At 44.1% G+C, this 60,948-nt stretch overlaps 2 protein-coding genes across 3 annotated transcripts; both read right to left on the reverse strand.

Annotated features, from left to right (window-relative positions):
• Positions 1–26,821: 26,821 nt before the first annotated feature.
• GLUL (glutamate-ammonia ligase) lies at positions 26,822–36,346 on the reverse strand. Of its 2 annotated transcripts, XM_060035067.1 has the most exons (8): positions 36,200–36,335; positions 35,061–35,174; positions 33,421–33,599; positions 31,957–32,118; positions 30,219–30,365; positions 29,680–29,807; positions 29,281–29,480; positions 26,822–28,706 (listed from the first exon to the last, which is right to left on the reverse strand). In XM_060035067.1, the coding sequence occupies exons 2-8, from the start codon at positions 35,069–35,071 to the stop codon at positions 28,388–28,390; spliced, it is 1,146 nt and encodes a 381-aa protein (XP_059891050.1). In that variant the 5' UTR covers positions 35,072–35,174; positions 36,200–36,335; the 3' UTR covers positions 26,822–28,387. The 2 variants fall into 2 exon arrangements, with proteins under 2 accessions (XP_059891050.1, XP_059891059.1); XM_060035076.1 differs by lacking the exon at positions 35,061–35,174 and having other exon boundaries at positions 36,200–36,346.
• Positions 36,347–41,988: 5,642 nt separating this feature from the next.
• On the reverse strand, positions 41,989–42,948 carry TEDDM1 (transmembrane epididymal protein 1). The gene has a single exon (XM_060011878.1). The coding sequence runs from the start codon at positions 42,946–42,948 to the stop codon at positions 41,989–41,991; it is 960 nt and encodes a 319-aa protein (XP_059867861.1).
• Positions 42,949–60,948: the final 18,000 nt, after the last annotated feature.

A 60,948-nucleotide genomic window follows, 5' to 3' on the forward strand; every position in this document is an offset into this window, starting at 1 on the left:
TCACTGCTGTGGCCTAGGTTCCATCCCTGGTCAGGGAACTAAGATCCCACATGCCACTCGGTGCAGCCAAAAAAATAAAAAAATTACAAACTAAACAGAGAGATCATGCACCCTGGTTTCCCCAGGAGGTTCTGATATCCCAACGTTATTATTAATATTGTCCTCTTCTCAAAATTGTCTTAGTTTGGACAATGTTACATAGTCACCCTATCCAAGATAGACCAGGAGCAAAGGAATAGAAAAAACTACAAAAAGAATTGCTCAAGAGGTCACTGAGCAGTAGGCATGGAAAAGGCCTCATTAGGGCTTTGATGTTCTCAGGGTCTGCCCCACCCCTGCTACTCCCGCCGGCTTTGCCTCAGATGCTCTCTTCCAAAATGCTCATACCCCTCCTTGCACAATGCCAGAGCTATGACCTACAGGACAGGAGGAAATAAGGCTGGAACATGCCGGAGGATTCTTATGACCCCAGATGACCCTTCCAGTGGATCCCTGCCTTACTGTGAGCAAACTAATTCTCCAGGCAGGAGACCCACGTCCTTCTAACCCTAACAGATAAAGGACTCTCTCCTGTGGAGGAGAAATCTAAGAGACCACCAAGGTTTTGAATGTCCTGTTTGACCAAAGCTTTTACCCCACATGGGTTCTCCCCCAGAGATTCTCCTTGATCACATAGTGAAATGACACATGGAAAGAGCAAATATTTAGAGATCAGACATTTGAGTTTGTATTCTAACTTGTCCACTTATGAGTTGGGTGACCTTGGGTACGTTACTTAACTTTTCTGAGCTTCAGCTTTCTTTTTTTTTTTTTTTTTTGGCTGCATTGGGTCTTCTTTGCTGAGTGTGGGCTTTCTTTAGTTGTGGTGAGCGGGGGCTACATTTCGTTGCAGTGCACAGACTTCTCATTGTGGTGGCTTCTCTTGTTGTGGAACACTGGCTCTAGGCCAGTAGCCTTCAGTAGTTGCAGCATGTGAGCCTTAGAGCACGTGGGCTTCAGTAGTTGTGGCACTCGGGCTTAGTTGCTCCGTGGCATGTGGGATCTTCCTGGCCCAGGGCTCAAACCCGTGTCCCCAGCATTGGCAGGCAAATTCTTAAGCACTGCGCCACCAGGGAAGTCCCAGCTTCTGCTTTCTAATGCATCTGAAAAATGGGTATAAGAATGCCTACTTTGCAACGTAATTACAAAATAACAAATGAGATTATGTGTAAAATATCTGGCACATAAGAGACTCTAATTAATAGTAATGATGATGATGATGATGATGATAATGAATGTCATCTTTCACTGATAGCAACACAGCAACACTGGTCACTGGGCATAGAAGGAATATCCCAAAGGCATAAACTCCAAAAGGAGTAAGCAATAAATGCTCCTCAAGCAGTCAGAAGATTTGAGGGGAAAGGGTTCAATTATTTAACTAATTTAAACTAAACTGAGATTTACTTGGCAATTAGTGTGTGCCAAGTAAGATAACAGATACTGGGCATATCAGGGATACATATAAATGAGTTCATGCCCTTAAGCTGCTCACAATCAAATGGAGGAGGTGACAGGTTAAGAGGGGACATGTGGAGAGTTCCCTGGTGGTCTAGTGGTTAAGATTAGATGCTTTCACTGCTGTGGCTCGGGTTCAATCCCTGGTCAGGGAACTGAGATCCTGCAAGCCGTGCAGCATGGCCAAAATATAAATGAGTAAATTAATAAAGTCACACAGTTTCATTAAAACAAACAAACAAACAAACAAAAAAAAACGGGACATGTGTCCACACCTCACCATGATGTCAGGCAGAGTTTTAAAACACTGTCAGAGCAAAGAGGATGAGACTGGCCAGTGTGGCTTAGCAGGTGCAGGAACTCATAGAAAAGTAAGAAAGTGAACTGACCCTGGCTAGCTAGGCAAGATTTCTAGGCGTCTGACAGCATGTTTATAGTCTAGGCTGAGAAAATTTGGTTACATTCTTCCCTCTGCAAAGAAGACAAGTTGTTTCTCAAAAAGGAGGGTAAAGGAGACTCCATACTCCTCTTGCATTTTCTCATCTGAAGTCAGTATCCAATTCTAAAACTGAATACACATCTTGAGAGCCACCTAGACCAACACACAGAACTTTTGATGCAGGAATTAATCAAGACTTATATATAAATTCACATATAAAAAATGTTTCAACTTCATAGAGTTCACTTTGAGGCATTCAATGGAAAACACAGCATTAAATCACAAAATAACTACACAAAATATGACTTATCAGAGGTAAAAAGATAAACAGTACTTGAGACATGTCACTGCTAAGAAATATTAACCAAGGTCACTGGCTGGAAAGACGAATTAGAAAATTCATTCATTAGTCTTCTGCTTCTAATAATATTCTCAAACGTTGTTTAAACTAGTTAAGTTAGAACTTTTTGATTAAATAAACAAAGAAGTAATTAGCTCAGAATGGAAAATGAAACAGAAGCATAATTCAGTTTACTTGTTTTTGTTTGGATATCAGCTAGTAGAGCATGACGTGTTTCTATGTCTGCTACTGGCCATCTTGTCCAATTTTCCTCCATTTGCTCTAAGTCTGAAGCAATAGTTCTCAAGGTCGGGAAATTGCTCCCCAGGGGACATTTGGCAGTGTCTGGGACACTTGATTTGGCAGTGTCTGGGACATTTGATTGTTAAAATGGAGGGGGGTGGGAAGTGCTATTGGCATGTAGTGGGTAGAGACCAGGGATGATGCAGGTCATCCTGCAATTCACAGAACAATTGGATAAGCAAAGAAGTTATGCAATATGTCAGTAGTGCTGAGGTTGAGAAACTGGACAAAGTCTGGGTAAGTTGAGAAAAGCCTTGAAAAGAAAAAAGAGAAAATGAAATTCAGGAAATCCATAGCTTTCTTAATCATGAAATTGCGAGAAGAGTGTTAATATGATTTTAATACTTAAAATCAAAGATACTGCAGCATTTTGAGAAGAGCAGATTAGAAACTCCATAGTTGCTGTTCAGGTTCTGCAGTGATTCTATTTTATGAACTCCAAATTGAAGCCATGGTTTGATAAAAATTTTCCTTTTCTGAGTAGTGAATTTATGTGAACATTTTAAACAGTAAAAAGTATACTACATGTGTATGTATGTGTTTATCTATATCTGTATTTATATATATATATATATATATACACACACACATATATACATATGTAGATATAATCCCATTTATTAAAAAGAATTATACTATGGAAACAAATATCCATCAGTGAAGGACTGCTAAATTAAATTATGGTGCATATCTTTATATCAGAGTATTTGTGTATCCATTAAAAATAATAAAGATGAAAATAGAAATATGATATGCTTTAGGATCCTACAACAAAAATTTTAAAAGAAGAGTAGATTTAAAAATTGACAAATTGTCAATAATTATTGAAGCTGGATGGAGGTTATATGAAAGGTTAAATTTTCTATATACTGTTTAAAATTTTCTATTAATAGAAAAAGGCAAAAGTAATCATTGGGAAGCACTCTATGTTTTCATATGGAAATATCTTCAAGATATACATGTGAATAGAAAGAAGTGAGGAGCAGGATGGGGGGACACAGTGGGGAAACATACATCTGTAAGGACTTAAATAAGGAAATTATGGAATGCTATCCAAAAATGAATTAAAGTGGTTACGTGGGGGGCATGGAGACAGAAGTCAGTAACTAAAAGGATGGGGGGGGGGATAAGGATGGCAGCAAGACTTTTCAATGTATACCCTTTTGTACTTTTGAATTTTTGAGCCCTGTGAATGTATTTCATATTCAAAAACTTAAATGTATGAAATAAGAGTTCATCAGATAGAAATGAATCTGTCCTCAAAAACTGGGGACATGTTGTTGCCATAGTTACATTCCAGCCTTGAAGAGAACTCAGACTACTTTCACAAAGATTATCTCATTTATCTTCACAAAAACCCTGAAAAATTAAAAACGGGCATGGGGGAGGGGGAAGCAGGAATCTTCAGTCTGATACAGGCTGGGCACGTCACATGAAACAGGAATTAGGTTTGTTCTCCCTGGATCTTAGGGATAGGAAAGAACCAAAGTATAATGGTAAAGAGAGAGAGGGAAATTCCCTGGCGGTCCAGCGGTTAGGACTCCATGCTTTCACTGCCAAGGACCCAGGTTCAATCCCTGGTTGGGGAAGTAAGATCCCACAAAAATAAATAAATAAATAAATAAATAAGAGAGAGAGCGAACATAAGGCTCAACAGAATGGACTTTTAACAGAGAAAGCAGTTTAAGGGAGAAGTAGCTACTTGCCTGCGTAATCTCCATATAAAATCCTGGTGGAGCATGCAATTTAACAGACATTTATTGAGCTTAGACCGTGCTAGACCCAAAGGTAGAACGGAGTTAAAGGTGAACAAACCAGATTCTTAGATATGGCTCTCTCTGCGGGGGAGGAGAGGGTTACTTGGCAATATCTGTAAAGATTTAAAATGCCTGGGACTTTCCTGGTGGCGCAGTGGGTAAGACTCCACGCTCCCAATGCAGGGGCCCGGGTTCGATCCCACATGCATGCTGTTAACTAAGAGTTTGCATACCGCAATTAACACCCAGTGCAACCAAATAAATAAATAAATATTTTTTAAAAAATACCTGCATCCTAAAACCCAGAAATTTCATTTTATGGTATCTACATGCACAAAAGAGGCATATGTATAAGGATAATCTTTGCATCATTGTTCTGCAGTATCCTAAGTTGGAAATGACCTATATGTCAATTAATAGGGGATTGACTGGCTAAAGAAACTAGAGCATTATATATTCATAGTAGGAAATACCAGGAAGAAGTTTGGAAAAAGAAAAGACAACTTGAGAAAGCTACATGTAATAAAAGAATAGATTGCCAAAATTTATGGTTGAATTGGAAAGAAAAATAAAGTTGAAGGATTATCCATACAATATGATACAAGTAAAATTATTTTAAAACTTTGTATTTTCCATGTGCACATATACGTGTATGCAATATGCAGGAAAAGGTCTGAAGGAAAACCAAAAAGTGATAACAATATTCACTTCCAGGGACTGGGAAAAGGAATGGTGAAGGGATGCCTTTAGCCTTCTCTGTAATTTTCTAAATTTTTACAAGGCCTGTGAATTTATGGATCACTCATTTAGTTAAAATAGTTGCTTTCGGGCTTCCCTGGTGGCGCAGTGGTTGAGAGTCCGCCTGCCGATTCAGGGGACACAGGTTCGTGCCCCGGTCCGGGAAGATCCCACATGCCGCGGAGCGGCTGGGCCTGTGAGCCATGGCTGCTGAGCCTGCGCGTGCGGAGCCTGTGCTCCACAATGGGAGAGGCCACAACAGTGAGAGGCCCGCGTACTGAAAAAAAAAAAAAAAAAAAATAGTTGCTTTCATACTTAAAAGCAGAGAAAAGGAGACGGTAGCATCCTTTCTCAATAATGCTGGGAGATGCAAAAGCCATTTTTAGGCCATGAGAAGAGCTACTTACTAAGGATGGTGGAACAAAAACATCTAAGGAGTTTGGTACCTTAATTACATCCTGGCATTGCTGCATAGCCTGGGCCGCTACCTATGACTTCTTGTTCTGTGAGAAAAATAAACCTTTTGGTTAATCCCACAGTCAGGTTCCATGCTGACAAGTGTCTAACAAACACACGGGACTCTGGAGAGGTTCATTTTGGGGAAAAAATAGAGGTGCCTGAAAGGCATTAGCCTAGCATGGCTTTGAAAGTGTAAAAGAATTGCTGCTCCACTCCAAGGTTCCCTGGGACCACCAGGCCCAGAGCATGTGCCAGACACACTGGGCATCAGATAGAGCCACAGCCCTCAAAGCCTCGGGGAAACATGGAATGAAGGGGGCGGGGGTGCACGGGTTTCAGATCCCCCTAAGCAAAAACACAGGGCAGAAGGACAGGCTGCTAAAGAGCTGAGTACCTGCAATTTGACTCCAGCGTTTAGGGCCATAGATCCCACTCTACATATAGCAGCAGCAAGTGTGGGGGAAGAGCTGGTGCTGAAGCAGCTGTTTGTTTTGAACCTGCCCGGGCAGCTCCCTGAACATTTATTTCAAAAGCAGGCAAGGGAAGGGGACATTTCAGGGGTGGAAAAAAAAGAGCTTAGGAGAAGGGAAAGGAATGGCACACACCCTTGAAATGGATTATATGCCCCAAGGCAATCTTAGTCTCTTCAGATGGGCCAAATCTCCCCTGATGGGATTTCCCGGAGCCTGACCACACCCTAGACCTGGGCTCAGCCAAGGGTCAGCCAGACTAGAGCTAGACTAGACTGGAGGCTGTTTGAATGTCAAAAGGAGACTAAAGTGTCAGTCACTGACATGAAAGGGGAGGAGCCTTTTGAGAAGGAGTCAACTGGGTGGAGCTACTCAGAGAGGCCTGGGAAGATGGTGGTGTGGCCAGTTGGCCAGGCTGTGTAGGCAGGTGGGGTTGGCCATTGTTTCCTAAAGTCTGGCAGTGAGGAAAGAAACAAATATGGTAGCAGCTTTAACAACACGGTGGAGTTGAGGAAAGAAGGGAGATCCAGGCAAGAGAGGTAGCCAGCAGGACCGAAGGGGCACACAGAGTGGGAATTTTAGATGGTGGCAGGCTGCAGCCATGCCTGCGCTCACCCCATCTCCTCGGGTGCCTCCTATCCTTTTGTTTGCTCTTAGGGTCCTTTAATCTTTTTTGCTTTTAGGATCTCCTAGAGAATTTGAACTTCAGCTAGACAATCTTAAAAATGAAACATTTTTAATGTCCAAAGACGTGTTATAATGGTAAATGCCAAGTGACAAGGGTACTGTGATCATTTAAAGCACGAGACACAGAGCCAGCTCTCAATAGAAACTTGAGAATATTTCCTAATGACTAAAGAGAGGTCAGCAGCCTAAAACTTGAAAGTGAGAAAGGAACTTGGACCACCTAATCCAACCCCTTTACTTCATAAATGAGAAAACTGAAGGTCAGAGAGAGGAAGTGAGTAGCCCAAGTCACACAGCTAGTTTGGGTATTATAAAAGCAAACACAGAGCACATATACCAGGAACTTTACACTTTCCACCCACTAATTCATTTAATTTTTACATCAGCCCTATCAAGTGGATATTCTGAGGCAAAGTAATTCATCTGAGGTCACACAGAGACAGTAAGCTGCAGAGCTGGGGTTTGAGCCCACATAATCTGCCTCCAGAGAGTCTGTGCTCTCTTAACCACTTTTTATTCCCTTGCTTCCTCAATAGCTTTTTCTCCACTCTCCCAAGCTACCTCCACCCCCCCATCCCTCTGCTTCCTCGCCACTACTATCCCCACCCCCCACCCCCCCACCCCCCCATCCCCCGCCTACCATCTCCTTTCAATGTCAATAGGATGTCCTTGCCTTTCTCCTGTGTTCATGTTCGGATAGAGGCAGGAGAGAAGGCTGGTTTCCTGTGGTGTGAAGAAAATGGCAGAGCACGAGTAAAGGGCAGATGGCCACCATGGAGGCCAGGCAGGGGCTGAGGCATGAGCCAACGAGGATCAAGGCCTAAGCCTCTGCTGAGCTCCTGGGGTGAATTGGCCTCGTCTCCCTCTCTTGTTTGGAACAGAAAGTTGGAATGTGGGTTTCCTAGAGACTTGGTGAGGCGGGGATGACGAGCCCGGGGAAATGGTATGCAAAACTTTGATCATATGCATTTTTTCACATTACACCTCCTCCAGTACAAAAGCTGCTGTAGAATGAACCAGACTCTGCGTATTGCCCTCTCCCACATCTCCTGGGATCCCAGGAAAGACAGCCATGATAGAGGCAAGAGCACTGAGGCTGGAGTTAGGAAATTAGGGTTCAGATCCTGGCTCTGCCACTTAACTAACTGTGTGGCCTTAAGGAAATCACATCATTTCTTGGAACCTCAGTTTCTTTTTTTTTTTTTTTTTCTTTTTGGCTGCCTTGAGTCCAGTTGCTGAGCAGACTGTCTAGTTGCGGCGAGTGGGGGCTACTCTTGGTTGCAGTGCACGGGCTTCTCGTTGCAGTGGCTTCTCCAGTGATGGAGCACAGGCTCTAGGCTAGCAGGCTTCAGGAGTTGCAGCACGTGGGCTCAGTAGTTGTGGCTCATGGGCTTAGTTGCTCCATGGCATGTGAGATCTTCCTGGACCAGGGCTCGAACCCATGTCCCCTGCATTGGCAGGCGGGTTCTTAACCACTGTGCTACCAGGGAAGTCCTGGAACCTCCGTTTCTTCATCTGTTGAGAATAACTTACCTCTCACGTAGAGGAGTTGTGAGAATCAGATGAACACGTGCAGTGAGCAAGTGCACCCAGCTCAAGCTTGGCATGTAGTTGGCCTTCATAGACTGTTGGTCACATCTGAATCTTGGGAGACGGGCAGCCCCAGCTCTCAGGGAAAACCTCAGCAAGATTCCTAGCTACAGGGTCTTAGTGGCAGCATGGTTGAAAGAGAGCTCTGGGATATTTGATTTGAAGCTCTATTTGCTTAGGAAGCACACCCTTTTTTGTTTCGTTTTACTTAAAACTTCTATCTTGTCATAACATAAACCTCCCTATTAAAAAATTAATTTTTAACATTTTCATTATAAAGTCCTACATTCTCATTACTAAACATTTTAAAATGTAGGAAAATCACCCATAGTTCTACCATTTAATTTTAACATATTTTTTCCAGTTTTTTTCAATGTGTGCTTTTTTCTTGGTTTTGACTTTGGTAAGATGCTGATAAAACCTAATTAGGTTTTATTTTCTTCTAGGACAAAATTGTAAATACAAATATATATATGTATACCTATAATAAATATAAATATATAATATATAAAATATATATATGAGAATGAGAGACACAGAGAGAGACAGAGACAGGGAGAGAGAGGGAGGGAGAGAGAGAGGTTTATTTTCAGGAACTGGCTCACAGGATCATGGAGGCTTGGCAAATCCAAAGGGGGTGGAGATTGAGGGAAGAGTTCCAGTTTGAGTCACAGCAAAGTCCCTTCTTGCTCTGGGAAGTTACTCTTTGTCCCACTTCAACAGATTAGAGGAGGCCCACCCACATTATTAAGGGTAAACTTTTTCTCAAAGTCCACCAATTGAAATGTTAATCTCATCCAAAAACACCTTCACAGAAACCACGGGCAGGCACCATGGCCCAGGCTAGTTGATATATAAAGCTAACACTTTGGTACTTCCATGGCCGTCCAGTGGTTTAAGACTCTGCGCCTCCACTGCAGGGGGTGCAGATTCGATCCCTGGTCGGGGAACTGAGATCCCACATGCCACATAATGTGGTCAAAAATTAAAAAAAAAAAAAATTAACACTTTGTAAAAGATTTTTATAAATAAAAGTTCTGAGGGTCGAATGGAGCTCTGTGTAAGCTGCTTCTCATACCATAACGGTATTTGTGGAAATCATGCCAGGTGCTGAACCCTGGGCAAGTTTACTTAATTCTAGGAAGAGTTTTCTAGTAGGTGTGGTAGTATGCGTGGAGTGCTTTACTCTCTGGAATGAGCAAGCTCACTGCTTTTGTTTAGATTGTATGATGAGGATAGGAGTTCGCAGTAGAGCTGATGGAAATTGTGGATGGAGGTGGTTAAATCACATGACTTTCCTTAATGAGGTCACTTGGCTTGAAGGAACCAGGTGGGACAATGACATCCTGACAGCACCTCTTAAGGAGACAATGAAATGTTCTTGGGTGTTTCTCCAGATCGTGTCCTCTGGAAAGCATGCAAGCCCAGCCTACTGCTTTGACAAAGCTTCATCACCCTCAGGAGAGGGCTTGGGGCGGCCAAGGCAATAAAGGGAATTAAAACTCTGGCAAAAGTGAAAAAAGACTTCAGGCCAAAGTCCCCTTCCCAAAGAATGGGAGGTGGAGCCACGAGCCCTGCTATTTCTATCTTCCCAGAGATTACCAGTCTGGCTGGCAGGCATCTCTGTCAAGAGAAATTTGCAGAGCATGAGAGCCAGTAGGTCAGAAGGGTCTGAGGAAAGAATGGCCCCACCCCTGCCCCACCTCCCAACACACCCACCGTCAGCAGCCTCCATCATCAGCAACTTTAGTCATCCCCAGCCTAAGATAGAGGCTGCCCTGCAGCCTTAGCAGGAAAGGTCAGTTGATTTAAATAGCTGTGGCATCCGCAGCAACTTTCCTGGCCTAAGAAAGGAAACCCAAGCCACAAGAGATGATGTGCCCACGGCTCTACCTACTGTGGCAAGGACAGAAAGGGAGGCTAATGGGCATTTATTAGACATCGGCTGTGTTCCCTATTAGTGTGCTTTGGCACATCCACAGAGTGACCTTACTTAATCCCGAGGGCTGTATATCATTATAAACATGTTGTAGGTGATGAAAAATCTCAGCAAGATTAAATGACTTGCCCAAAGGTAAGAGGATCAGACATCGCTCCTTCACTGACTCAGTGCTGTAGACTTACGGCCATGGGGCTGAAAAGTGTAGACTTTTTCTTCTGAAAAGATGATAAATGCATGATTTTTTTAAAACTCCAAACTGCAGAGAAAAGCAATCACAAACAATTCGCTCTTATCCTTGTCTCAAGGAAGTCACCATCAGTACTTGAAAATTTTACCAGGAATAGTTTATGAATATAAGCATATAATTGTGCCTGGGAGTGTATGTGTCTGCTTTTGGTGTGCTCCAACCTTTGCTTTTTCACTTAACAATATAGGTCCAATTTCCCTATCAGTACACATAGACCTCCTTCTTTCTTCTTAACAGCTGCGTACTACCTATGAATGGGCCTTACTTATCTAACCACTTGGTTTCAATATTTTGCTAATATAAACAATAGGGCAATGATCTTTCTTTACACATATTTATGCATATATACAAGCATATATATTTCTAGAAGGATATTTGCTGTGTCAAAAGGATATGTGCATTGGAAATAGTAATTTTTTTTTAGATTTTTTTAATATCTTTATTGGAGTATAATTGCTTTACAATGTTATGTTAGTTTCTATTGTACAACAAAGTGAATCAGCTATATGTATACATATATCCCCATGTCCCCTCCCTCTTGAGCCTCCCTCCCACCCTCCGTATCCCACCCCTCTAGGTGGTCACAAAGCACCGAGCTGATCTCCCTGTGCTATGCAGCTGCTTCCCACTAGCCATCTATTTTACATTTGGTAGTGTATTTATGTCAATGCTACTCTCTCACATCGTCCCAGCTTCCTCTTCCCCCACTGTGTCCTCAAGTCCATTCTCTACGTCTGCGTCTTTATTCCTGCCCTGCCACTAGGTTCATCAGTACTGTTTTTTTAGATTCCATATATGTGTGTTAGCATACGGTATTTGTTTTTCTCTTTCTGACTTACTTCACTCTGTATGACAGACTCTAGGTCCATCCACCTCATTACAAATAACCCAATTTCATTTCTTTTAATGGCTGAGTAATATTCCATTGTATATATGTGCCACATCTTTATCCATTCATCTGTTGATGGACATTTAGGTTGCTTCCATGTCCTGCCTATTATAAATAGTGCTACAATGAACACTGTGGTACATGTATGGGAAATAGTAATTTAAATTGCCAGATTGCCCTCCCAAAAGGATGTCCCAACTTCCACCTCCAGTAACAATGTCTGAGAGACTGCTGGTGATTCCCAACCTGCCAGAAGACCCAGAACCTTTCCACATTGTATCTGACAGAACCAGTGCCCAGACCCAGGACTTCTGTTTTTAATTCTAGTATTTGTTTATTTTTCCTTTTATGCAAAATTACCTTCCACATAGACATAGTCTAAAGGAGGTGGGAGAAAGTCAGAATTTAAATGAAACAGAAGGGATAGTGTCTCTACCTTTGGAGCTTAGCTCCTAGGAGTAAAGGAAGCAATACAAACTTTTGAACAAATCACTAAACAACCGAAGGTCCAATGGCCAGCCCTCTTTCTGAGCCTCAGAAGTCCAGCGCTTGCATGGATCTACTTTATAGTACTACCTTGTCTCCACTGAATCTCTCCAAGGCCTTCCCTGGGCCTCACTGGGCTTGTCTGGCTCTGAAGTTTTTACTGTGTGGGTCCATAAAGCTTTGCCTTCTTTCCCTAGTGTCTGTTCTGCAAGAGTGAGGGCCCTTGTGTCCATTCTACTGGTTTGCAAGATACAGGTGCCCAGAGCATTCCCTGATTCATACCATAAAAATGGGAGGTGAACTATAGAAAAAAACTTCTTAAGTAATTCTTCTTTTTTTGCGGTACGCGGGCCTCTCACTGTTGTGGCCTCTCCCGTTGCAGAGCACAGGCTCCGGTCGCGCAGGCTCAGCGGCCATGGCTCACGGGCCCAGCCGCTCCGCGGCATGTGGGATCCTCCCGGACCGGGGCACAAACCCGTGTCCCCTGCATCGGCAGGCGGACTCTCAACCACTGCGCCACCAGGGAAGCCCTTAAGTAATTCTTAAAATGATTTTACTTGGGAAGTAATTTTGTGAAAGTGAACGTCTTTAAAAATGCCACGTCCAGTGCATAGTAACAGGAAAAACTTTGCTTAGCCCTTCATGGATGTTAGCTCATTAATTGTAATGACTTTATATTGCTATGTTAATCCCATCTACTAATGAGAAAAATAAGACAGAGAGAAAGTAAATTGCCAGATCATATAGCAGGTAAGTAATGAGACCTAAAATTAACCTATGCCTTCCATTGAATTCCATATCCCAAACTCTTTCTAGTATCTCATATTGAAAATAATAATTACCATTATAAGGAATACAGATAATCAACACACAAATAAATAGATTAGCATGATAATGTTATGCTAATTATGATACTTGTGATGAAAGAAATGTTAAGATGGATGTGCTAGAATAAAGCAGAGGCCAGAGTAGAGGGTTTAGAGAGTATGGTTAGGGAAGGCTTTTCTGAGAAGGTGGCAGTTGAGCTGAGACTTACGAAAAACAGCTCTGCTTGGAATTTGAGGAAGAACCTCTTCTGACTGAAGAAACAGCACACGCAGAGGTCACCATCTTGGTGTGTTCACAGAACAGAAAGCAGAATGGAGGGACTGAGCAGAGGGAGTGAGGGTGGACTGGTCTAAGATGAAGTTGGAGAAGCAGGAAGGGTCCAGATCAAAGCAAGACCTAAGAGACAACAGAATGGAGCTTGAATTCCATAACAACAATGGGAAACCATTAAAAAGTGTTAGAAGGATGAGACATAATCCAGGTTGGGTTTTTGAAAGATTTCCCTGGTTGCTGTTGGGAAATGCATTCATCAGAGCTTAGAGTTGAAGGAGAAAGACCATTTGCAAGGCTTAAGTGGAAGGACAAGTGAGAGATGATGGTGACTTGGACTAGGAATGTAATGGTGGAGATAGATAAAAATGGGAGGATTCACAATACATTTGTAAATAAAACATAGAGGATTTGCTGATAGACAAGATGGGGAAAGAGCATGCTGTAAATGAAAAGGAAGAAGCAAGATCAGTAGGTTTGGGGCAACAATGACTGGTACCAGAGAGAAGAGGAGGAAGAGTCTTAGAAATGGTGCTCTGAAATAAAGAGCTCTTTATTGGACATACTTGAGTTTTAGATTCTTATTGATAACCAAGTGAGGTTCTCAAGTATGTAATTGGATATAGAAGTCAAGAGCTCAAGGGAAAGATCTAGGCTGGAGGTAAAAGTTGGGACATGTAGTCTGAGGGTTACCAGGGGAGGGATATACATTAAAAAAAGAGTCTAGGATAGAGCCCTAGAAACTCTCTAAAATGTAGGCATTGGAGCCAGTCAAGGGAGGAGGAGGAACCAGTGAAAGAGATTGAAAGGAAAGGCCAGGTGAGATGTAGGGGATGAGAAAGGGCTAAGAACTCACAGAAACATCTGGGAACCAAGAGCTCCGGACTCATATCCAACTAGCCCTGAAGGGGAGCCTTGGTCCAGGCAATGAGATGGAAGGAATAAGTTAGGACTATATGTATAGAAAGTCTGCCGATCACAAGCCAGGCGTTCTAGCAAGCACAGTGGAGGGGTCAGATGTGGGGAGGGGAGGAATAAATTGGTCCACATTAGGGAATGTGTGGGACAGCATGGATATGAGAGACCCTGCAATAAAGGCTGAGGGATGAAATTCGTATTGGGTAATCAGTTCAAAGTACACTCCAGAATATTCCTGATGTCTGAGTGAGGAGATTAGGCTTTGTAGCAACAAGCTCCCTTGTGCAGCTTGAGGTATTATGAGTCCCGCTTCACAAGTGTAGAAAATTACACTTGATGAGTTTGAGAAAATTGATGCCAGATGGAGAGTGAACTAGGTCCTTTGAGTCCAAAATCTGGGCTTGGCCCGGCACTCCGAAGCTCAGAGGTATTTCCTAAACTTGACTGAGAAGAGTCATCTGGAACGGTTCTTAAAAATATGTACTCCCCCTCTCCCTCCTCTGGAGATTATTATGTAGTTAGGTCTACGGTGGGGTCCCTAATTCTGAAAGTTTATAATTTGCCCCATTACTGCAGTTGTGGAAAGAAGATGCTGCTGGGAACACAGAACTCTTTGGTTAGTTTGGAATTTTACAGGACCATCTTTTATATGATTGTGATGTTTGAGGAAAAGGTAGAGGAGAAGTGAAAGGTTGGCTCTAGTTTAGTCTCATATATCCCCACCAATTAAAAACAAACAGCATACAAATAAGTCCTTTGCCTTTTGAAAGCAAGAATTATATGGTCAACGAATACACTAGCTGTATAGCAATTGTAGATCTATTAATCATTTTTCTCAGGGACATCACACTTAGTTTCCTTGCTCCTTTTGTTTACTTGAACCTCCTGTCCACCTGCCTTTTAGATGTCCTGAAGGATGCCCGTTAGCTCCTAGTATGTCCTTAGGTGTGAAGAGCTCAGGAAACTATGAGAATCATAGTGGAAAATTCAAGCTGTTTGTTTTTCTTCTTCATCCATCTGGTCATTTTAACCCTTGTTGCAGTTCTTTAAGAATACAATAGAGGGACTTCCCTGGCAGTCCAGTGGTTAAGACTCCCCTTCCAATGCAGGGGGAGTGGGTTTGATCCCTGGCCTGGGAGCTAAGATCCTGCATGCTGTGAGGCACAGCCAGAAAAGAAAAAAAAAAAACAAAAAACTATAGAGGTATTATCATTACACTTAGTCTTTTCATATCACAAAGGAAAAGTTAAATGGATTTGACATACAGGTATCCCCCACTTTTCAAAAGTTCACTTTAGGGACTTCCCTGGTGGCACAGTGGTTAAGAATCCACCTGCCAATGCAGGAGACATGGGTTCGATCCCTGGTCCGGAAGATCTCACATGCTGCGGAGCAACTAAGCCCGTGTGCCAGAAATACCAAGCCTGCACTCTAAAGCCCGTGAGCCACAACTACTGAGCCCATGTGCTGCAACTACTGAAGCCCGTGCGCCTAGAGCCCCGTGCTCCGCAGCAAGAGAAACCACAGCAATAAGAAGCCCACGGGGCTTCCCTGGTGGCGCAGTGGTTGAGAGTCCGCCTGCCGATGTAGGGGATACGGGTTCGTGCCCCGGTCCGGGAAGATCCTACATGCCGCGGAGCGGCTGGGCCCGTGAGCCATGGCCGCTGAGCCTGCGCGACCGGAGCCTGTGCTCTGCAACGGGAGAGGCCACAACCGTGAGAGGCTCGCGTACCGCAAAAAAAAAAAAAAAGAAGCCCACGAACCGCAACGAAGAGTAGCTCCCTCTCGCCGCAACCAGAGAAAGCCCACGCACAGCAACGAAGACCCAATGCAGCCAAAAATCAAACAATCAATCAATAAAATTTCTAAAAAAAGTTCACTTTATTCAGATTCCTTTACACCTCTCCGATTTTAGGAAAGACCTATGGTAGTACCTGTTTTTGCTAACTGAAATAAATCCGAAGAGGAATTTTGCTTTTACAAGAAAAGTCGAAAAGTGAAAGTAGGGTTCAGTGTTTGTTTTGCCGGAGCCTCCTTTGTAGAGCAGCACACACCCCACCCAAGCAGTGAGAGTGGCCCCAGCAAGCTATTTCCTGGGAACCACACTCAGCATCTCAGCATCAAACTGCCATAACTTTGAACTGTGTCTGTGAGCACCTGTGCTTGATCTCAATTTAGATGTGTCCTAAGGTGATTGCTTCTGTGAGTTACACCATCTCGACTTCTTAGGAAAGGTTTCAGAGGAACACACCGAGGCAACCAAGAAGTCAAACTTAACCTGAGTTAGAAATGTTCCCTTTCTGAGACACAAAGGCAATGGAGCAGGAGCCAAGAACACAGGCTCTAAAATAAAACTGTGGCCACATCACAGAAAGTTCAAACAAGAGAAAGGGCTCTGTTACTCTCGTAGCTAAAATTACTGTACGCCAGTGCCACATAGTGCAAGTTACAAAGCACTTTCACATTCACTGTGTCCATGCAGCTGTAGTGGTGGGCACAGGACAGCTATCACTGCCATTTTAAGGATGACAGACCAGAGTCCCAGGAAGCTGTGGAACTAGACTGTTTGGGATCAGATCCTAACTATGCCTCTTACTTGTGTGTGGCCTTTAGCAAGTGACTTAATCTTTATGTGCCTCAACTTGTTTATCTGCAAAATGGGAATAATAATAGCAACAGCAGCTCATAGGATTGTTGTGCAGTTAAGTGAGTCAACAGCACCTAGCATGCAGTAATTACCAATAGGGAAAAAAAAAATCCTTTACCGATAGTCTTTTATTATAGAGATTTTTGTAAAGTTTATATTTTTTTAAATTTATTTATTTATTTATTTTTGGCTGCGTTGGGTCTTCGTTGCTGCACACGGGCTTTCTCTAGTTGCGGCAAGCAGGGGCTACCCTTCGTTGCGGTGTGCAGGCTTCTCATTGCAGTGGCTTCTCTTGTGGCGGAGCACGGGCTCTAGGCACGCGGGCTTCAGTAGTTGTGGCATGCAGGCTTAGTAGTTGTGGCACACGGGCTCAGTTGCTCCACAGCATATGGGATCTTCCCAGACCAGGGCTCAAATCCGTGTCCTCTGCATTGGCAGGCAGATTTTAACCACTGCACTACCAGGGAAGTCCTGAGTTTATACTTTTTTTAAAGCACATGCTCAAAAGATAAAGGAATATAAATGAGTAGCTCAGCTCCTTTAAGAATTCATCCACATGGGAATTCCCTGACTGTCCAATGGTTAAGACTCTGTGCTTCCACTGCAGGGGGCACGGTTCGATCCCTGGTCAGGGAACTAAGATCTCACAAGCTGAGCGGCAGGGCCAAAAAGAACAAACAAAAAACCCCTGAATTTATCCATGCATTCAACAACACTTATTGAGTATCTACTAGGAACTTGAATTGATATCAGAAAGAATGCCAAAGATAAGGTAGAGGGTTCTGAATTTACACCCATAAAATGTTATTTTACTTCATCTGAAGCCAATAGTAGTGGTATTGATGTGGTTTCAGCAATCTCGTAATCTCCGTCAGAATCTCTACTCAGCCATTCCAAATAGATTTACAAGCTATGTAAAAAGTGTCCCTGTTCTCTAAACTCAGGGACAAGTCTCCAGGCTGCCCTGATGACCGAAGAGCTGCCCTGTGCCCCTCCTTTCAATGGAGCCCTCGCTGCACTCCGAGCCTGCATTGCTGGGTCCCTGGCCCTGCCCAGAGCTGGAAATAAATTCAGGAGAATTACCTGGTGCCCAGAACACAAGGAAAAGGTAGCAAGTGGCTGCTGCTGGCGATGTCACTGCCCATGGTACCCTGGAAGCAGGTGACCTCCTCGCCACTCTGACCCAGCCTCTTCAGGTGAAAACTGCCCCCTTCCTGTCACCTTCCTGGACCCCCAAAACAATATCAATGTCCCTTATGTCTTGGGGAGTATTTCCTTTAAGTCTTCTCAGAGGCTCCCTTTCTTGGGGAGCCCTCTGTGCCCTCCCCCAGTAAGATTTAAAGTGTTTGAGCTTTCATTTAAGGACTACTGGGGAAGTAGTCGCCCCGGTAGCTTCAGATTTCCACCCAGCTTCGGTTTCCACCCAGCAACCCAACCTTCCCCTGAGGCAAAGAAACAAAAATCCCAGCTAACCGATGGCCAAGCTGTGGGGTCAGCTGGGGGTGGGGGAGGGGAGGACTACCTGATAAAGTGCTCTTGGAACCACCCTCAGTAACCTTAGCACAAGGGTAGACAGGATACTATACACTGGGTGAACGCTGCCCTAATTTTTTAAAATGCAAATTTTGGTAGTGAGACTGGCAAGCTTTTTATTTTATTTTTATTTAAAAAATTTTTTAATTTAAATTTATTTATTTTTGGCTGTGTTGGGTCCTCGTTGCTGTGTGCGGGCTTTCTCTAGTTGCGGTGAGTGGGGGCTACTCTTCATTGCGATGCGCGGGCTTCTCATTGCGGTGGCTTCTCTTTGTTGCAGAGTGTGGGCTCTTGGCGTGGGCTTCAGTAGTTGTGGCACGCGGGCTCAGTAGTTGTGGCTTGTGGGCTCTAGAGCGCAGGCTCAGTAGCTGTGGCGCAGGGGCTTAGTCGCTCCATGGCAGGTGGGATCTTCCCAGACCAGGGCACGAACCCGTGTCCCCTGCATTGGCAGTCGGATTCTTAACCACTGCGCCATCAGGGATGTCCAAGACACCTGTTTAAAAATCATATCCATTAGAATTGTCCTAGAGAATCAGCCTTTTAGATCTGGATCACTGGATCAGTGATCCAGAGAATATCTAGAGGAAAGAGAACAGGCTGGGGAAGGATCTAGAAGTCATTGCAGGACAGAAGTAACTGGGAATGTTCAATGTGAAAAAGAAACGACTCAATGGAGACATGAGTCCTGTCTTCAACTCTGAAGAATTTTCACCTGAGAAAGATTAGCCTCCTGGGTCTGTGTAATTTCAGAGGGCAGAATGAGGATAAAGATGAAAAGAAAAGAAAAAAGAAAGGAAAGAACAAACAACAACTACAGAGAAGCAACTTCTACCTCATCATAAAGAAAAGCATAAAGCATTGCATAAATGGAAAGGGCTTCCTTATGATATAGTGAGATCTCCCTGCCCTAGAGAGTTTGAGCATAAAGTACATGACAGCCTATAATGAATGCTGTAAAAACAGTTTCTAAACCTGGAAGGCTGCACAAAATCAGCCGTTGGGCAGGAGTTTTTAACCTGAATCCCTGGGTAGGCTTCAGGCAGACTCTGAACACACTGAAATTATAAATAAAGCTTATTTTAGGGGGGCATCTGTATCTATCCATAACTGCTTCTATTCGTATGTTTAAACCAGAGTGTCCAAGAAAGGAATAACCCAAAATAAAGTTTAGGGTGACTGCCCTAGTCTGACTTCCACTTCTGACTCTAGGATTGAAATTCCTGCACCAACATCTTTGTGTGCCAAAGGTCAGTGAAACTTCCAATGAGCATGCATTGACAAGAAAAGAGGATTCTTTGGATGCCTGGGACGTAGATGTGGGCCATCCCTACCTCAGCATCACTACTTTTGGCTTCAGATTTTTTTCTTTTTTCTTTTTTTGGCCATGCCACACCATGGCTTGCAGGGTCTTAGTTCCCTAACCAGGGATCAAACCCAGGCCCCCCGCATTGGAAACTTGGAGTCCTAACCACTGAACTGCCAGGGAATTCCCTTGGCTTCAGATCTAATCTGTAGTAAGTGAAACAAAGTGACATTTTGTGGGTACAAATTCAAAACCCTTTAGCCTTCTTTGATACCTGCTCCTGATGTCTACCCAAGCTCCTGGAAGCGGGTGAGAGTAGACTCTAATCTTCTGAAATATGGCAGAAGAAGAAGGCCTCAGGTCTCCAGAACCCTCTGGGGCTTTCCTACTCACCAGCCCCTGACTCCCGCAGTCAGCCTGGAATTGTCTTGGAGGCTGCATGATTGGAGACAGTGTCATGCCTGTTTGTCTTCCACCTAGAACACTCTGTGCTACACCATGCCAGGCAGCTGCAGCCTCCAATAGGACACCAGTGGGCCCCAGGGTGATGCCTGCAGACAGCTGGCACTCAGCAAGGTTTTCCACAGACTGGGACCTGAAGGAGGCCTCCAGCCCAGCTCAAATGAGGGGAGGAGAACTTTTCAGGTAGCATATCCTGTCACTGGAGACCAAGAACATACGAACAGGCAGGAGAAATAAATAGTCTCCTTATCCCCACTCTCCCTTCCAGTTTTTCTCTCTTTTCTGCTCCTCCATTCTTACTCTCTTTCCGTATTCTCTCTCCACTTCTTTGATTGCTCTTCCCCTCCCCTTCTGTGTGACATCTCAGTTGGCTCAGTGTCACTATTCAAAATTTTAGTTACATAACATGGCTTATGAAAGCAAAATAACCCTGCCGCCTGCCATGCCAGGCTGGGTGAAACCCAGATGAAAAAAAAAAAAAACCTGGTGCTCGGCGCTTCTGGGTTTTCTTGGATTCTTCGCAAGGAGGGTCAGCAGAAAAGGGCTTGCGTGCTCTGAGGGCACCAGACATCTGAGTCTCTCTTGAGATGAACTCAGTCAGGTCTTGGAGCTTTCCAGAAGGCAGAGGCAGAACAGGTCAGAGACAAGGGAAGGTGGGACTGCAGTGAGCGGTGGCAAAGACAGACTCAATGATTAAATAAACGTGTGAACTAGGACAGGAACCTTCCATCCTTTCCATACTCTGTCACCACCTCTGGAATTCTAAGTTGGCCTCTCTGCTGAAAACTTTGCACAATACACACTAGTTTACTAGCCCCTAGATGTAGTTCTTTGTTTCTCAATAGATGGGAAGACAAAGGGCAAGTCCATATCAATAGTTGCAAGCTCCCAGAAGTGACTTAAGTTAACCTCGTCCCCTGGGAGATGTCCCTGGCTCCCAGATCTTGATTATTCAGGCAGAAATATTAATGCAAGTCCCCCCCCCCAGGGGTCTCTCCTGGGAATGCTGTGGTAAGAACATAGTTTTTTTGCGGTTTCTGGGTTTGTATTCATTCTGCTGAGGACTCGCCTTTTTTTCCTAAGTATATGGATCAGGAGAAGGGCTGATCCATAATGTCATTTTTTAGGATTAGAGAAAGTTTAGCCCAGGCTAAAGGGGAATCAATCACACTGTGTATATATCTTCTCCAAACATTTTAATCCAGGTGAAGTGTGGATTACAATGACCATCAAGGGCATCTTTGACAGGAAGGCGATATCTCACAGAGGTTTGGGCTTGTAGTGGAGCTAATATGAATGGAGAGCTTGCACCTGGCTTTGGAAGGCCTATAGGAGTCCAGTCTGGGAATTTACTTTATATGCACACACACTTGGGGGCATTTTTGGTCCCTGGAAACATTGCCTCTATTTTCTTGCCTGCTCCGTGTTCCCTGTATAGCTCCCAGAGGACCTTCCTGCGGTTTGGGATGGAGAAAGGGAAAGACATATCCAAATTATTCCTCGCTCCCAATTAAGTGCAGGCATTGAACTGGAAATCCTTAACTCCACTCTCCGACAGACAAGAGAGAATCATTAAAAACAGGAATCAAAGAAATGAAACCAGAAACTGTAAATAAAAGACTTTCTCCCCAGGATAATACTTTAATCTTTACTATTGTCTTAGGGCCAAAGCTGCTCACCGTGATACATTTAAAGATTGGCCTAAGCTCAAGAGGTGGAGCTTTTCCTTCCTCTAAGCGTGGACTGAATTTCGTGACTCAGTGCCAGCATATAGAGCACGGCAGAAGTGATGGGAGGGGCTTCCCTGGTGGCGCAGTGGTTGAGAGTCTGCCTGCTGATGCAGGGGACACGGGTTCCTGCCCCGGTCCGGGAGGATCCCACATGCTGCTGGGCCCATGAGCCATGGCCGCTGGGCCTGCAGGGCTGGAGCCTGTGCTCCACAACGAGAGAGGCCACAACAGTGGGAGGCCCGCGTACCGCAAAAAAAAAAAAAAAAAAAGTGATGGGATATCACTTCTAAGATTAGGTTATAAAAAGACTGTATCTTCCATCTCTCTCTCTCTTGCTTTCATTTTCTTTCTTGCTTCACTCACTCTGAAGAAAGATGTGTCACGAGTGGCACTGTGGAGAGGCCTGTGTGGCAAGGAACTGTAGCCTCCTACCCAGTCATGTGACTGAGCTTGGGAACAGATCCTGTAGTGCAGTCACATCTTCATAAACTGCAGCTCTGACAGTTTGACTCAACCTCCAAAGAAACTCTGAGGCAGAACCACCCAGCTACATCACTCCCAGATTCCTGACCCCAGGAAACCGTATCAGATAATAAATATTTGCTGTTTTCAGCTGCTATATTTTTGGAGTAATTTGTTATGCAATGATGGGTAACACACTTCAATGCTTTCAAATTATATATAGCCCTCAGGGATGGAGAGTACTGGGCTAATTTCCCTGGGAAAGATTGTCATCCAGCTTTAAGATTCCTGTACATGAAGCAGGAGTCTTCAAACAGAGAGAAACTGTTCTCTCTAACCTAGAAGAAATGAGTTTTAAATAGGTTAAATGTTCCTGTCATTACTCATACTAAAATGTTGCCTCATATTTTTTACCCCCAAAGAAACGCTGTGTCAAGGTGTGACTTGTTCATTTCTTTCAGACTTCTCCAACATCCCTGACTTTCTGAATTTAGCTGTGAACCTTGATCACAAATAAATAACTGTAAATTGAAAGCAGTCATCCTCCAAGAAAGCAAATTTAACCCTTAACTGCTTCATTTCACCGTAGAACATGGTTCACTGCATGGAATTCTAAATCCAGAAGGAATTTCAGGGATGTCCATAGCTTATCTCAGGCTGATTCTATTAGGATGGTGTCAATTTCTGTACAAATGAATCATTTAATGCCAGATAGTCTAGGTATCAATGTGCTCCCAACTGTTCCCTCCTTAGGGAAGGGAGGAACCTGCAAGGCTCAGCTGTTTCCAGGATAGAGCAGTTGGGTGAACATCCTTGAAGGCCCTGCATTTGGGACCAGGGAGAGGAGACTATTTCTGGACCAGGTAATTTGGGACGAACTGCAGGAGTAAGGAAGCTCATACACAAATCATAAACATCTAAGATTCATGCTTGTGATAAACTGCCCTCCCACCCCCATCCTCCACCCTCTATTCACTTCTTTTAGCCACTGACACTGATAATGACCTTTCCAGTTAATTCGACAAACATTTACCAAAGGCTTACATGGCTACAGTGCCTTAAGTAGGTTAGGCCATAATGTATTTATGTAAAGATGTTAAAATAGGGTGGCAGTTTCTGGTTCCTAAGCCCATCTAGGAATGAGTCTGGAGGTAGGTTATTTGGGGAGGAGAAACCCAGTACATTCATTTCATGATCCTCTCTTGTAAAGAAAGCCCTGGGGAAGTGGATTCTCCTACTATACTGTCTCTCTTAACATATCACAAATTCCTTGCCAGAGACCAGACAACTCACTTCTCTGCCCCTCCCCCAATCCTCTTTCCTCCGTTCTACCAGTATGATACTGTACTTCATTATACAGCATTATTTGAGTAGTTATCAAAACAGCTCAAAAAATCATTTGAGGATAAGCTAGTATACATAGCAATATGTCCTGAAGTCTCATACTGTTTCATGATGCCAATGACACTCTTTTAGCTGTAAGAGGGAGGGGCATGAAGAAGAGGAAGAATTTCTATTCAGTTGACACCCTCATTCCTATGTTTGCACCAAAACACCAAAAAGTAGTGCCTATTTGGTCCACATTATATCTATTAAATTTTGGAGGTATCTTGAATGCCTCTTCCATTTAACGTCAGTAGAGCAGAATAATAGTCACAAAGGAGGAGTTATTCTGAATCTTTCTTGAAAGGCAAGTGCAGAAAGGCTGTCATGCAGAGTTTAGATTTGACGAGTGTGCACCCACTGGAGTTAAGCCTATAGATCTGCTGACTATGCCATAAGGTGGAGGAGTAGAGGAAGCTGAGACAGTCACAACCTCAAGACAATGCAAGTAACTTAATCTGAAATCCATGAGAAAGAGGACAACTTGCTGAGGTCCAAGGCCCTGCAAAAGAAAGTCATCAAATAACAATAGGAACTGCATAGACACTTCCTCTGTAACATGGGACTAGGACACCATCCCCTTTATATCAGAGGGGCTCCAGGCAGTGAATCATAGATAAACAGTTAATTGACAGTGCCCCAAAACTTCTTGTCCATTAAGCACAGGAGAGGGTAGAATTAGAAAGGGTTGGTGGTAGAACCATGCTTTGAGAATGATTATAGCATCTATGTCCTGCCCCCCCACTCCTAGTGACAGCTTTTCAGACCAGTGAATCTGCTTGAATATGTACTGCTTCTGGAAGAGATATTCTTAAGTTCCTGTCTCCTTTATAAGGTGCTATAGCTTTTGCAGAAGGTTCATGTAAGGTACCTAGATTGTGTTCTAATGTGTACATATATGCATATGTCCCAATATGGTATGTGTCTATATTTTATATATGTGCATATATCTGCATATTATAAAATCAGGTTGACCTTTTTTTTTAATGAGTAGGTGGTGATTGAGCTAAAGCCTATAAAATGATAGGGCTCTAATCAAGTCAAATTGGTTACAGTAGCAATCTACCTGAAGCCTTTGGAATGACACGGTAACTTGCCACTAGTCATAAAGCAACATGAGGCTCTTGGCAGCCTGACTCCAGCCAGAATCAACCACGCCAGCAGTCATTAAAAATTCAGTAAAACAGAACTTCACCTTAGTGCCATGACCAGAGTTAAAACACAGCCAAACCACCAAGACCTCATGGATTTAACACCACCCAATAGAATTGTGGGCTTAAAGCTTGCAAAACTGGTACTTAAAAATAATTCATGAAACAAGCCCTGCAGGCACCATGACAGGTCGGGATACAGCCCTGAGAAAGAAAAACAGGATCCCTGCCTTCATGAAGTTTACAATCAAAAAGTCTAGTGAGTGAAGGGCTTTCTTTGCGATAGCAAGTTACTTTTCAAACTTTGTACTTTTATTGGTGTAAGGGCCAAGGAGTAGCTGGAATTACCTAAATGCAGGCTTTGGTGAGATATTTGGAGCCCCAGCACCAAGTATTTGTTTAGGAAGTTCTTTTATCCACTAGGGTAAAATTCTACCCAGCAGCGCAGATCTGGCTTGTTAAATGATCCCAGTAATAACCATCCAAGGAACTCCTTGGAATCCTTTATCAGCTCCTTGATGTTCTTCTTCTAGCTTGTGTTGTCATTTAGCTCTTATCCAATAACTGGCAGGATGGAATTAAGGGAACTCGTGTTTAAAATGGAGAAACTCCTTTTGTGAATACTGGCCTGTCTCTTTAAGGCTGAAGGCTTGGCTGTCATTCTGTTTAATCTATCACTGATAAAGTTATCACGTAACCTAGTGTCTGCTAAATGAGCTATAAAGAACACCTTAGAAATACAAGGGGATTGCACTGTGACCTGTAGGTCAAAGCTAACTCTATGTAAGAGGTTGGAGAAGGAAATATACTAGTTGTTTCCACCTAAATCCTGATCACATTGAGAATTCCTTTCTACGTAATCTGTCAGAGAATTGCTTACAATGAGCACACAAGCAAAGTGCTCAGGTTATTTCCTTAATGTAGTGCTTGCGCTGTGCAGAATACCCCCTCACCAAGAACTGTGCTGGTGACCCAGGGAAGGGAAGCCAACTTCGGCTGGAGAGAGGGAAATAGAGCTTCAGTTGAAATAAATAATTTATCAGCAAAACCTGGAAAACACCGAGAGCAAGAGTGCACTCTTAAATCATGCCAAAACATGGTGCAAACTGGGACCACTCCCAGCAAACCAACAGGTAAGATCATCCTACTTTGAAAATGGGATATAACTTAGAAAAAAAAAATGCAGATATCTAGGATCACCTAAGACTAGAGCAATAAGCACTTGCCCAAAGAAAACTCATCTCTATAATAAATTTGCTGTAACAGGCACCAGCTACCTCCAAACTGATAGAGGACACTACTTTTTAAAAAGATAATTATGATTGCCCACAATACCTGGTACCTTACAAGGACAAAGGATGAATAAGTGCTTTTGCTAGAGGTATGTGCACAGCACCGGAGAGCAGGAGGGAGCTCCTACCCAGCCTGATGTGGAAATGAAACTAGGGTAGGAAGAAGCCAGGACGAGGTGGAAGAATTTCCAGGTAAAGGGACAGGGAGCAAAGGCACTGAGGTGTCAACATAGTGCTTTTGAGGGTATCACAAGCAGCTCACTGGTCTGGTGCAAGGAAAAGCGTATCCAAGGTATGTCTGGGGCTGGCTTGCCCTCAGCACAGGTAACCTCAAAAGGCTTTAACCAGGGCTTTCCTGGTGGCACAGTGGTTGAGAGTCTGCCTGCCGATGCAGGGGACATGGGTTCGTGCTCCGGAGCGGCTGGGCCCGTGAGCCATGGCCGCTGAGCCTGCGCTCCGCAACGGGAGAGGCCATGGCAGTGAGAGGCCTGCGTACCACAAAAAAAAAAAAAAAAAAAAAAAAAAAAAAAAGGCTTTAACCAGCATAGCAACGTGGTCAATATTTGCTATTTAGATGAATCACTGGCAGCTGGGCACAGGATGAAATGGAGACCAGTAGGGATAGTGAGACCAGTTGAAAGCACACTAAACACTTCAGGCTGCTATAAAATTAAGGCAGAGGGGTATTCAAAACAATGTGATAGCATGATAGGTCAAAGGCAAGCTCTGGAGCACAGGCAGGGGACGGCTGGTGTTTGTACCCTACTGCAAAATTCTAAGGCTAGGATATGCCTTAACCCACATATCCAAATTCCCAAAGCATGGGAAAGATCTGGTTGGCAACAAGACTCAGGAAAGATTTTTTTTTTTTATTCCAAGAACAGGTAAACCTGAACTTACTTTGCCTCTTTTAAAAAACTCCCCTTTTTTGGTGGTAAAAGGGAATGGAGAGGCACATAGCGATTTAAAAGAATAACAAAGAATCAAGTCAGAAGGGGTCTTATAAATGTTAGGTTGATTTATAAGAGCTGCTCTGGGCAGTTAACACAGTTTGTTTACAATGAGTAGTTATCTAACTCTGAACATACTGTATGTACATGGCAATTAGAAGTTGTCATGGTAAGAAAAAACCATAGCCTGCCTGCTGCAGCCAACACAGAAACAGCCAGAAACAGTAGGGGAGACGTAGGGACAAAGGTGGGGTTTGTTTTTATTATAAAAGAAAAAAAAAAACTCCTCAGGAATCTAAACAAAGGAAGGGAATATTTCACACTCAGAGAATAGACACCAGGACACAAAATTACAAGTGTTTTGACTCCAGACCTGTCCTCATCTCCTCCAACAGCAGACATGGGAAGGAGACAGCTGAAGCAAACAAGCAATTCTGTAAAACAAAGGCTTAGAAACCCTACAAATACGATTAAAATCTGAACTTGTTTTGCTTTAAAAAAATTTTTTTTTAATATATCAAAAGGCCTGCTTTAGTGACATGCTAGTCCCACCAGAAAATAACCCCCAACCCCCCTTGTCAGTAACATGCTCAAGTTGACCAGCCAACTCATATTTCCAAACCCCTGTGTGTACAAGTACGTGTGTGTCTTTTGAACCAAAGCCCCAGGGCTCAGGTGACTGCTGCTGCTCCCGCAGGCTGACACAGCCAACCCGTGCCAGCCTCCCCAGAAGGGTGAGCAGGGCAGAGATGCCCTGAAGTGGTAGTGAGGGGATGAGAGCCCAGTAGCCAACTTGTCAAGCACCCCCCTCCCCCCCGCAAAAGGAGACCAGACTACTCAACTCAAATTTGGCTCCCCGTGACCAGAATGGTTTTTACTTGCTAAGGAGAAAACACACATTTATCTGCACACCCGTATATATAATTTTTTTGTTTTTACATTTAAATATAAAAATACTACTCTGCTTTGTGTTATAAATGGAGGACCAAACAACATGGAACTCTTTCTTTTAAGGTAGGGCTATCCATCCATTTATGCTGAGCTTGTCAGGGCATTCAGCCCCAGGCAAGGGAAGCACCACACTAGGAGATCTAGGGCATTTTCCTACCTGATTTCCCACCACTCCTTCTCCCCTAATTCTCACTTTTAATAGAAAGTTGGTTCTAACCTTATAAGTAATGGAATTTCTCACCAAGAAAGGGAAATCCTAACCTTACCACAGAATCAAGCCCCCTGCCCCCCACTCAGCTACCACGCAGAGAAAGTCCTCCCCCTCCCTTCACAAATACTATGCTCTCTGTCCGGATAGCTATGCCTATTGGACAAACACACCTGATTAAATGGAAGCAGTGGTTATGTTTCCCCAACCCCACCCCGACTAACGCACTAGAAAGCTTCAGTGATAGGAAAAAAAATGGTGGGGGGGTAGGTGGGTGTGAAGAGATTAAGAACTTGACCCCTCTATCCTGGCCAAAGAAAGCAAGAGTGAGGAATAAAAAAAGACATTGACATCCTGCCCTTTGAGTTAACAGCTATTATAACAGGTGAGAGGGGCGAGAGTGGCAGTAGGATGTAGGATTAGGAGGGGTTTTGACGGCTGCAAGTCTAGTCCACTTAGTTTTTGTACTGGAAGGGCTCGTCGCCAGTTTCGTTGAGAAGACACGTGCGGATGAGGGCTTCTGTCACCGCAAAGGGGTCACAGTTGGCAGAGGGGCGACGGTCTTCAAAGTAACCCTTCTTCTCCTGGCCGACAGTCCGGGGAATGCGGATGCTAGCGCCACGGTTGGCCACACCGGCAGAGAAGTCGTTGATGTTGGAGGTTTCGTGGAATCCAGTTAGGCGCCGGGCGTTGTCCAGGCCCCCCTTGGGATCGTAGGCTCGGATGTGGTACTGGTGTCGCTTGCTTAGTTTCTCGATGGCCTCCTCAATGTACCTGGAGGAGACAGTTAAGATGAGCGTCCAACCTGCCACCAGGAAACCCGCCCTTCAAGGGCAGAGGAGCAGGTGTGGATCCAAGAATGGAGTGACTCATCTACCAAGACTGTTGTCCAGGGTCTACTTCACCAAAACACGGCCCCAGGAGAACAAATTCTCCACAAGGGCAGCACTTTGCCTTGTAAGCTGTGTCTCTTAGTGCTCGGAAGAGTGCTAGACATGCAGTAGATGGCATTTGTTGAATGAAAAGATCCCAATCAAGGACTTTCTCCCACCCAGGCATTGAATTCATTCATAAGCCTGTACGGTTACTAATTTAGTTCTTACTAAAGACTTTCAAATGCATTCATCTGTGTCAACTTTCCCCTATCACCATCCTTGAATCCTACTCCTAGAGTATTTTGGGGGTACTTTTCAAATAGAAACAAAATGACAGGATCAGAAGACAATTTTTGAAGCCAAGGGCCAAGGTACGAACTGAGAAGGCGGCTGACTCATTCCCGATACATCAAACCCTTGGCAAGTATTCTTGCAAAGAGAGTGAAACAGCCCCAGCAGGAGGCGGCACTCACTTCAGACCATTCTCCTCTCGCATGGCCTTGGTGCTGAAGTTGGTGTGGCAGCCGGCACCATTCCAGTTCCCAGGAATGGGCTTAGGATCAAAGGTGGCAATCACTCCGAAGTCTTCACACACACGATGCAAGATGAAGCGGGCCACCCAGAGATGATCTCCCATGTCGATTCCTTCACAGGGCCCTATCTGGAATTCCCACTAGAGAGAACGAGAAGACTGGCCTTTAAAACCCACTGCTCACCCCAACCCAGAAGCTCTGACACGTGCACCCTTCTCACCCCTACTCCAAGCCACCTTGAGGACTTTGGGTTAAGGAGCGGGGCACCATAGCAGCCCTTGCTAGCAAAAGTCTCCACTCGCCTCTAGGTGGGGAAGGTGACGGACTTGAGCCATTTACCTGGGCAGGCATGACCTCGGCATTTGTGCCCCCGATCTTGATGCCGGCATACAAGCAGGCCCGGTAGTGAGCCTCCACGATATCCCTGCCATAGGCTTTGTCTGCTCCCACACCACAGTAGTAGGGACCTGCAGAGGCGTCAAGATGGAAGGTCAAGAGGCAGGACATCAAGAAAATTCCTATCTATGTGAGATGCACGGCCCAAAGTCAGAAGTCAGAAAGCTCTCAACACTTGCTCTCTGGAATCACCATCCCTGCCTTCACCTGGAGGTGCAGGAGTGGAGTGCAGGGGGCCCTCCTGGCCACATTCTCAGTAGGGCCAAAGGTTTTCCCACAATGTTAATGTCTCAACATCCACGTCTGGATTTGGGTAGCACAAGGGCTCTCTCTCTTTACGGTATTATTTCAGCCAAACTCAGGGATACTCCCTTAGCTTTTTGATCCACAAGGATTCAATCCCATCTCTGGAGAGAGAGACTTTCCTTGCTAATTAAGCACTTGGGGAGGAGCAAGATTCACCCCTCACCAAGGGGACTTACCTTGGGGCCCAGGGAAGCCGTTGGAAGGCCAACCAAAGGGATGCCCATCTGTGCCCATGAGAGTATATTCCTGCTCCATTCCAAACCAGGGGCGCTGGTTGCTCACCATGTCCATTATCCGTTTACAGGTGTGCCTTAAATTGGTCTCTAGGAAAAAGAAAGAGTCAACACACTATTAGAGACATATGGACAAATGTACTGAATCCCTGCATGGATGGGAAATACTCCATGGACTCCAGGTACTTGAGATGTTGATTATAAGCTGAATTGACCCAGTGTTAACCTTTCTGTGCCCCCGTTGGTCGGTGTAAAAGGGGACGATAAGAGAAGCTATGATTATATATCTGCAGGGAGACTCTCAAAAGGCTTTATTTATAACTAAACTGGGTTACAACAGAGTCACATGGGAGTGGATCCAGAACAGAGCAAGTTTTCACCTTATCTGCAAGCTGGCTCCTTCCCAAATACCAAATGTCAGGCACGTAAACCCTCTATTCACAAAAGAACTGCTTCTAGCTGTCAGACTTATTCCTAGTTTCTCAAGCATTTAGAGCCAAATCTACAATTTTTATTGAGAGAATCATTTGCCTATTAAGAGCTTTACATTCCAGGTGAGCAGATAAAGTGCTAAGTTCTATAGTACTGGTTAGTACAAAAAAATAAAAATAAAATAAAATGTGACGAGCTCAACTGGGAACAATTTCTAACCCAGACCGGAACTTTATAGACTCATTATGGCTGTTTCACTATGTCCCAGGAACCATTTTAAGATCTCTACGTTACATCAAAGAAAACCCCCAACTTCGTTTTCCTAACAGCCCTGAGGTGGGTATTACAAGTCTCCATTTTCACAAATGAGAAAATGAGGCTCAGAGATGGTAGGTAGCCTGCCCAGGGTACAGCACAAGCAGCAAGGTCAGGAAACCCTGCTTGTCGACTTCAGAGCTCAGGCCCTTTACCACAATTTGATAATGCCTCTCAAAACAAAGACAAGTAAGGTCCAGAGTCACTAAGTGACTTGCCAAAAAGTCTCACTGGCTGAGTGTAGCAAGAGACTTCATGGACGTGAGACTCCAGCTGAGCTTAAAAAGGTGAATGGTGGAGAACTGGGAGCAATGGGTATGCCAGACAAAAACCAAAGGTGCAGTTACAGCAAACCTCAAGGCAAACGTATGTTATCAGTGAACCAAGATGCTCTTATTTTAGTCAGTGGACAGAGAAAGAAGACAAGCTCTCTGGAATGAAAAGGCAACCAATAACATACAATTCTTCTCAATCATTTGCACATATTAACTCAATTAATCCTCTAAACAACTTTATGAGACGGATTTCATTATTTTCCCCATTTTAAAATCGGGAAGTGAAAAGTATAGGAGAAAAGTAACTTGCCCCAGTTCATACCAAGTAAGTGGCAGATCCAGAACTCAAACCCAACATTCTAACTTCAGAATCCATGTTCTTAAAATCTACAGGCAGGAGGACTGTGACATGCGGCACTCCCCCAGCAGATTTAGAAGAATCCAATGTCGTTTTATGGAACCAACAATGGGAGGATGGACCATACAACCTCTCTGAACAAGGAAGTTCAGGATGGAGAGGTCCATGTCCAATCCTTCAGACTTCTAAGACAGTTCTGAGGTAAGCTCGTCTTTCCAATACCGATTTTGGAATATCCTCTCCCACCCAACTTTACAATTCATGGACTGGGGTGGGGTATCCATACCTATCCTATACACACCTGCAGGCTTTCGGTTGTACTTGAAGACTTCACAGAACACCAGCTTGTTGGGGTCCTTGCGGAAAGGGTCCCGAAACATGGCAGCAGGGACGAGATACATGTCACTGTTGGAGCCTTCGGATTGAAAAGTACTAGAGCCATCAAAATTCCACTCCGGCAACTCTGGGGTAAAAAAGAGAGGGGAAAATTATAGTTAAAACGCACAGGAACTTTTCAGATCTTCACAAGATCTGTACTCTCTTGTCCAGAAAGCCAGTGAGGCATGCATGACTGCCACTATTAACACACAAACCCTGATGTTTGCAGGTAGCCCTACAGTCCTTCCTACCTGAGTTCCAAGTATGACCACTGCATCACTTTCCTAAAAGAAGTAACAGTCACAAGAACAACCTAAGAATGACGTTTCCTCTGTAAATAAGTCTACTGGACACCAAGGAGACAAACTGGATATCACCAGTCAGTCAGTCAGTCCTCATTTAAAGTATTGAAATAGGAGAAATAAAGATTCTCTGAGAGCCAACTGTGTTGCTTCTTTCTCTAATTCCTCCCCCCGCTGTGTGACGGACTGTCCTAGTTCAAGTGGTGTCCTTATTTTAACAGATGAGGAAACAGACACTAGCCGGATGACTTATTCAATGGTGCTCCCATGTCACGTATCCACACTATGTTTTAAAGGCCAGTTCCTTCATCACTCCAGGTGACTATGAGTTCTCCCAAGGCAGAGACCAGACTCTCATCTTGTATTCCCAGGGCCTATCCAACACCTGCCACATAGCAGGTGCACAGTATATGCTTTATATTATAGTCATTCATTCATTTGCTCAAATGTGAACATTATCAGAAGAGTAACCTAACCTAAAAGCAGGTAAAAGATGATGGACCACGGTCCCTTTCCAGAAGGAGAGTGGCTATGGTTTGTTCTAGACCAAAAGAATGAAGTTGTCACAACTCATATAATAGCTCCTGTAGGATAAGCAATCAGCCAGTTTAAGAATTTCCAGAAGTGGCATCAACTAAAAACTAATGATGGCTGGTCCTAGAGACCACTTTAGGGTGTTTGTTTTGCATGTAGAACCTCAGTGACACATGAGTCTGAAACAGCATTCAAAGAGTTTGTAAAGTAGATGGCACAGTCAGGTTACAGCGGTGGTTTTCAAACTGGGTTCCTGGCGGTACCTTAGGGCCAATTAAGTAGGACTGCCCAAGTAAACAAAGTTTCCAACCCCTCTTGCCCCCAGACTTTGTCTCTTTTCCTTCAATATACTGGCTTACATGCAAGATTTCATTTAAATGAAGGGGTCCATTGCTGTTATGCTTGGAGGCAGTGTAGGAGCTTAATGTTGGTTGAATGAAGTCTGAAAAGTCCCGCCTTCGAAAAGCATCACAAACAGAGGCCAAATCTAGTGGCTTGGTCTCAGGCTGCCGCCCACCCTCACGCTGCTCCCAGCCAGCTCAGTCTCTCACCTTCTATACACTTGGGCTCACAGTCCAGGGTCCGGGTCTTGCAGCGCAGTCCTTCTCCAGTACCATCAATCCAGATATACATAGCTTGGACTTTCTCACCCTGAGGCAGGGACATGTACACCTGCTTGATGCCTTTGTTCAAGTGGGAGCTCGCCGAGGTGGCCATGGTGGAAGGTGTTCTGGAGAGAGACAAAATAAAATAAGAACACCAACTCCAAACAGATCCTCTGACGCAATAAGGACAACTAAATCAAGAAGCAGCGGGAGTGGTGGCCCCTCCCTATTTAACTTGCTTTCAGGGAGATTAAACTTTTATACTAGACAAAAGTCTCCTTATAAGCTTCCTCAAGCCAGAATCTAAACTTGTGAGCACTAAGCTCTACTTTTTGCAGTTTATCAGAGGTAGAGGAATTGTTTCATTTTTCACACTAAGATACTAGAGGGAGGAAAAAAACCCCAAAACACAATGAAGATACAAAAGTTCTGAAACAGAAAGTCTGCCGAACAGACATCGTCTCCAAGTAAAATCCAGCCACAGAAAGGCTTGGCTGCTATGATCTCTGGGTTAAGTCTTCCCTTTTCCTTACACCCCAGAGGATATCTCAGTAAAGAGTGCTTTTGAAGATTCCTCCACCCTTCCAAAAAATAAACACCCCCCCACATTTAGTTGGTAGGATGAAACAAGGGGGCTAGCTAGAAGATTTAAGAGACTGGTGGCTTCCTAGAAGAACAGCAGTTATTACAATTACCAAGATGTAAAAATAGCCAATCCAAGTTGGATTCTAAGATACACGATGGCATAATTTGCATCAGTCTGAGGCAAAGTTCTCACTTCAGACAGGAGATTTAAGTTTGACCAGATTCCACCAGAGAGCTTTTCAAGTAATTAAGAAATTCCCACTTCTAAATCAAAAAGCTCTGGGGTTTCAAAAGCTGAGGCATGCTAAAAACTGCGAGGCTCCACCGCAAAACCCCTGAAAGAAGAGACACTGAAGCCACAAAACCAAACCTCAACATTAAGAGGAAACGTTCCACCCCTCCCTCTGCTGTCGACAGCCCAGGGTGGCTGGAAAGGGAACACACTGTTCTCCTCCAATGACTTGGGTAACTTTCTGAAGTACAGTGGCAAAGTTTCTATGGGCAACCGTCCATGTTTGCCCAGCTGAAAACATAACTGCTTCTCCCTCCAACAGCCTCACCCTTCTCCCCCCACCCCCCCCCCCCGAAAGCGGAGAAGCTGTCTGTCAAGCAGTGTTAGCAGACAACCACTACCTTTGCCTACTCCTGTAGAAGACTTGGTCAGTCAAATCCCACCCCCGACGCCCATCCTGCCTTTAAAAGCCAGAGGGAGCAATCCCTGACCCTTTCAGCTCCCACTAAAAGCTATAACCCGGTCTCTGGCTTTCGTCCCCAACCTGTTACACCTCCAATTTCAAACCACTCTGTCTCCCTTTAAGCCTCGGATCCTGCTCTTTTTGGTGACGAGTTGCAATGCCAACAGCCTAGTCTACTGTATCAACTGGTGCCGCCGAGGTGCCAAGATTACGTGGTGGGTGCTGGGAGGGATGGGATTCTGCAGTTTTTAGCTGTTTCTGCAGCTGCAGTGGGAGCCGGGGTCCTCATCCCTGCTCCTCACTCACCCCAGCCACATAAGGTCAACGGTATCGATGCCCTCCTTAGCCTTTCTCCTTTCCGAGTGGCGTTCGCGCCTCTCGTGGGTCTCCGGCTCTCGCTGGTCCAGGCACCGGAGGTTTCTGGGCGAGGGAGACGGAGAGGGAGAGGGAGTTGGAGAGCGGTAGGGATCGGACCGGGACGAGCTGGAATGCGAAGGCTGGTAGGTCAACGTCTCGATCTTGACTCGCAGTTTCTCTCTGGCGTTCACTGAGTAGGCGACGAAGCCGAAGCAGTTGGAGGGGGACCCCGAGGACCGAGACTCCAGGTCGTCACCTTCGTTCATGGTCTTCTTCACGGATTTGCGGCCAGGGGAGGATCCCCGCTTCCCGCCCCCGGGGTGGTTGGGATAATCCACTTTGAGAGCAGCCCTTTCCCACAGAAAGGTCCCGAAAGTCGGCGCCCCGCCCCTTGGGCCCCCGTCTGGATCTCAGGGCCTAGCCGAGGGGGGCCATCCCTCTCCAAGGACAGGGCTAGGAGGGGCGGGGGATGGGGACATCCGCCAGAGGGACAGCGTGCCGCTGCTGCCCCTGTCCGGCCGGCCAGTCCTCTCCACCCGCCGCGCCCGCCGGCCATGCCGCATCCCGGGCTCCCCATTGTTCAGTCACAGGGGTAGGCCCCCGGGAGCCCGCGGCGGGAGCGGGCCGCAACACAGACGCTCACTGCCCCTCGCCTCCGCGCAGGCGGCTAACCGCGACGACCGCCCCAGGGCCCGCCTCCGCGGAGGAAGAGAGCGAGGCTCCAGCAGGGGACCACTCCATCCACCACGCACACCACATGGCCGAGCCGGGGGCGCCGGGCCCGGGCAGTGCCTCCACAGCTCGCCCTGCCGAGCGACATCCAGGGGCGGCGCTTGGGGCTGCAAGCAGCTGAAGGAAGATCAAAACAACTCCCCGCCCTTCTCGAAGCCCTGGCGACTCGCGCGCCCCGCCATCGCCGACCCAGACCCTCCGGGAGGCACGGGCGGCGGAAGCAAGCGGGAGGGCCCGCAGGCCGGGGCGCAGAGTAGAGGCTGGAGGTGGGAAGGGGCCGAACCGAGCTCAGCCGATCGGTCAGAGCGCGGCGGCTCGCGACACTTCCGAGCCCCCCGGGCCGGCCAGGCGCTTACCTGGGCGGCGAGCAGGCGGCAGGGTGGGCAGGCCGCGAGAGCGAGGTGCGGAGAGGAGAGGCGAGGAGGCCGGAAGAACTGCTTACACAGCCGGCTCTTCTCCCATTCTCGGCTCTGCAAGGCCGTCTGCGGCCCCGCACGCTTTATCTGCAGCCGGGGCCGCCCCCGGCGCCCTGATTGGCTCCCAGAGGCCCGGAGCCTGGGCGGGTCAGCTGATGCGCGTCCCGGCAACTCGGCCATTGGGCGAGCCGCCGAGCGGGCGCCGCCGGGGTGGGGGCGAGCCGGCCCGGGAAAGAAAGAAAGGGAAAGGGCGGTGGGGGAAGGGGGTGTGGGGGAGGGGAGCGAGGAAGGGCGGGGCGGCGGCGGCGGCGGCGGCGGCGGCGGCGGCGGGCCCAGTGCCTGCCGGGAAGGACCCCGCCGGCCCGGGCTGCCGCGCAGCGACGCGGCGCCCCCGCCCGCCCGGCCTGGGGCCGGCCCCGCAGCCCAGTATTGCATTCAGGTCGGATATTTTGCGGGAGAGTTCTCTCTTTTACTAGGTCACACTGCACGCCCCAGAGCTCCCACAGGAAATTCTGACCCACGGGCACCCACTTTTGCCTTTTGTTGTTAGAGAACCCCCGGCCCCCTTTCCCGGCCCTCGGGTCAAGTTTGTGAGGGAGCTCGCGGGGTGGGGGAAGCCCTGGGCTCGCCGCAGCCGTGGCCAGGCGTCGGAGGGGGCGGCGCAGACGGGGCTGCCGGAGGTCTCTCGGCGGGTTTGGGGATGTGAACAGAAGTCTAGGATCTCACATTGGTAGTGAAAGTGCTGTGTTTTGTCTCATTCCATAGAAGGGATCCTGGCGGGCGGAGACACAAGTTGGGAGACCTGATTCTGCCTCTGTCACACCTGAGGCAATTCTCGCAGCCTCTGGGCCCAAGTTCCCTCATCTATAAATAAAGCGGAACTTCCCTGGTGGTGCAGTGGTTAAGAATCCGCCTGCCAATGCAGGGGACACAGGTTCGAGCCCTGGTCCGGGAAGATACCACATGCCGCGGAGCAACTAAGCCCATGCGCCACAACTACTGAGCCTGCGCTCCAGAGCCCGTGAGCCACAACTACTGAGCCTGCACCCTACAGCCCACGAGCCACAACTACTGAGCCCGTGAGCCACAACTACTGAATACCACGCGCCTAGAGCCCGTGCTCTGCAATAAGAGAAGCCACTGCAATGAGAAGCCCGCGCACCGCAACGAAGAGTAGCACCCGCTCGCTGCAACTAGAGAAAGCCCGTGCGCAGCAGCAAAGACCCAACGCAGCCGAAAATAAATAAAATAAAATTAATTAATTAAAAAAATAAAATAAATAGAGTGGTTCAAGAAAGGACCTTAAGAGTCGCCCATCAGATCTGAAATTCTGTTCAGTAAAGCGGTTCAAGAAAGGACCTTAAGAGTCGCCCATCAGATTTGAAATTCTGTGTGCAAACTGTTTCCCGAGGACAGCTGAAAGGAAGGTGAAGTCTTGGCATCTCCTCTTCGAAGCTCAGGGTATGTCAAAAATTTAGAATTCCTGAAACGAATTCTGTCTGTTTTTGTTTGTCAAGTAATTTATTGCACGTTTTTGTAATATGGAAAATGAGAATCAGTACCCCTTCCTCCTCTCTCCTTATAGCCTTACTATGATAGGTGAGAAAACGTGTATGTGTATGTGAACACAGTCTTGAAGTGGATGCTTGTCAACAGATACACAATAACTATATATATATGTATACAACACATACACAACACACACGTGAATATAACGTTTTCATTTCTACCAGTGCTATTACTTGATCATACTATTTTTATTGCCTGAATCCATCTGATGGTGTCTAGCCTTTATTGCATCTTTCAAGAGCCCCAGTATTTGAGACTTCGAGGTTTTCTGTTTGAAGACTAAGAAGTCATGTTTCCAGGGCCTTTGGAAGAGGAAGGGAAGAAGTTTGCACTTCTGGTTATTTTTTGTACCACAAATATGGAAAAGAAATGTTGCCTGTGACCACACACACATAACTTGGCTTCTTTGGTCAACATCCCTTCCCTGTGAGAGTGTGTCTAACACTGTAGTGATTTAAAATGAGAGATGCAAGATTCATCTCAAACAGGGGCTTTTGGTATGTTTCAGACAGGTAACATTGTGGACCAGGTAAGTCGCCTTGCAAGTGTAAGGGATTCCATCCTTTATGTGATCCTTCGATATGATGGTTAAAAGCTGGGCTTCAGTTCAGGCAACGCAGGTTCAGATCTGGGCTTTACTTCTTACCAGCTTTGTGTTGGGGTAGGTACTTAGCCCTAGAGCCTCAGATTCCTTGCCTCCAAAATAAGAATAACGTCTACCTTGTATATTGTAAGGATTAATTGTGATGGCACATGCATATAGTAAATTTTTAGAAAAGAGCAATAATAATTATTATAGGCCAAGATAATCTGATGGGATTGGATTCTTTCTTTCCCCACCACAACCTGTGAAGTACAACTTCCTAACTTCGTGTAATGCTCTACCGTTGGTTTTATGAGAGTGGGCTTAGACCTGGTAGCAAACTGAGATGTCTTCATTCCATTTCTTTCTGTGAGGTCTTGAGTTTAAATTGTTGAGGAGGGGGCGTGAGGGAGGGGAAGAGTCATGTTCTTGTTTTAGAAAATGTTGATTTCCAGTTGCCAAACTGCCAGAAGTGAACCAGAGCTTTTTACTGTACTCGTCACCACCAGCACCCGAGGCGGGGATGGCACACAGAATAGAAAATGGAAAAGTAGGAAGCATGTGCAGTTCTTAAAGCTTCTAGTCTGTGGGTGCCTGCCGCCCTTGCTGGTGTCTTAACCTCCCTGAGCAGCTTATTCATCTTAGTGTCCCCCAGGAGTGTCCAGGGTGAGTGGTCAATAACCGATGTTTGTTGACCACACAGAAATGACAGCGGCACCATCAAGAGAACATGTGCTTTGAGCTGCTTTTCCAAGAATGGAAATGGATTTGCTTCGATCCATTCACGTGACGGGGCATACTTTGTGAGGGTTAGGAAGGTAATACATGACTACTGAGTTTTTCAGGCAGAACAAGAGGCATTGTCCCCCTTAGTCAGCACCATACTTACTTAACCCAACCGAATTAGGGCCCAAATGAGCCCAATGATTGTTCAGGGAACCTTAAAAGAGTATGAGGGAAGAAAAAGCAGAAGAAAGTCCTTAAACTAACTGGTTCGTCCCCAGAAACCCAGACTGTACTTTTAGAGAAGTTAGAAGTAGAATGGACTGTTTGATCCTGTTTGACTTTGCTGTGTCTGCTGCCCTTTGTTCTCTTTCTCCTTCTTCCCTAAATTGCTACCCGCCCACATTCTCCACTCGCTCCCTAAAAAGCATTAGAGCACTTGAACGGATGAACTCTTCTGTCTCCTGGTACACCCAGTATCAAAGCACACAGGGGATTCTGTTACGTGTGCTTTGAAGTCAGGTTTTTCTCTCTTAGAATAGAGCAGCTGTGTCCAAGGGGTGGGTGGAGTGGGAGAGAAATATCACAGGTAAAAATTTGGTTCCAAATCTGCAGAAATGACTGGGGACTGAAAAAAAGCATTTCTTCAGTGTTGTTCTGCTGCTTGAAATAAAGGCCTTGTCTTGGCTGGGCTTTACCTGTGAATTCTCTCAATTTCTTTCACTCTCTTTTAAAGGACCCATTCTCACTCTGCAGGTCGTAAGCCCTTAATCTAGTGATCTGAGCGTGCCTTCCCAAGGCCTGTGTGGTTGGTTGCCTTGCACTCATTGGAGACAAGATTTGGGGTAAGGCTCAAACGTACTCAAACCTTCAACCAGAACATGTAGTTTGGGAAATGGAGTTTTTCCAACATTTGAATGATTTCAGTAGGCATTGAACAAAACCCTTAACTTAGGCTAAAGAGACATAGCTGAGACTCAGGCTTGAGGAACACCCCGGAAACCCAACCCAGAATTATAAATTTTTTTTTTCAATAAACCAACGCCAGTTCTTTCCAAAAGAATAGACCATTGTATCTCTTAAAGCAAAACAAAAATAAAACAAAAGAAAAAGAAACAGCCTTGGAAGTTGATGTCATTACTCTTAAAGCACATTTTGGGGAAAAGCTGCAATTGACCAAGCCTTCAAATTTCACAGTACACAATTAAAGAAGGAAAGACCAGGTTTTACGTCAATTTGGTATCTAACACTGAACCCAGAGGAATTGTTCTTTATCTCTTTTCTGATTGTTTGATATTCTTAAGCTCAGGTTAGGAAATTAGAAATTCAAGTCTCAGCTTTTTTTTTTTTTTTTTTTTTTTTTGTCTGATTTGAGTTTTGTTGAAGGCCCCTGGAAACCATTCAAATATAGAGAACACTTCGTTTCCCAGCCTACACCTTATGACTGAAGGTTTGGGTCTGAGCCCTACCCCAAATCTTGTCTCTCACAGGAAACTGCTTGGAGAGTTGGGAGGAATTAAGTTCATCTTAGCTAACGACATGGTAAAATAAGTGCTACTGAGAAAATTACAGCTGTATAATTCTAGAATGAACCTTCAAATCATTCTAGCTGACCAGTGAGGAAGCTGAGGACGTGCTCACTTGCAGTAGCTAGCTGGATTCACCTTAGTGCAGCATTTCACAGGCTAATATGCTTCCAAGGTGCAATTCCCTTGAGAGCCTTTTTCTGTTGCCCTTCCTTCAGCCTTCTCGGGCTGTGGGTGATGCATTCCTGGGCCACCACCTCTAAACTCCGAAATCCCTACTGTACCCACTAAGGAAAGTACCCAGTCCAGGAACCAACTAGTTTACCTCTGAATCCTGCATAGTGGCTTACCCAGTACCTTACATACAATGGACATTCAATATATTCTTTGTGAATAACTAGATTACCAGGGGAAAAATTGCTGTATGACAGGTTCTTTTTAAAGGAATCTTTGGAGATCATTTTGTGTATTTAATAATCTGTTTCGTTGTTTTGTGAATGTGGGATCTTCACAGATAAATTTTCTTCCTGTTCTCAAGGTATGTATGGATTTATCTTTGTTCTCTAGATTGATTGGAACATTATTGAAGCTTATTTAGAAGTTTAGGAAATTTAGCATTGTGGTCAAAAACTGACTAGGATCAGAGTGTGTCCTTGAGTTGGTACTTTTCCCAAAGATATCCTCAACTGGATCCACAGCTCATCCTCCCTCACTCCTATCCCATTAGTTGATTTGAATCCTTGTTTATTTCACATTTCCACGCCAAATATTAGCGGGAAGCAAACAGCGCTTGGGTACATTTTCTGGATATTTGGACAATACGTAAACTTGGCTCTATATTTTTCCTGACCTCCTTTCCCCTCCCCCCACTTTTTTTGAACCGGTTCTTAGGAGACTTTTTACTGGGTTGGAGAGTTAGAGGCTTGGCTGGGGTGATGTGAATATAGTGCCCTCTGGTGGAATTTTGTGAGAATTGCAAATTTCTCCCCCCAACCTTAAGAGTGTTTGAGAAGTCTTTTCTTGGCTGGCCTTCAAGGGGAGGGCTTCTCTGTTACATCTCAAATACTATAGTAAATTAATAGCATGCAAGTTTATTACCTACACTGGATATTTTAGAGATATTGTGTGGGGGATATCAATTGATTACTTGAGGTTTGTTTACCATTATAAAATTAGGCCTCAAATGACTAGAAATGGGCAGCTGGCAGCACCTGTGCTTTTTCATCATCTGACATCAGCGTGTATGAGAGGTAGACAAAAAAGGAGTTCCCCCAACAAAGGTAATTGGAAGAGTCTAGGAACCAAGAATTAAGGGAAAATAGCAGGGATCAGAAAACTTGGTCACAACAGTTGTTATCCTCAGCCCTCACTAGGATCTGAGCCCAGACATTTAAGACCCAGCTAGAGGTTGAGAGACTGCCAGACTCTGACTGATCCACTTCCTGCAGCAATTTGTAGAGGGGTCCCACGGTGGTCATGTAACATGGAGCTTCTCTGGACCCTGTTAGCTTCCAGCTGGGACGGTAACAACAATGCCAAAAGGAAGAGACGCCATAGATTCCCAACAGGCACAAAGCATCAATCATCACATGCCAGCAGAAGAAGGTGATGACAAACGTGATGTCAATGATGTCATCATCCTGCCCCGGGTAGCCGGTGCCTGGTTTGTACAGAATGAAGCCGGCCTGTACCAGCCAGGAGCCCAGGATCTGAAACAGAAAGGTCCCGATCACTGAGAGTTGAAACGTGTCGGGAACCCACAGCTGTACGGTCAACACCAGCATCAGCAACAACACCACCAAGATGAGCAGAGAGTGAACCTGCAGCTCCACCCCTGCTGAGTCCTGAACATGTGACACCAGCAACAGCAGGAGCACATAGAAAGTCAGCACCAAGGTCCCTTCTTCTGGGGGCACACAGTGCTGAGGCAGCAAGTTCTTGCTCACGACCTCTACACAGCCGTTGAGGGTGAGAAGGATGTACATGGTGACGTGCTGCCACTCTTTGGCGTACATAACTGTCAGGGGCAGCTCCCTGTTCATCAGTATCAGCCCTCTCTTCACACAGCTTATCTCATACACTAACAAGCCAGAGCCAGCCAGCGTCTTCAGCAAACCTCCGTAGGATATTTTCCACAGCCTGGCCCATCTCCCCTTATTCCTGGGAGGTGATGAAGGATACAGGAAAGAGTCACTGAATATCACAGCTTTGGAGACCACTACTGCTTGATACAGCCCATATGAGAGTAGAAACAGCCCTGGGTACGCATGACCGATAAAGGTTCCCATTGAACTAGAAATCCCTCTAAAGAAGGTGAGAAGAGTAAAACCAAGGCACGTCCACACCTTCTGGGGCCACTTCAAGATCTGGACTCTGGAAAGAATTGCCTTCCACCAACTTTTATCATTTCGCCCCACCCACTGCTCCCCCATAGAGAGGAAATGCTTCTTGAAACAAGCCTATGACTTTGGTGGTGTAAAGCCTCATTGCTCCATTCCATTCTGGGACGTTGGGGACTAACTGGCTTCTGCCAAAGAAGACAGCTGGTGAATGTGCCTTTAGGGGCTCCCCTCTAGGGCCCTTGGGGCGCTTCTGGTTATACTTGTCCCTTTCTCCTATGGCTTCCTTCCCCTGGTACTGCCCAGCACTCAGAGAAGGGCACAGAAGCATGGGATGGGATTAGGGGTTGCCATGGTCTCCAGAGGAAGCCTGGGCACTCACAAATCCTCAGGTTTCCTTTGGTATCTCTCAGACATAACTTTGGCCTGATTACAAAGTTTTCTTTCTGGACACATATATTTAAAAACATTTGGATATATGAGCATGTTTCGTACCTATCTGGCTTTTCTTCTTTTATAGACGTGTTCTGAGGATCACCAAGAAAGGTCCCTTCCTCTCCTCCCCTTATCTTTTCACCTCTCCACCTTTGTCTCCCCACTTCAGCATTTCTACTGGCCAGTAAATGGATCTGAAAAGCTAACTTTTGATACTGATTTCAGGAACAGTGGGTATTTTGTACTGTGTCAACCTAACCAAGCTTGAGCCATGTTTCCTAGAGTTACCTTCCCTCTATGATTCCAGATTGAGTTGGCTGCAAGAGAAGTTTACAAGAGAACCTAAAGATGGAAATGAAGCAACCTAAGACACTCTGAAGGTGTAGGGTACCAGGCGCCACTGCAGTTCACGTATTCAGTTACTGATCTGCTGGCTCAACTCCTTGGCATGGACAGCCAGGCCTACAGATCCCTCAGCTTCTCTTTGTGCAAAGGGCACCAGCTGCTTCTGCAGGCCACCTGCCACTGAAGTATGAGGTGATGAGGGGAAGACAGAGGCTTCAGTCTATCTTCATAAGCTGCAGTTTGTCCTTGCTCTTCCCCAACTTCGTGTAATATACTTCTTCCTGACTGCTGCCAATTTGAGCTGAAATGGCCTCCACCCCATCACACAGAGAGGCAAGAGCCTTCCATAGACTTCCTCACTACAAATGTGTAAGGTCTAATATCCATAAGAAATCCATATTCCCATGATCTATCCCTAACTGATGCAAGGCATTAAGGTGTAATCCCTAAAATGTAGATACCGTTGAGAGGAGTGACTCCAGTGTGCTAGTGTTGGCCATTTGGATTTTAATGTGAATTAGCCCATCAGCTTCATTTATCTATGACTCTGCTAGTGTCTAATGCACCTCAGAGGACAGAGTCCTAGGTATTGAGTAACAGCCAGCTGAGTATAAGGCAGAGAGGATGGTGAAGAACAAAGTACAGATAATGTGAAGCTCATAGTGGTTCTGGGTTTACTGTGGAAGGTACATGGAATAGGAATTTCTCTGGGGGTGATAATAATGCTGAGGGGAGAAGTTCACTGCTCAACGTGAATGGTACTGACATCACAGTCTTCTGCATAATCATCTGTCCTTACGGTACAAGTAATGCTGTGGGGCAGAGAGGCAGCACCTGTATGCTGACAGTGCCCCTAGTGAAGAGGAGGAGAACTTACACACAGGTCACAGCACTGCCTCTGAGACTTCACTCCTACCCAACTACCTACACTTCCACAAGTCCACTTAATTCCAGAAAAAGTTAAATCTTTCTGCCCTTGAGGATGACAGTAATTCAGATTTCTTCTTGCTATTTAGAGGTTTGGTGGGGCTAGGGATTTGAGTGTGAAGGGAAATTAGAAAAGCGAAACTTAATTCAGCTTCCTGGGGGAATTTTCTAACTTTAAATTTTAAAGTTAAGTATTGTTATTCAATTAATATACAGTCATTATAGAAAAGTCAGATAAAATGCATCAGCAAAAAGAAGAACATTACAAATCATCTAATTTCACAATCTGGAGGTGACCATTGTTACCACTGAGGTGTAGAAACACAGTTCTAAGAAAGCAGCATGAAGAATGGAAAATGCATCGATGGAAGTCAGAAATCTGCCTTCTCACTCCAGTTCCCCTTGATTTGCTGCATGTCATACCCCTCATCTAAAAAAAACTGAGTGTTCAACTTAACTTTCTATTAAAGTGAAAATAAAAGGGCATGAATATGGTTGCACAGAAGTGAACATGTTTATCTTTTGTCTTCTCCCTTTTGGTGAATTACCAAAACACTGGGAGAGCTCTGTAGTGCTCAATGCTCAGAGGTAGGAGATTCAAAGGGAAAATCTGAGTGACGCTTCTGAAGTCGTCAGGAGGAGAGAACCCGAGGGATTCTCTTAGGTTCTTGGATTTGCTCTGGGAGAGGCCCAGGGTCCATCGCTCCTCTATGTATCAGCAGGACCGGGACAGGAAGCATGTGGTTACAGGCCTCGAGAGGAGCCACATTTGATTGCTTTTAATGTTGCTTCTAGTACTTCGAGGCTGTGGTCCTAGTAAGGTGGGTGCAGCAGAGCTTTCTCCAGCTCCTATCCTCCTCTCCCCAGTTGTTCCTGCAGCTGTGAGTCAGTGGTCAGAAGAGGAGAGAGAACAGCAGCACTGACCCCAGAGCAATGTGAGGTTGAAAGTGGAACATAGGAGGACAAAGGGCCCCACTTCAGGTCCCGTCCGGGTTGCTCAGGCCCCACCTTGGCCAGGCACCAGGGCTGCATGTTGTTCATTAAAACGTGAACATCCTGACCACGACTTTGAAGATAGGAATCGCCCATCCCAAACCAGACACTCACTGCCCACAAGTAGCCAAGAAGGAAGCGAAGGGTGGTGAATGATTAGCAGAGCTGGCAGACAGCTCCAGAGTCTGTGGACACCAAGTACCTGGAAACTCAGCTTGACCACGGGAGCCCACGGAGGTCCTTCATGGCGTGGCTGCTCCATGGCGAGACTCCTCCTCAGACCTGTTCCCCACCTCATGTTTTTGAGGGGCCCCAGGCACAGCCACTGCCACTTGTCTGGCATGAAATGCCAGGATGAGCCAGAATGCCTTCAGGAATTCAGTACCTATGAATTTACTAACTGCTGTGGATTCTGCTGAGTACAGCAAGCATATAAAAAAGTATATGATGTAGTCCTTATCCACAAAGGGCTTACAATTTGAAGGCACACATCTCTACACACACTCAAACACACATACACAAACACACAACATATAGAGAACTATTTAGACTACCTTGGTTCCATAGAAATCAAATGTCATGTATGTAATTTTTAATTTTCTAAAGCATTTGATAAAATTCAACATCCATTCATGATGCAAACTCTTACCAAAGTGGGTACAGAGGGAACATATCTCAACGTAATAAAATACGTTTATGACAAACCCATGGCCAGCCTAATACTCAATGTTGAAAAGCTGAAAGCCTTCCCACTAAAATCTGGAAGGAGGTAAAGATGCCCACTCTCACCACTTCTATTCAACATAGTATTGGTAGTCCTAGTCACAGTAATCAGACAAGAAAAAGAAACAAAAGGTATCCAAATTGGAAGAGAAAAAGTAAAATTGTCACTATATGTAAATGACATGATAGTATATATAGAAAACCCTAAAGACTCCACACAAAAACTACTAGAACTAATAAATGAATTCAGCAAGATAACAGGATACAAGATTAACATGCAGAAATCTGTTACATTTCTTTACACTAATAATGAAATATCAGAAAGAGAAAGTAAAAAAAAAAAAAAATCCCTTTTAAAATCACATCCAAAAAAAAAATACTTAGGAATAAACCTGACCAAGGAGGTGAAAGACCTATGTGCTGAGAACTATAAAACAATGATAAAGGAAACTGAAGATGACACAAATAAATGGAAAGATATCCTATGCTCTTGGACTGGAACATTTCATATTGTTAAAATGGCCATACACAGGTTTAATGTGATCCTTATCAAATTACCCATGACATTTTTCACAGAATTAGAACGAGTAATCCTAAAATTTATATGGAAGCATAAAAGACCAGAATTGCCAAGGAAATCCTGAGGAAAAAGAACAAAGCTGGAGACATAACCCTCCCAGACTTCAGACAAAACTACAGAGCTACAGCAATCAAAACACTGTGGTATTGGCACAGAAAACAGACATATGGATCAATGGATAAGACAGAGAGCCCAACACACCTATGATCAATTAATCTTCAACAAACGAGGCAAGAATATGCAATGGAGAAAAGACAGTCTCTTCAGCAAGTGGGGAAAACCTGGACAGCCACATGTAAATCAATGAAGTGAGAACACTCCCTCACAACATACACAAAAATAAACTCAAAATGGCTTTAGACTTAGATATAAGACATGATACTGTAAAACTCCTAGAAGAGAACATAGGCAAAACATTCTCTGACATAAATCATAGTAAAGTTGTCTTAGGTCAGTCTCCCATGGCAACAGAAGTGAAAGCAAAAATAAACAAATGGGACCTAATCGAACTTATAAGCCTTTGCACAGCAAAGGAAGCCATAAACGAAACAAAAAGATAACCTGTGGACTGGGAGAAAATATTTGCAAATGTGTCGAACAACAAGGGCTTAATTTCCAAAATATACAAACAGTTCATACAATTCAATAGCAAAAGAACAAACAACCCAATCAAAAAATGGACATTTCACCAAAAGAAGACATGCAGATGGCCAATAGGTATATGAAAAGATGCTCAACATTGCTAATTATTAGAGAAATGCAAATTGAAACTACAGTGAAGTATCACCTCACACGGTCAGAATAGCCATCATTAAAAAGTCTACAAATAACAAATGCTGGAGAGGGTGTAGAGAAAAGGGAACCCTCCTTTGCTGTTGGTGAGAATGTAAATTGGTACACCTACTATGAAAAACAGTATGGAGGTTCCTTAAAAAGCTAAAAATAGAGCTGCCATATGATCCAGCAACCCCACTCCTGGGCATATAGAAAACTATAATTTCAAAAGATACATGCACCCCAACGTTCATAGCAGCACTATTTACAATAGCCAAGACATTGAAGCAACTTAAATGTCCATTGACAGATGAATTGATAAAGAAGATGTAGGGTGTGTGTGTGTGTGTATGTGTGTGTGTATGTATATGTATGTATATACATACATATACATACACAATGGAATATTACTCAGCCACAAAAAGAATGAAATAATGCCATTTGCAGCAACATGGATGAACCTAGAGACTATCATGTTAAATGAAGTAAATCAGAAAGAGAACGACAAATACCATATGGTATCACTTATATGTGGAATCTAAAATATGATAAAAATGCACTTACTTACAAAGCAGAAACAGACTCAGAGACATGGAAAACAAAGTTACGTTTACCAAAGGGGAAAGGAGGTGGAGGAGGGATGAATTAGGAGTTTGGGTTTAGCAGATACAAACTATATAAAATAGATAAACAACAAACTCGTACTGTATAGCTCAGGGAACTATATTCAATATCCTGTAATAAACTGTAATGGAAAAGAATATGAAAAAGAACATATATATAATATATATATAACTGAATTGATCTGCTGTACACCAGAAACTAACACAACATTATAACTCAACTATACTTCGATAAAGAATTAAAAAGCAAAAACAAATTTTCTAACAGCAACATTAAAAACATAAAAAGATGAAATTAATTTTAATGAGATATTTAACTCAATATGCCCACATATCATTTCAATATGTAATTAATATAAAAGTTATAAATGAAGTATTTTTTTTTTTATAAATGAAGTACTTTAGATTCCATCTTTCATACTAAGTCTACAAACTACAATGTTTTGTGGTTTTTTTTGACCGTGCGTCAGGACTTGTGGGGTCTTAGTTCCCCGACCAGAGATTGAACCCGGGCCCACCGCAGTGAAAGCACCGAGTCTTAACCACTGTACTGCCAGGGAAGTCCCACCAGCATTATGTTTACCATGTACAGTGCATCTCATTTCAGAAGAGCCATATTACATGCTCAATAGCTACATGTGGTTAGTGGCTGCTATATTGATATACACAGATTTAGACAGTATAGAATGACATGTTGAGTGAATTTTAGTTTTAGTGAAAGGAACAGTTCATGGTGGAGGTAGAGGTTTCTTCAGAAATGGCATCTAGACAGCTAAACTATAAACTTAATGGTTGTAGGCTTTTAGTATGGTGCTTTCCAAAAGCATCTTTTAATTTACTTCCTTTCTGTTTGGGAGGGGCACCATTATCATCATCATCATCAAAAAATGATTACAACTCACCTTGTTGCTAGGCAGAAATACACCCCAGGAAGGGAGAAAGCCAGAGGTAGGTGCTTGAGCAGAACTACACAGGGAGTGGGTCCATGGAATCAGAACAAGGTCAGAGCCCATTTGTTTATGTGCCAAACTTTCATCTTACTTCAAGCAGGGGTACTAAGCCTTGGGGTTTGTCACTAACTTACCAAAACAAAGCTCATGAGAGATGGAAAACAACATTCTCATTTCTTAGTTTGAAAGGACATATTTGCTTTATTTCTCCTGGCACACCAGCTCATAATTTTCCTCTTTGAAATTTCCTATAATGGGAGTTTTATACCTCATTGCATAACCATGACTTAGGTTTCACAGTTCATATAATAGATTTCAGTTACTTTTGTTGATCACATTTCAACAGCTGCAAATTTCTTTTTCCTCTAGAAACTTTTGGCAAGGTGGAAGCACATACTCATCTTACCTCTGTTATACCTATTTCTTCCCTTATGACTATTAACTCACACCCGTGGCTGAGGAGAGAACTCAAGGACCCAGAGTCTGTTTCTCCATAGATCAGTCCTCTTCCAAACCAGAATCTGCATCCCCAAATCAGGAGTTAACCTTTGTGCCCTCTTGTGCAGGATTCTTAACTCTGCAATTTGGGAACCCCACTGTAAATTTCAAAGTTCCCTGTGGAAGATACATCTATCTCCCCACTGAATATCCTTGCTCCCCTCCCACATGTAGGGTGTTGTTGGGAAGTTGCCACCTAGCCAGGGACCATGTTACCTGCGTGTTCAGTGACTGAGTCTGGGCCAGTGGAATGTGTGTGGAAGTGCTGTACACCACTTCAAGACGTGGCCCATAGAATCCTCTCTCCTCATTCTTCACCCTTTCTTTCTCCATATCTGCTGGCTGAATACAGAAGATTGTGAGGCACTAGAGGACAAAGTTACAAGATGGGAAGAGTCTGGCTTCTGAAGGACCAGGTGAAAGGCTGCCTACTAACTAGAAGTGTTGGCATTTAATTTTATGAATGTGGGAGAAATAACCTTCTGTTGTGTTAAGCCAATATGATTTAAGGGTTTATCTGTTTTAAATCAGTTAATGAATCTACATTGTCTACCAGGCCTCTAACAGGCCCACTGAGAGCTCATGTAAATGCAACTCTTGGCCATCACCTTTGATGTAAACTACCTGAAGGGTTAAGTTGATTACTCCCATCCAACTCCCTCCTCTGCCTCCAGTATCCCAAAGTCTAGAATTCTCACATACCCTGTCCAAGCCACTGCTTCTGGGGCCCAGGAAAGTGAATTCACAAAGGTGCCTTATGATTTTGGATATGGAGCACAATATCTTGGTGGTCCTGAAGCTTCTCATTCTCATTAGGACCTCTGCTTCATTTTGGATACAATCTTCCAATAACAGGGCCGCACATCTTAATGAGATACGGTGTTTCTCATCACTGACCAGTGCTTCACCCCAAACTAATACCACCTAATTGGTTTCCTATTGCTATGCCACAAATTAACATAAAATTAGGAGCTTAAACAACACAAATTTATTATCTCACAGTTTCCATGGGTCAGGAATCCAATATGGGTTAGTTGAGTCCTCTGCTCAAACTCTCACCAAGCTGATATCAAGGTGTTGTCTGGCTCAGGATCCTCTTGCAAGCCCACTGGCTGTTGCCTAAATTCAGCTCCTTGCTGTTCTAGGACTGAAGCTCCCATTTCTTGCTGGCTGTTAGTGGTTGCCCACAGTTCCTTGCCATGTGGCCCTCAGTGGAAGTTCACAGCATGGCTGTTTGCTTTCTTCCAGGCCAACTGGAGTACATCTCCTAGATGATTCACCTGACTAGGTCAGACCCATTCAGGACAATCTTCTTTTTCACTAATTCATAACTCAACTGATTAGTAACTAATCATGGGAGCGATATTCCATTATATTCTCTGGTCCCACTCCCACTCAAGGGGAGGGTACAGAGCATGTATACCAGGGACAGGAATCTTGGGGGCCATCTAGAATTCTGCTTACCAGACCATCCAATCCTCCTTTTTGTTCATTACTGTAAGTTGCAATACAATTGTGCACATCTTTGTATCTTTCTCATTATTATATTGCTAAAACCTTCACAGTACCTGGAAAATAGTAGCTATTTTAGGATATTTTTAATGAATTAATTAATCATTTGGTCATCTTGATTGAATTTGGAAGACCTCCTTAATGTATTACCTGCAAATTTACAAATTAATCTCCTTCGTTGTATGTGCACTTTTGTGAAATTCAGTTGTAAATTTTTTTCTCTTGTCATTGTTCCAAATATCTGGGAGTAAATTCTGTTTAAGGCTTATGGCCTCCTGTGCGAGTACTCCACTGGTGTTTCAGATAGGGTCCCAACAGAAAATTGATGGCAACCCAAGTTGGGATAGTTCAAGGAAGGTTTGATAAAGGTACTTCTCACATAGACATGGGTACAATGTAAGGACACCACAAGGAATAGTTGAGTAACCGTTGGAGCTATTACTACCTCTAGGCCCCAAGGAACATGGGATGAACGAAGTTCCTGGGTATGTGCAAGTACAGTGTTGTGGGTTGCAAGATGGCCCCTAAGAAGATACTTCCAAGTCCTAATCCCAGAACCTGTGAACATGACCTTATTTGGCAAAGGGGTCTTTGTAGATATAATTAAGGATCTTGAGGTGAGATCATCCTGGATTTAGGGTGAGCTCTAAACCAATGACAAATGAGCTTATAAGAGAAAGGCGGAGGGATTTTTGAGACACAGAGGCACACAGAGGAGCAATGTGAAGGGGGAGGCAGAGCTTGGAGTGATGCATCTACAAGCTAAGGAACACTGAGGATTTCCAACAGCCATCAGAAGCTAGGAGAGAAGCATGGCACAGAGCCTCCTAGAGCCTCCGGAAGGAACCAGTACTGCCTACACCTTGATGTTGGACCTCGGCATCCATAACTGTGAGAGCATAAATTCCTGTTGTTTTAAGCCACCACGTTTGTGGTCATTTGTTGTGGCAGCCTGGGAAACTAATACTGATGGTGTTGTGGTGGCAGGGTACAGCCAGCCTGAGGTGACCCCAGAGATAGTAGCTAAGACAATACTACCCTGATCTCACTATTCTTTCCATCCTCCGGCTGGGGCTAGTCATTGGCCAAGTGCTGCCCGAAGCCAAAGAATAAGGGGGCTCAATGATGTGTTACAGACCAGGGCAGTCTCCTGCGAGAGGGAGAAGGGTGGAGGTCAAAGATGGATTTGGAGGGGCAAATTGAAGATATACGGCACATCTCTTTTTAGGTTATGGTAGGGTAACCATAGATCCTGATTTGCCTGGAGTAGTTTGGTGTTTACCTGTTGTTTCAGTGGAAGAGTTAATTTTGCATCTTTTCTCTCTTGTGTCCAAGTTTAAATAATAAATTATATAGTCACATTAATTATAGGTTAAAATCCAATTGGATCATTATTCAAATGGAGATAAAATCTGCTGTAGGGTATGTTAAGTAAAGCAAGTCACACCCATCAAGATGTCCTCTCTCTTGGTTGCTCTATGGTCCTAGCCATTCTTGACAGGTCTAAGGAGAAAATTTAAGACTTTCTGAAGTTAACAAGAACACAACTGTCTCCAAAACCTGGATCATATGCCCCATATTTTCTGCATTTAACTTTTTTCACTGCATCTTGGAGATCTTTTAAGACACAGATCTCCCCTATTCCTTTTCACTGGTTCATAGTACCCCATAATTTATTTACACATTCCCCTACTGGTGAACATTTATTATTTAAAGTTATCTGTGGGGACTTCCCTTGTGGCACAGTGGTTAAGAATCCACCTGCCAATGCAGGGGACACAGGTTCTGTCCCTGGTCTGGGAAGATCCCACATGCCATGGAACAACTAAGCCCATGCTCCACAACTACTGAGCCTGCATGCCACAACTACTGAATCCCGCATGCCTAGAGGCTGTGCTGTGCAACAAGAGAAGCCACCGCGATGAGAAGCCCACGCACCGCAACAAAGAGTAGCCCCTGCTTGCTGCAAGTAGAGAAAGTCAGCACAGCAATGCAGACCCAATGCAGCCAAAAATAAATAAATAAAAACAAATTAATTTATAAAAAATAAATAAAGCTACCTATGGACACAGTGCTTCAGTGACTATTCTTGTACATGTTTTTTGTATAGATATGTGAGTATTTCTAGAATAGACACTGTGAAAGAGTTCTTAGCTACAGGCAAGAATCCATTCTGGCTAGTTTAAGGGAAAGAAATTTATTAAAATAGATGTTAGTTCACAGAATCATTAGGAAGGCTGGAGAAAGGCTCCAGGTTAAGTTTGAAGGACCAATGCCCAGGACTTCACTGTCAGATGGGTTTAGGTTTCTGCTTCTGGCACTGACCTCAGAACTACAGGGCAAACCAGCTTGGTGATGAACAGAGGCTGCCGTCTTTGCCACTACTCTTGTTACAGAATAGAGACCCCATGCAGATTCAGTTTTCTTACATTGGTCAATTCTCAGTTGAAATCTTAAGTGGGTGTGTCTAACTGGTCATATGCCTGTACCCTAGCTGGCTACAAGGGAGGTCAGTGGTTAAAAACAGAAATCTATCAGGAAGGCAGGCCTGACAATGTGGAAACTGATGAAAGTGTTGGGAGGCTATTTCAAAGATGTTGTTAGGTTCACATGACAAATGTCCACTGCAGGTAGCAGGAAGTGGAATTGTTTGCGTGAAGGATATATGCACTTTAAATTCTGGCACACCAAAAGTCTGCCAAGCTGACTTCAAGGAAATGTAGACCAATTCATATTTCCACCTACAGTGTATGATAATTCCTTTTCCCCTAATCTTCTCCGGCAGTGGACAATATTGTTTCTTCAAAACTTGTGACAATTTTTGGCAACCTGATGGTGAAAAAAAGATCCTACTTTATTTAAATCTGTTTTTCTCAAAATTGTTTAGGTTAACATTTTTTAAAATAATTTTTTGATGACTAATAAGAACCTGCTGTATAAAAAATAAAATAAAATTCAAAAAACTAATTTTTTACTTGTGTTTTGAACAGCTCTATTTCAGTCTGCCTATTTATTTATTTCTGGCTGTGTTGGGTCTTCATTGCTGCGCACGGGCTTTCTCTAGCTGCAGTGAGCGGGGCCTACTCTTCGTTGCGGTGCACAGGCTTCCCATTTTGGTGGCTTCTCTTGTTGCGGAGCATGGCCTCTAGGCACGCGGGCTTCAGTAGTTGTGTCACTAGGGCTCAGTGGTTGTGGCTCGTGGGCTCTAGAGCGCAGGCTCAGTAGTTGTGGTGCATGGGCTTAGTTGCTCCACAGCATGTGGGATCTTCCCAGACCAAGGATCAAACCCACGTCACCTGCATTGGCAGGTGGATTCTTAACCAATGTGCCACCAGGGAAGTCCTTAGGTTAACATATTTTTAATCTTTATTAATCATTTGCTCTTCTTCTGAGTCATAGTTACTTATATATCCTACTATTTTTTAGTACTAAGTTGTGTTTTTGTTTGCCTATTAATGTTTTGTCTATATAATCTGGGTATTGATTTTGAGTGTACGTTACATATATTGTGCTATACAATAGGAGTTTGTTGTTTATTTATTTTATATATAGTATTGAATAGTTTGTATCTGCTAAACCCAAACTCCTAATTTATCCCTCCTCCACCTCCTTTCCCCTTTGGTAAACATAACTTTGTATTCCATGTCTCTGAGTCTGTTTCTGCTTTGTAAATAAGTTCATTTTTATCACATTTTAGATTCCACATATAAGTGATATTGTATGGTATTTGTCTTTCTCTTTCTGACTTAACTTCATTTAACATGATACTGTCTAGGTTCATCCATGTTGCTGCAAATGGCATTATTTTATTCTTTTTGTGGCTGAGTAATATTCCATTGTATATGTATATACCACATCTTCTATATCCATTCATCTGTCAATGGATGTTTAAGTTTCTTCCATGTCTTGACTGTTGTAAATAGTGCTACTATGAACGTTGGGGTGCATGTATCTTTTCAAATTATAGTTTTCTCCAGATATATGCCCAGGGGTGGGGTTGCTAGATCATATGGCAACTCTATTTTTAGCTTTTTTTTTTTAATGTTTAGACTATAATCTTTATTTTTTTTAACATCTTTATTGGGGTATAATTGCTTTACAATGGTGTGTTAGTTTCTGCTTTATAACAAAGTGAATCAGTTATACATATACATATGTTCCCATATCTCTTCCCTCTTGCATCTCCCTCCCTCCCACCCTCCCTATCCCACCCCTCCAGGCAGTCACAAAGCACCGAGCTGATCTCCCTGTGCTATGCGGCTGCTTCCCACTAGCTATCTACCTTACGTTTGGTAGTGTATATATGTCCATGCCACTCTCTCACTTTGTCACAGCTTACCCTTCCCCCTCCCCATATCCTCAAGTCCATTCTCTAGTAGGTCTGTGTCTTTATTCCTGTCTTACCCCAGGTTCTTCAGGACATTTTTTTTTCTTAAATTCCATATATATGTGTTAGCATACAGTATTTGTCTTTCTCTTTCTGACTTACTTCACTCTGTATGACAGACTCTAGGTATTATCCACTTCACTACAAATAGCTCAATTTCATTTCTTTTTATGGCTGAGTAATATTCCATTGTATATATGTGCCACATCTTCTTTATCCATTCATCTGATGATGGACACTTAGGTTGTTTCCATCTCTGGGCTATTGTAAATAGAGCTGCAATGAACATTTTGGTACATGACTCTTTTTGAATTATGGTTTTCTCAGGGTGCATGCCCAGGAGTGGGATTGCTGGGTCATATGGTAATTCTATTTGTAGTTTTTTAAGGAACCTCCATACTGTTCTCCATAGTGACTGTACCAATTCACATCCCCACCAGCAGTGCAAGAGTGTTCCCTTTTCTCCACACCCTCTCCAGCATTTATTGTTTCTAGATTTTTTGATGATGGCCATTCTGACTGGTGTGAGAGGATATCTCATTGTAGTTTTGATTTGCATTTCTCTAATGATTAATGATGTTGAGCATTCTTTCATGTGTTTGTTGGCAGTCTGTATATCTTCTTTGGAGAAATAAAGACCCCAAATAGCCGAATCAATCTTGAGAATGAAAAACGGAGTTGGAGGAATCAGGCTCCCTGACTTCAGACTATACTGCAAAGCTTCAGTAATCAAGACAGTATGGTACTGGCACAAAAACAGAAAGATAGATCAATGGAACAGGATAGAAAGCTCAGAGATAAACCCATGCACATATGGTCACCTTATCTTTGATAAAGGAGACAGGAATGTACAGTGGAGAAAGGACAGCCTCTTCAATAAGTGGTGCTCGGAAAACTGGACAGGTACATGTAAAAGTATGAGATTAGATCACTCCCTAACACCATACACAAAAATAAGCTCAAAATGGATTAAAGACCTAAATGTAAGGCCAGACACTATCAAACTCTTAGAGGAAAACATAGGCAGAACACCCTATGACATAAATCACAGCAAGATCCTTTTTGACCCACCTCCTAGAGAAATGGAAATAAAAACAAAAATAAACAAATGGCACCTAATGAAACTTCAAAGCTTTTGCACAGCAAAGGAAACCATAAACAAGACCAAAAGACAACCCTGAGAATGGGAGAAAATATTTGCAAATGAAGCAACTGACAAAGGATTAATCTCCAAAATTTATAAGCAGCTCATGCAGCTCAATAACCATAAAACAAACAACCCAATCCAAAAATGGGCAGAAGACCTAAATAAAATTTGAACTATTTTTCTTTTTCTTCTTTTTAAAAATTTATTTATTTATTTATTGCTGCTTTGGGTCTTCATTGCTGGGTGCGGGCTTTCCCTAGTTGCGGCGAGCAGGGGCTACTCTTCATTGTGGTGCACAGGCTTCTCATTGCAGTGGCCTCTCTTGTTGTGGAGCATGGGATCTAAGGCACGCGGGCTTCAGTAGTTGTTGCACGCAGGCTCAGTAGTTGTCGCCCGTGGGCTCTAGAGCTCAGGCTCAGTAGTTGTGGCACACAGCCTTAGTTGCTCCGTGGTATGTGGGATCTTCCTTGACCAGGGATCAAACCCGTGTCCCCTGCATTGGCAGGCGGATTCTTAACCACTGTGCCACCAGGGAAGTCCCTATATTTTATTTTTCTGTAATTCTTTTTTGTTAGAATGTATTAGTGTTTCCTTCAGAACTGTGTTTGTCCATCACTTGGTAAACCTTCTTGGCCTCTCCTCAGAACAGTGTGTAAAGAGCTAGATAGTAAATATTTTAGTCTGCGTGGGCCACAGACCAAACGGTCTCTGTTGGAATGATTCAACTGTGTAGTTAGAGCACATGACAACATGTAAACAAATGGGCATAGCTGTGTTGCAATAAAACTTTATTTATGGACACTGAAATTTGAATTTCTTATAATACCCATGTGGCATGACGAATTCTTCTTTTGATATTTTTCTACCATTTAAAAAATGTAAAACCACTCTTAGCTCACTGATTATTCAAATACAGGAGGTAAGCTGGATTTGGCTCCCGGACTGAAGTTTGCTGACTCTGCTGTAGACTGGGGGAGTCTGGACACTGGCTCCAAACTTGTCAGGAAACAGCAGTGGGACCTTAGACCCTGCTCTATCATCTGTACAATGAGAGGGGAGGCTGAGGGAACCTCGAGGGCTTCATCCTATTCTAAGGTCCTATGGTTCTGATTAAGGGTTGTAAGAGGTGAACATTTGTGTACTACCACTTGCCAGACACTATACACACAGTGTCTTTCTTTGAGGGAGCCATTATGATCCCCATTGTACTGATGAGGAGACAAGGATCAAAGGGGCCCGGCAGCCTTCTGCTTAAGATCAAATGATTTGAAAGTGGAGAAGCTAGAATTCAAATTCACTGCTGTCTGCTCTCCTCACTAAAACTCAATGTCCTTTGTATCTTTTACTTTCTTTCAAAAAGAAGCTTTTTATTGTTGTAAAATATATATAGCATGAATTTGCCATTTTAACCATTTTTAAGTGTACAATTCAGTGGCGTTAATTACATGCATCATTATGCAACAGTCACCACCGTCTATTTCCAAAACCTTTTATCACCCCAAATGGAAACTCTGTACTAATTAAGAAACAACTCCCCATTTTCCTTTCCCCCAGTCTCTGGTAACTATGAATCTATTTTCCATTAGATTTTATTTAATTAAGGAAATTTTAGTTAAATTTCTTGTCATCCTACTTGGTCTCCGATCAGTATCTATGAAACTGCATACCCCAGACGTCTTCAGCACCATCTCTCAATCTTCCCCTCTTTGGTTAGAAGCAAGAGCAGACTTTAAGGCTGATGCTCTGTCTTCCAGGTTCACACCCTTTTCTCTCTACTTATTTACCTTTTACAGTATAGTATTCTCAACATAAGTATAAACTTATTGAATTCACAAATATAATAACAAAATATGATTTTGTCCCAATTCTCTAGAATTAGGACAAATTCTAGAGTAATTTCCTCTATTCCACGTGGACTCTGTTTCCACATCAGTGAGTCAAAAGTCAGGATATAGACATATTAGCTGGCATGCTATAAGCATTCAACAAAAGCTGATTGTATAATTGGAGGATGGTTGAACAGGTGGATAAAAATCAGAGTTCTTACTGAGACAGGTGTCTCAGACCAGAAAAGATTGTGGAAAAGCCCAAAGAAGGGTCATCTCCAACTAGGACTGATTGATTCAACAAATGTCTGTTGACGTTTGACTATCTATCAGCCCTACTGAGAACTAAACACTGCACTGCCAGTAGTTTTCTAGATGCTGTGGAGACAGTAGTGACGAATCAGATGAAAACTTCTGCCCTCATAGGGAGAAGGAAAATAAGCAAATTAAGTTAAATATATATGTATTTATATATGCATATATATAACACAATATATATAACATATATAACTTATATATAGTGTATTTATTTGAAATATAGTACAAGTATATTATATGTGTATATGATAGATGTACATTGTATATACAAATGCATACATGTGCATTGTAAGGATTATACATGTATTATACATGAATGCACGCAAAGTGTATGTATGTATGTATGTATGTATGGAAGGATGGATGCATTGATCCAGATCGCGATAAGTGCTAAGGAGAAAAGTAAAATGGAGATAGGGTTGAAGTTTTATATCAAGTGGGCAGGGAAGGCCTCATGAGATGACTTGAGTAAAGACCTGAGGGAGTGGGGGACTCAGCCGTGCAGGAATCTGCATGTTACATACAGCAGGAGCAGCACAACCGAGCTAGGGGTGTGTCTGGCTTAGCCAATGTGATGAGCACAGAGGCAGAGGAAGATGAAGCCAGAGAGGAGAGGCAGAGGACAGATAGTGTAGACCTTGTTGGTTTTAGCAAGGGCTTTGGCTTTTACTGGAGACAGCCATCTCTTTTCAAGGTCCTCACTGACTTTACTTCCTTTCAGTTAAATTACACAGTTTATGTTCCGGCAGAATCACTGTGGCCACACTGGAAATGAACCTGCTGAGGGCCAAAAGCAAACCCAGAGGCATCAGGTAGGAGGCCGCTGTAGTGATCCAGGCGAGTTTGGACAGGGTTTGGATGAGAGTGGTTGTAACAGGTGAGAGGAAGAATACCAGACTCTGGATATATTTTTAAGGTTGAACCAACTGGATTCACTGGTAGACTAGACGTGAGTATGAGACAAAGAGGAGAGTCATAGATGATATCAAGATTTTTAATCTTAGAAACTGTGATAGTCCAGCATTATCGATAACACAAATACCTTCAATATCTTTGCTGAAGACCAAAGGCCTAGAGAGGGAGCTTTACTGTGTGGACTTGCTGATCCAGAAAGCACAGCCTATCTAAGCCTTTAGCCCCAAATGCCTCTACAAAGGGTGGGGAAGGGAGGGGAGGGAGGACTTCTCTGGAGCTTCTACTACTCGAGAACTGTGCAAACAGCTTTGGCTGTGGACCCACTGGACTGATCTCATCCCTACACTGTCCAGATGTGCAACCCTGGATAATTAAGGTGCATTAGAAATTGTGCTGGATTTAGAGCCAAGGACTCCTGAGTTCTAACCCTGATTCCTCCGCTAGTCTGCTGCATGCCTTTGGGATAATCCACATACCTTCTCTAAGTCTCATTTTCCTCAGTTGTGTAGTAGTGTGAATAATACTACCCTGTCTGCTGCTTGGAGGTGCTAAGAAGCCCAAAGGAGGTAGTGAGTGTGCTTATCAGGTAAATATGTTATAATGCACCAAATAGCTTTTTTTTTTTTTTTTCTTTTGTGGTATGCAGGCCTGTCATTGTTGTGGCCTCTCCCGTTGCAGAGCACAGGCTCCGGACGCGCAGGCCCAGCGGCCATGGCTCACAGGCCCAGCCGCTCTGCGGCATGTGGGATCCTCCCAGACCGGGGCACGAACCCGTGTCCCCTGCATCGGCAGGCGGACTCTCAACCACTGCGCCACCAGGGAAGCCCCCCAAATAGCTTTTTGTTTATAGCCATTGCCCTCCAGATCCACTCTCTACCCTTCTTCACCCTGCTTGTGCCTGGGGAAATTAACCTGTATGGGCACATTAACACACTCCCTTGACCTCTCATTGGATATATCCGGAGCTGGTAGGAAAAGGGAAACAAAAGGTGGAGA

This window comes from Delphinus delphis, chromosome 1, assembly GCF_949987515.2.
Source record: "Delphinus delphis chromosome 1, mDelDel1.2, whole genome shotgun sequence".
Taxonomy (NCBI): Eukaryota; Metazoa; Chordata; class Mammalia; order Artiodactyla; family Delphinidae; genus Delphinus; species Delphinus delphis.

Coding starts and splice junctions, on each gene's coding strand:
- TEDDM1 (XM_060011878.1), bottom strand. CDS start 42,948: ATGGGAACCTTTATCGGTCATGCGTACCCAGGGCTGTTTCTACTCTCA.
- GLUL (XM_060035067.1), bottom strand. Junction 32,119..33,420: donor TGAGCCCAAGTGTATAGAAG/GTGAGAGACTGA, acceptor TTTTTACCCCAG/AGTTGCCGGAGTGGAATTTT. Junction 28,707..29,280: donor CGAGAGGAGAATGGTCTGAA/GTGAGTGCCGCC, acceptor TGTCTCCTCCAG/GTACATTGAGGAGGCCATCG.